Below are 70338 nucleotides of genomic sequence, written 5' to 3'. Positions count from 1 at the left end.
ACTGGAGAATACACTGCATTTAGGCACCCAATGCCCCATAAACTTTAGCTGAGACAACTCTACTGGACCTGACAACCAGCCCATCACCAGAATCCTTGGCCATTCAGGCCAAAAGACAATAAAGGAAACAGACAATAAAGGAACAAAAGACCCATCTAACAAAGACATCACAAGAATCAACATCTGTCCCTATAATTATCCCAAACCCAGATGGGTAAACGGCAGTATAAGAACACATTCAACAACATAAAGAGCAACACAGCACCACCAGAACCTAGTGGTTCTACGAGAGCAAGACCTGAACATCCAAACTCAGATGAAGCAGAAGAAAACAACCTTAAAAATAACTTTATGAAGATGATACAGGCCCTAAAAGAGGAAATGGAAAATACACTTAAAGAAATTAAGGAAAAGACAAAAAATTAGAAGAAATCAATAAATCGCTTAAAGAAAGCCAGGAAAAAAAAAAAAACAATCAAACAGCTGAAAGAAACAGTTCAAGACTTGAAAATTGAAATAAAGGCAATAAAGAAAACACAAACCAAGGGAATTCTGGAAATGGAAACTTTGGGTAAACAGGAACTACAGATACAAGAGATAGAAGGGAGAATCTTAGACGTTGAAGATACAATAGAGGAAATAGATTCATTGGTAAAGAAAATGTTAAGTCCAACAAATTCTTAACATAAAACATCCAGGAAATCTGGGACACCATGAAAAGACAAAACCTAATAATAATAGGTTTAGAAAAAGGAAAAGAATTCCAACTCAAAGGCACAGAAAATATATTCAACAAAATCATAGAAGAAAACTTTTCCAACCCAAAGAAGGAAATGCCTATAAAGGCACAAGAAGCTTACAGAACACCAAATAGACTGAACCAAAAAAAAGTCCCCATATAACATAATAATCAAAACACTAAACATACAGAATAAAGAAAGAATATTAAGAGCGGCAAAGGAAAAAGGCCAAGTAACATATAAAGGCAGACCTATCAAAATTACATCTGACTTCTCAATGGAGACTCTGAAAGCAAGAAGGTCCTGGACAGAACTTTGGCAGACACTAAGAGACCATGGATGCCAGCACAGACTACAGCCCAGCAAAACATTCAATCACCATAGACAGAGAAAACAAGACACTCCATGACAAAACCAGATTTAAACACTATATAGCCACAAACCCAGCCCTACAGAAAGCCCTAGAAGGAAAATTCCACCCTAACAAAGTTAGATGTACCCACAAAAACACAGGCAATAGATAATCTCATACCAACAAGTTCCAAAGAAGGGAAATATACACACACTACCATGACCATCACCAAAACCCAAAAATAACAGGAATTAACAATCATTAGTCATTAATATCTCTTATTATCAATGGACTAACTTCACCTATAAAAAGACACAGGCTAACCGAATGGATATGAAAACAGAGTCCATCCTTCTGCTTCATACAAGAAACACACCTCAACTTCAAAGACAGATACTACCTTAGAGTAAAGGGTTGGGAAAAGATTTTTCAATCAAATGTCCTTAAGAAGTAAACTAGTGTTGCTATCCTAATATCTAACAAAATAGACTTCAAACTAAAATTACTCAAAAGAGATAGAGAAGGACATTTCATATTCATTGCAGGAAAAACCCATCAACATGAAATCTCAATTCTGAACATCTGTGCCCCAAATACAAGGGCACCCACATTTGTAAAAAAAAATTACTAAAGTTTAAATCACACAGCAAACCCCACACACTAATAATGGGAGACTTCAACACCTCACTCACACCAATGGACAGGTCTGCCAGACAGAAATGTAACAGAGAAATAAGGGAACTAACAAATGTTATGACTCAAATGGACTTAACAGACATCTATAGAACATTCCACCCAAACACTTCATGGAACCTTCTCTAAAATCAACCACATACTCGGTCACAAAACACATCTCAAAAGATAAAAAAAAAAAAAAAAAGGAATAACCTCCTGTATTTTATGGGACCACCATGGCTTAGAGTTAGATTTCAACAACACAAACTGCAGAAAGCTACAAACTCATGGAAACTGAACAACTCTCAACTGAATCACCACTGGGTCAAGGAAGAAATAAAGAAATTAAAGACTTTCCAGAATTCAATGAAAATGAATCCACAATACACCCAAACTTGTGGACCACTATGAACGCATTGCTAAGAGAAAAGTTAATAGCACTAAATGCCCACATAAAGAAGTTGGAGAAATTTTACACTAGCTACTTAACAGCATACCTGCAAGCTCTAGAACAAAAAGAAACAAACTCACCCAGGAAATAATCAAATTGAGGGCTGAAATCAATAAAATAGAGAACAATACAAAGAATCAATGAAACAAAGAGTTGGTTCTTTGAGAAAATCAGCAAGACAGACAAACTCTTATCCAAACTAACCAAAAGCAGAGAGAGAGCATCCAAATTAACAAAATCAGAAATGAAACATAACATCAGACAATGAGGAAATCCAGAGAATAATCAGGTCATACTTCAAAAATCTGTACTCCACAAAATTGGAAAATCTAAAAGAAATGGACAATTTCCTTGATAGGTACCACACACCAAAATTAATTTAAGACCAGATAAACAAATTTTAATAGATCTATAACCCCTAAGGAAATAGAAGCAGTCATCAAAAGTCTCCCAATAAAAAAAAAGCTCAGGGTTAGATGATTTCAGTGCAGAATTCTACCAGAATTTCCAAGGAGAGCTAATACCAATATTCCTCAAGTTGTTCCACACAATAGAAACAGAAGGAACACTGCCAAATTCTTTTTTTTTTAAAATGAGGCTTCAGTTACTCTGATATGAAACAAAGAAAATATGAAACAAAGAAAAAAGAATTATAGACCAATCTCCCTTATGAACATTGATGCAAAAATACTCAATAAAATACTGGCAAACTGAGTCCAAGAATACATTAAAAAAAAAAAAAAACCAACAACAACCATCCACCGTGACCAAGCAGGCTTCATCCCAGATGCAGGGATGGTTCAACATATAAAAATCTGTCAATGTAATCCACCATATAAACAAACTGAAAGAAAAAAAAACCCACATGATCATCTCATTAGATGCTGAAAAAGGCTTTGACAAAATCCAACACCCCTTCATGATAAAGGTCCTGGAGATATTAGGAATACAAGGAACACACCTAAACACAGTAAAGGCAATTTTCAGCTAGCCAACAGCCAGCATAAAATTACATGGAGAGAAACTCAAAGTGATTCTATTAAAATCAGGAAAAAGACAAGGCTGTCTACTCTTTCCATATCTATTCAATATAGTACTTGGAGTTCTAGCTAGAGCAATAAGACAATAAAGGGAGATCAAGGGGATACAAATTGGAAAGGAAGAAGTCAAACTTTCGATATTTGCAGATTATATGCTAGTGTACATAAGTGATCCCAAAAATTCTACCAGAGAACTTCAGTAATGTGGCTGGATACAAGATTAACTAAAAAAAGTCAGTAGCCTTCCTATATACTAATGATAAATGTGCTGAGAAAGAAATCAGAGAAACAATTCCCTTTACAATAGCCATAAATAATATAAAATATCTTCAGGTAACTCTAATCAAACAAATGAAAGAACTGTCTGACAAGAACTTTAAGTCTCTGAAGAAAGCTGTCAGAAAATGGAAAGAGCTCCAGTGCTCTTGGATAGGCAGGATTAATATAGTAAAAATGGCAATCTTACCAAAATCAAACTACAGATTCAATGCAATCCCCATCAGAATCCCAACACAATTCTTCCCAGATCTCAAGAGAACAATACTCAACTTCATATTGAAAAACAAAAAACTCAGGATAGCTAAAACAATCCTGTATAATAAAGCAACTTCTGGAGGTATCACCATCCCTGACTTCAAGCTCTACTATAGAGCTATAGTAATAAAAACAGCTTGGTATTGGCATAAAAACAGATAGGTGGATCAATGGAATCGAATCAAAGACCGTGACCTAAATCTACACACCTATGAACACCTGCTTTTTGACAAAGAAGCCAAATATATACAATGGAAACAAGAAAGCATCTTCAACAAATGGTGCTGGCATAACTGGATATTGGCATGTAGAAGATACAAATAGATCCACATCTATCACCCTGCACAAAACTCAAGTCCAAGTAGATCAAACACCTTAACATAAATCCAGATACACTGAACCTGATACAAGAGAAAATAGGAAGTAGCCTTGAATGCACTGGCACAGGAGATACTTCATGAATATAACACCAGTAGCACAGAAACTGAGATAGACAATTATTAAATGGGACCTCCAGAATCTGAAAAGCTTCTATAAGGCAAAGGACACTGTCAATAAGACAAAATGGCAGCCTACAGAATGGGAAAAGATCTTCAACAATCCCATATATGACAGAGGGCTGATCTCCAAAATAAATGAACTCAAGAAGCTAGACATCAAAACACCAAATGATCCAATTTAAAAAATGGGTACAGGTTTAAACAGAGAATTCTCAACGAAAGAATCTCAAATGACCAAGATACACTTAAAGAATAGTTCAACGGGATGGAGAGATGTCTCAGAGGTTAAGAGGCTGTTCTTCCAGAGGTCCTGAGTTCAATTCCCAGCAACCACATGGTGGCTCACAACCATCTACAATTAGAGATCTGGTGCCCTCTTCTGGCCTGCAGGCTGAACACTCACTGTATACATAATAAATAAATACAGCTTAAAAAAAAAAAAAAAGAATAGTTCAACATTCTTAGCTATCAGGGAAATGCAAATCAAATCGACTCTGAAATACCATCTTGCATCTGTCAGAATGGCTAAGATCAAAGAACGCTAATTATAGTCAATGTTGGAGAGTATGTGGAGTTAAGGGGAACACTCCTCCACTGCTGGTGGGAATGCAAAAAATGTATAGACACTTGGAAAATCAGTATGAGGTTTTCCAGAAAATTGGAAATCAATCTTCCTCAAGACCCAAAGTTACCACCCTTGGGCATATACCCAAAGAATGCTCAACCATACCACAGAGACATTTGCTCAACTATGGTAATTGCAGCATGATTTGTAACAGCCAGAACCTGGAAACAACCTAGATGCTCCTCAAGTGAAGAATGAATGAAGAAAATGTGGTACATTTACACAACAGAGTATTACTCAGCAGTAAAAAACAATGACATCAGGACATTTGCAGGCAAATGGATGGAACTAGAAAATATCCTGAGTGAGGTAACACCAACACAGAAAGACAAAAACAGTATGGGCTTACTAACAAGTGGATATTAGATGTAAAGAAAAGAATAGCCAAGCTACAATCCATAGCCCCACAGAAGCAAGGTAACAAGGAGGATGGTAAGAGGGAGACATGGTTGAGATGGGAGAGGAATGGAGAGGGAGAGTAATGAAAGAGATACTTTGATAGAGGGGGCCATTTTGGGGTTAGGAAGAAACCTGATGCTAGGAATCCACAAGGATGATCCCCTTCTAAGGCTCCTAGAGATAGTGGAGAGGGTGCCTGAACTGGCTTTCTCCTATAATCAGATTGATAAATACCCTAATTGTTATCAGAGACCCATCCTCCAGTAACTAATGGATGAAGAGATCCACAGCCAACCACTGGGCAGAGCTCCTGCAGAAGAGTTGAAGAGAGGGGGGAAGGATTATATGAGCAATTGGGGGTCAAGAACACGACGGGGAAACCCACAGAGATCGATGACCTGAGCAAATGGGAGCTCTCTGACTAGACCAACAGCTAGGGAGCCTGCATGGGACCGACCTAGGCCCTCTGCATGAGGGTGACAGTTGTATAGCTTGGTCTGTGTGTGGGGACCCTAGCAGTGGGATCCAGACCTGTCTCTGGTACATTAGGTGACTTTTTCAACCTATTCCCTATGGTGGGATGCCTTGCTCAGCCTTGATGCAGGGGGAGGAGCTTGTTCCTGCCTCAATGGGATATGCTATGTTTTGTTGACTCCTGTGGGAGGCCTGACTCTTTCTGAGGAGTGGATGGGGGGTAGACAGGAGGTGGAGGAAGGGGATGGGAGGAGAGAAGGGAGGGGAAACTGTGGTTGGTATATAAAACATAATAATAATAAAAATACATTAGTTAGTAAATGCTCTTCAATGGTGGGCAGATCTCCAGACCCAAACTTCTAATTTCAAAACCTGCTCCAATATTTCAGTTCATAGCTTTGTATGCACACTGTAAAACAAGTTTATTAAAGAAGAGTCATTACAAATTCTCCCTGAGTCCCAGCTGGCTCAGCAAATGAAAAGTTCCAATATTTGATGGGGAGTAACGTACAGGGTCAGTGAAGTGGGCCAGGGACACTGGACTTAGCTCCTGGGCTCACTCAGGGAGTGTGGCATAGTCTCAAGTAAGACAGGGTGACTGACTCAAAGGCCCCCATGAAAATTGGGAATGAATCCAGTACAGATCTCAACATCAACCAATGTTGGCCCAAGTGACAGTGAGAGCTGGCCACCAGCACCTCAGGAGAGGTGTCCTAGAGGCCACATGAAGAGAGGTAAACATGGTACCAAGCCTTGCTTACAGGTTACAGACTTATAAGGAGTATACCTCCTGTGACATCCAGTGGGTGAGGAGGTCTACACCAGTGTTCACAGGAAGACCAATTGTCACAGCAGGAGAAATAATCAGGATTTTTAGAGATCTGAGTCTGGCTGTGTGGACCCAAGCTGTCCCCAAACGCAGGACAGGCTCAGCAGCCTGGGGGTGTTCTAGTGCTGCTGGTTCAGTGTGAAAACATGGAGGCACACTTCCCACTCCCTGCCTGGGAAGCTAAAGGCTTCCCTTCCCCTGCGGCATGAAGCTTGTTCTGGTCATAGAAACTGACCTAATAAACACCCTTACATCTCGACACCCAGTTTCATGTTCTGGGACTCTAGAGAGCCTTCCTGATGGCTGATTTCCCTTTTTCGTTCTGACAGTCTCAGGTAGCCCAAGCTGGCCTCAAATTTGCTACATGAGCCAAAGCCTTAACCTTGAACTCCAGCTTCTACGCCCACCCCGGGCTTAGATGGCAGGCAGGCAGCACCACACCGAATTTACACAGTTCTAGGGTCCAAGGCCAAGCACTGTGCCAACTGACAGGCATCCACAAACCATGCTGCAGGTTATTTCACATCAGTGTTTGCAAAAATCTTAATCTCCCTTCCATGCTAGTCTATCCAGCTTCCACTCAAACCTGCTTATCTTTTTATTCAGCTCAACAGGATCCTCTTCTTCTTTCTGTCTTTTTTTTCTTTTTTGTTTTTTCAAGACAGGGTTTCTTTGTGTACCTTTGTGCCTCTCCTGGAACTTGCTTTGTAGACCAGGCTGGCCTCGATCTCAAAAGATCAGACTGCTACAGCCTCCTGAGTGCTAGGATTAAAGGCATGCGCCACCAATGTCCAGCCTGTCTTTTCTTTTACCTTAAACTATTTTACACTTTCTGCTGAGTTCAGGATATCTGGATTCAGTAAAATAATTTCCAATATTACACTTACTGTTCTCTTGTTTCTGATTGTTTCAAAACAAGATGGATAATCGTGGGTTTTTAGTCGTAATAGGATATCCACCTTAATACAATGTCATTTCATAGCCATACAACATTCTGAAACTTTTATGAGTATTGAATTAATAACCTTTTAAATGTCATAGAATTTGGTATTGAGCACATTTGTGGCCTCGATGAAACAAATGAGCTATAACATTAAGATCGACAGAGCCAGCAAAGTTTGGTGGCACACATCTTTAATCCCAACACTTGGAAGGCAGAGCCTGAGGCAGGAGGATCTCTGTGAGTTCGAGGCCAACCTGATTTAAAAGTGAGTTCCAGGACAGCCAGGGCAGGTGTTTACACAGAAACACCCCGTCTCAAAAAAAAAAAAAAAAAAAAACACAAAAACCTACCAACCAACCAACCAAACGAAGAAGCAAACAAAAACAAAACAAAAAAGACCAAGTAATTCATATGAGTAGACCACTACAGATGCCAAAATGCAAGGTTAGTGTATTTAGAGACTGTCCCAGAACTAGGGATTGCGGTGGGTTAGGTCTTTGTCTTCATTTGGATAGGTGGTGCTGACTACACCCTGACTGGTACTTCCATCACAGAGTCGGTTGTGCTAAGGTCTGGGGGCCTGTCATACTCCCCACTGGATTTAGTGACCGAGTCAATTCATGGCCTCAGTGTGCTCCGAAGAGGTGTAAGTTAGTTGGTCCTAAGCACCATTAATTGTGCTGAACTAACATATAATTCTCAATACAGTTTAGGATGCAGGGTCGTGCCATTAACCCACTCAAAATGAGAATTAGAGGCCCAGTTGGTGCCAATAGCTGAGTAGTTAGCCAGGAACAAGAGAACAGAGACTGCCCTCCACGATCTGATTTAACTCTTTGTCTCCTTTCCTTTCTGAGGTTTTTATTTCCCCGACAATTTTCAGGTGTTTTCTGATTATTCCCGATCAGTTAGCAGAGAAACAGTAAGTTTCTCCCACAACCACACATAGTCCCCTTGCCTCAGGAGCAGTGAGTCTAAGCTTCTCCAACTGTGGAGGAGCAGTTCGGCAAGGGAATCTAACTGTTGATTTAATACAGACGCAGAAACTTCTAATACCTCTAGGTCCTGATCAACCTGTCTCCTCAGGTTGGAAAGCATCAGAAGAAGGCACACTGCGTCAGACCTTGTATCTGCCAACCAAGTGGTCTCAGAGGCCGGGTAATATTGCTATTGTCCAGATGAGTGAATGTACCAAGCAGGTAGATCAGCAGACACCTGCTAATAAGGGGAAATGCCGAGATTAAAGGTGTTGGCTATTAGACAAGTTTCGGCCCCTTGAAGTTCTCCAACATTAATTTGGGCTGTCCCCAGGCACAGTGAGATTTGTCAGTCAAAGGGGTGACAGTCGGCTTAGTTCTCATCCCTATGTAGTGCGGGAGCCTGGGAGTCTGAGCACACCCAGCCATCCTGGCCAGTGGTTTCTAGAGAACCCAAGATCTTGCTGCAATGCTACACTATCTGCAGGAAGGTTTATGCTCAAAGCCTGAAGAAAATATAGAAAAATGTAGTCATTTTTGAATGATTCAACCCAATGGGAATACTGAGATGCAATTAAGCCAAACAAATTTGGGCTGGCAAAGTTAATATCAGAATTCAAAGCCAAATCAAAGTACACGTCAATAGAAACAGACATTTGAACCCCAGGTGTGAACAGCATACTTTAGAATAATCCAAACTTCGCTGGGCGTGGTGGCACACACCTTTAATCCCAGCACTCCACAGGCGGAGTCAGGCTGATCTCTGTGAGGTAGGCCAAACTGATCTACACAGGGATTGCCGGCACAGAGAAACCCTGTCTTGATCAGGAGTTTAAGGTCTTTCTTGCTTCCGTGTTGAGTTCACCGTCAGCATTGGTACATGAGAAATGTTTAGTCATTCCACTTGGAGAACCAGGTGAATGATTATCAAGGTAAAACTAAAAAACCAACCATAACGGAGTAAAATGAAACAGTCACAACAAAACCCTCAAAACCCTACAAGAAATAGGGACAAGCAAGGAGAGGAAAAGCCTTGCTTAGGTCAGATCTTAGAAGTGAGAGTCATAGTTAGGGCCAGAACAGGAATATACATCAAAGTCCAGACAGCGACAATGTATAAACCTCTCTAGAGCCAGGCTGTGGTGGCGCACGCCTGTAATGCCAGCACTCGGGAGGCAGAGGCAGGTGGATCCCTGTGAGTTCCAGGCCAGCCTGGTCTAGAGACTGAGTTCCAGGACAGCTCCCAAAGCTACAGAGAAACCCGGTCTGGAAGAAAAAGAAAACAAAACAAACAAACAAACAAACAAAACCTCTCTATAGCTTGAGGCCAGACTTACAAATCACTAGTAATTCTCCAGAACAAATATGCAAATTATGGGGGAAAAAGAGGCAACTTTTTTCAACTCATTACAACTTTCATAGTAATGTTAAATAATTTGATTGACAGTAGGCAAATTGACCTTGCTAGAAACTTAAAGGTATAGTGGGTATAGTGTTAGATTCAAGGGCTTAGCATAAGTGTTGATTTTTTAAGTAAAATCAATATTTTAGTCTTTAAAAGTTTTTTTTTGTTTGTTTTGTTTGGTTTGGTTTGGTTTGGTTTTGGTTTTTCGAGACAGGGTTTCTCTGTGTAGCTTTGGAGCCTGTCCTGGAACTCTCTTTGGAGACCAGGCTGGCCTGGAACTCACAGAGATCCACCTGCCTCTGCCTCGGGAGTGCTGGGATTAAAGGCTTGTGCCTCGCGGGGCTCTAAAAGTTTCACTCACTTACACAATATATATTGAACATATCCATCCACCACTGCTTCCCTCCAACTCTTATCCTCTCCCAAGTTCCCATCCCCTTTTAAAGCTATTAACAACCTCCCCAGTTAGTAATCCTGACCTACTAGAGAAACCAAGTGGTCTACTCATAAGAATTACTTTGTCTGTCTTTTTTGTTTGTTTGTTTGTTTGTTTGTTTGGTTGGATGGTTTTTGGTTTTTTTGAGACAGGGTGTTTCTGTGCAAATACCTGCCCTGTCTGTCCTGGAACTCAGTTTATCTATCTATCTATCTATCTATCTATCTATCTATCTATCTATTTTTTGTTTGTTTGTTTGTTTTTTGTTTTTTGTTTTTTTTTTTCCCAGACATGGTTTCTCTGTGTAGCTTTGCTCCTGTCCTGGATCTTGCTCTGTAGACCAGGCTGGCCTCGAACTCACAGAGATCCGCCTGGCTCTGCCTCCCGACTGCTGGGATTAAAGGCGGGAGCCACCACTTCCCGGCCCTAAAACGTTCTTAGTGGTTCTATGCACAGTTCCTGGCTGTCCTGGATCTCACTTTGTAGACCAGGCTGGCCTAGTACTCACTAGACTAAAGGTGTGAGCCACTACCACCTGGCACAAAGACATATTCATATTTGTTTTGTGTTGGATTTGGGTTAAATAATTGTCATTGTATAGTTAGCCAAGATTTGAGGACCCTGCTTATTTTCTTGTCTGTATCCTGATCTGAGGTGGTAGTTAGCCACCAAACAAAGCATTGTTGAGCAAGACCACAGACCTGTATGTCTCTCTGTGTCTCTTTTGTTGTGAGGCTGTTATGTGTTCTCAGTTAGCTTTGAGGGGCCGTAGGTGTGGTGAGGGCACAGGGAAGAAGTGTCTATGGCATCCTGTCGAAGGCCGAATTCCTGTCCTGGGGAGACATCAACCTCCACCCTCCCTTACGGCACCCCAGACACAAACCAAAGTATGCTACCACACTTCAGTTAGGAGAACTAATAATCTCTTTATTGGGCCTGCTTACAGAGGACGGGGGAGGGGTGACAGACAGGAAAAAGCCATTTCACCCCAGCCTGGACAACAGACAACTCATAGCCAGTGTGTGGAGTCCCCACCCCTCCTGTCACCCTGCCACAATGTAGTCTCTGTAGCACCACCTGAGACCATGAGACAATCGGGGCACAAGTACAAGCAATGCTGAGGAAATACAGGAGGGAGCGGCCTGCACCTGTCTCTCCCGCCTCCCTGCTTCTGGACCAGAAAGTCACAGAGTCGGGCCACTCATCTGGGGGTCGTGGGCAGGTCCTTCCAGATGTGCTGATGCAGATGATGGCCACGGTGCTCTGAAGACAGCACCGTGTGAGTTGGTCATAGGTGCAAGCATGTTCGGAACCGTGCTGAGTGGCCCAGGACCTGCTTCCTCTCCCTGTGGCGTCCTACTAGTGGGAGGTTCAAGTCGATGGTCTCGATGGTCGTGTGAAGGCTCAGTTGTCAGAGCAGGAGGAAGGATGGGGCATCCTCAGAACCGCTCCATTTCCTTTGATTGGTGTGGCAGGATATCCTAAGGTGTCCCATGGACTTGTGGTTTTCCAGCCTGGAAGCTCTGAGGATGCCTGCCGGCGGCCTCCCATCACAGCAGGCAGGCGTGTGGCCCACCTCTACCACCCTCCATCTGAGAGTCCCACTGTCCAAGACCCATCTCAACTACGAAAGCCTCATCATTGACCCCACAGCCAAATGGATCATCCATTCTCTTCATGCAACTGCACAATGCACTGTAGATCCAGCCCTTGCATCGATTCTGCGGGAGAGACCACGTGCGAATCAAAAGGTGACTCGAATCCAGGACCCAAAGTACGGTTTCAGTTGTCCACATATCAGCCATTGGTTCAGACGACTAGGAATGTCCACTGGTGGCCAAGAGGTCTAAGGGGCGGGAGGTGAACCTGTGTCTGTTGAGTTCGAGTCCATCTTCTTGAGCGGCAGGGGGGTTTGGGGACTCCTATCCAAGATTCTATAGGCCTGTGAATGTTGTGAAAAGTCCAGGGCTCTGGCATCCGCAGTATCCCTGAAGATCAGGGAGGCCCCCGAAGCTGTCTTGGAGAATCTTCTCACCGGCCCAGTGGATCGAGGAGCCAAAGGCTTGGCTGTTGAAAGGCGCTGGGACTCGGAGCCCACCTTAGCGTAAGGGCAGCTGTTGAGGGCTCTGCTTACCAGACCCCTGAGGGGTCCCGGACAGGGATGCCTCTGAGTCAAAGAAAATGTCCCCTGACTGGGGTGCGAGGTGACCTCTGGGTAGACTAAACCTCTCTATTTCCAAATCAAGAATGCCTATTTAGGGGCTGGAGAGATGGCTCAACAGTTAATAGCACTTGCTGCTTTTGCAGAGGACCTGAGCTGGTTCACAGCACGCACATCAGACTGCTTACAACTGCCTTTATCTCTAGGAGATTCAACATCTTCTTGTGGTCCTTATGGGTACCCCACATACTTATGCATACATGAAGACACATACACAAACGTATAATTTTTTTTTAAAAGAATGCCTACTTAATTTCTCTACTACTACTTTAATATATTCTCATAAATTTGTGTTTTCCTGTTGATCTAATAGCTTTCTTCATTAATTTTCAATTTATATATCCATACTAATGTGTGTGTGTGTATGTGTACACAGAAAAGTATGTGTAGTTATTAAAAAAAAAAAAAAAAACCTTGTAACCCCTGTCTTGGTCCAGAAAAGAAAATCTTGGGGTTACCAGGTGTTGTGGCACATGCCTATAAAGAACTTGGGAGGCAGAGACAAGAGGAACTTAAGATCAGCCTTGACTCTGTAGAAATTCCAGGCCAGGGTCGACGGTGAGACCCTGTCTCCAGAAAGGAAGGAGAGAGTGAACTGCTGGGGTGTCCACCTGAGCCAACTGAGCCGGTGCTGACCACTAAATCCAAGGTCACCAGACTGGCCCAGACACCTGGTGCTTGACCCAGTGGCCTCCTCTGGAGGACAGTGGGTGACGGCATGGGGCCAGCATTGGCTTCCCGGAGCTGCTGAGGGCACCACGGCAAACATAGCCCTCTCCTTCTGTTTTCGTCCCGTGACCTGGAAGCCGTGACTGTCAGTCTGTGCTGCTGCTCCTCTTGGCCTCAGCCTCTGCAGTTTGTGCTCCTGGGCCCACTCAGCCAAGTGCAAAGCAGGCCCTACCTTTTGTGGATTAGGGGATAGTTATTCAAAATGTGTTGATTTCTGATGGAAAAGGGTGTGGCCATGAGTTTGGACAGTTGAGGTGGAGAGAACAACACCAGGTTCTCTTTGGGGCCTCCTTGGGGTCAACATCAGGGGCTTTCAAGGTATGGTTTCCTCGCCACTGGAATCTGTATTGTCAGAGCATTTGCTCAAAAAGCTACTCAAGAAACTTTTCATGTCATAGACCTATTGAATTAAAAACTCTAGAGTAGGCCTTAGAAGTCTGTTTTTCTTATTTTCATTTATTACTATTACTACTACTGTGTGCACATGCTGTATGTGTGAGTGTTTGTGCCACAGCACAGGTATGGAGGTCAGAGGATAACTCTGAAGTGTGTTCGATCCTATCACCTTCAAGTGGGATTCAGGGAATGAACTTGGGTTGAAGGCTCTGGCTGTACCTCCACCACTGAGCCATCTTACTGGTCCCAGAAATCTAGTTTAACAAGTCCTCCAGGTGACACTAATGGACACTTAACTTGGGCAATGGCTGGTCTCCAGAGGGTGATTGTTCTCAGCCAGTGAACACAGCCTCTGGAAGTGGAGCCTCGGCACCAGCATTGCATTGTAAAGGTCCCAGATATAATGGCCTTAGATGTGCCATCATGATTGAGAGTCCTTGCCACAGGGCACTTAACCTGTCACATAGACTTTGACACAATCGGATCGCCTGGTGTTTAAAGAACATGGGTCAAACTGGTTTTTGCTACACCTTTGTCCTGGTGGAGGGTTTTTCTTGCCCTTTGATTCACATGGTAAATGTTATGTGTTATCTCCAAATTCTAAAGAGGCCCATGAAGCTCTGTATCTCTTTCCTAACATTTAAAGCCCCAGGATTCACCACTTTATCCATAACTTTGAAGCATCTACTCTGGAGATCTACCCACTGGAGGTCAGACCATTGCACTAAAAGATCTTTTTGTTTGTTTGTTTGTTATTTATTGTATTTGTGTTTTAATTTTACACATCAGCCATGGGTTCCCCTGTCCTCCCCCCTCCCGTCCCTGCCCCCACCTTCCCCCCAGCCCCTCCCCTCCATTCCCATCTCCTCCAGGGCCAAGACTCCCCTGGGGATTCATTTAAACCTGGTAGATTCAGTACAGACAGGTCCAGTCCCCTCCTTCCAGGCTGAGCAAAGTGTCCCTGTGTAAAGTCCAAGGTTCCAAACAGCCAGCTCATGCACTAAGGACAGGTCCTGGTCCCACAGCCTGGATGCCTCCCAAACAGTTCAAGCTATTCAATTGTCTCACTTATCCAGAGGGCCTGATCCAGTTGGGGCCTCCACAGCCTTTGGTTCATAATTCATGTGCTCCCATTCGTTTGGCTATTTGTCCCTGTGCTTTTCCAATCTTGGTCTCAACAATTCACGCTCTTACAGTCCCTCCTCTTTCTCGACAGTTGGACACCTGGAGCTCCACCTGGGGCCTGGCCGAAGATCTCTGCATCCACTTCCATCAGGTATTGGATGAGAGTTCCAGCACGACAGTTAGGGTATTTGGCCATCTGATCAACAGACTAGGTCAGATCAGGCTTTCTCTCGACCATTGCCAGCAGTCTACAGAGGATGTATCATTGTGGATTTCTGGGGACCTCTCCAGCACTCTGCCTATTCTTGGTCATCATTTATCATGTTCTGTTATTCCTTGTTCTCCCTTTCTGTTCTTGATCCAGCTGGGATCTCCTGCTCCCCTAAGCTTTCTTTCCCTCAAACCTTGCCCTTCATTTGGGAGGGCTGATATCCAGAATATATAAAGAATTCAAGAAATTAGACATCAAAATGTCCAACAGTCCAATTAAGAAATGGGCTATAGAACTAAACAGAGAATTTTCAACAAAGGAAGTTCAAATGGCTGAAAGACATTTAAGGAATTACTCAACATCCCTAATTATCTAGGAAATGCAAATCAAAATGACTCTGAGATACCACCTTACACCTGTCAGAGTGGCTAAGATCAAAAACAGAAGACAGCTTATGCTGGAGAGGCTGTGGAGCAAGGGGAACTCTCCTCCACTGCTGGTGGGAATGCAAGCTTGTACAGCCACTTTGGAAATCAATATGGTGCTTCCTTAGAAAATTGGGAATCCATCTCCCCCAAGACCCAGCTATAGCACTCTTGGGCATATACCCAAGGAATGCTCAATCATACCACAAGGACATTTGCTCAGCTATGTTCATATCAGCATTGTTTGTAATAGCCAGAACCTAGATGCCCTTCAACTGAAGAATGGATAAAGAAAATATGGTACATATACACAATGGAGTACTACTCAGCAGAGAAAAACAATGACATCATGAGGTTTGCAGGCAAATGGATGGATCTAGAAAAAATCATCCTGAGTGAGGTAACCCAGACTCAGAAGGACAAACACGATATGTACTCACTCATAGGAGGATACTAGATGTAAAACAAAGATGACTAGACTGCTACACAACTCCAGGGAGGCTACCTAGAAAATGGGACCCTAGGAAAGACCTAGGGATCACCCCATGTCAGAGAAATGGATGAGAGCTACATGAACAACCTGGACGACAGTGGGAGTAATGAAGGACTAAAAGATCTTTGTGGAGTTAGGGAGAGCCTGTCTTCAGTCCTCTTTCATTTTTTGCTTACACACATGTACTATCAAGTTCCTGAGAAAGTTTGCTGCTTTCTCTCCTCCTACTCTTATTAGAATGAGATTATCCACAGGACAAACTGGTGTCCTGTGTGGTAGAAAAACTGTTAAAAACCCAGATTCACAAAGAGTGACCCATGAGGAGTGACATGCTTGTCATCTTGTGAGGTTGTTGTAGGTGTGAGAGACACCAGAACGGGGTGTACCATATATTTATTCAGAGGTTCACTGTCTAGGGGTCCTGAAGAAGTCTTGAAGCATCCAGCTGTCTATGCCGAGCTTTGCTTCGTCCTCTGCCTCCTGCATTTTCTCACTGCCTCTGCCTCCCATGAATAAACAGAGGTGGTGGCTGCAGTGAGCTCTTGGCCAGTCTTGGGAGTGTCTGCCGCACCCTGCATTGTTACCAGTTGTGAGGCGACCTTCCCTGGCATGGCTTTAGAGCTACAGGGTTTTCTGCCTCTTCATCAAAGAGAGGGTGACTCCCAGCAAAGTCTACCTCTGCTCCTGCATCGCAAATGGCCTGACAGCCTGGGATGAGAAATTCCAGAAGACACTCTGCAGCAATACTATAGTCCTCTGGTCCTTTACAGCCCATTGTTTTCTTGTAATAGTGAAGGAGGGAAATGCTGATGTGGCTAATGTGGTCTGTGCTTTCCCTATGCCCACTGTAGCCCACTGCCTGCTGGGAACCCTGTGCCATACATGCCTGGAATGTGGTATGTTCTGGAAGGGAACCTTTCCTTTAGTTGGCATCTCCACCTCTTCAGCAGTCAGAGAGGACACCTGGAAAGAGTCAGCACAAAGACACTCATCCTGGGCTTTGTCACTTTCTAGACATGTCTTTCAGTAAAGAAAAATCTACCCATTTTCCCTGAGCCAAGTACAAGATTTTTGTGGGAAGGGCTGGAGAGATGACTCAGTGGTTAAGAGCAGAGGACTTGGGTTTGGTTCCAAGCACCCACATGGTGCTCCACAACCATCCATAACTCTAGATCTAAATGATCTGATATTTTAAAAAATTTAATGACTTTTTTTTTTTTATTTCATGTGCATTAGTGTTTTCCCTGCATGTATACCTATATGAGGGTGTCATATCCCCTGGAGTTACAGACACTTGTGAAGCACTGGGTGTGAGGAATTGAACCCAGGTCCTCTGAAAGAGCAGCCAGTATGCTCAACCTCTGAGTCATTTATCTTTACAATCCTGATCTGATATTTTTATATGACTGTTGAGGCATACACAAGGTGCATGTCATACATGGAGACAAAACACTCACAGTCATAAAAAAAGATTCTGTATGGTGTGAATGGGTCAGGCAATGACGAAAGTCAGTAGAAGAAAAAGAACTACTTCTGTGCATCTGTATACTCTAGGTCAAGCTGAAGGCCAAGGACACACTGATGTGCCTTTTTCCTATGGATTCAGGGCTACCATTGCCTTATCACCATCCCACATGCTTATCTGATTCTTTCTTTTAGTTTTTTTAAAACTAATAAACTTTTTTTTTTGAGCTGAGGATCAAACTCAAGGCCTTGTGCTTGCTAGGCAAGCGCTCTACCACTGAGCTAAATCCCCAACCCAAAACTAATAAACTTTATTTTTTGAGTTCATAATAGTTTAGCAGAAAGTAAGGTCTAGATATTAAAATCCACCCCTGACAGATGCCCGGATTATCAGCATCCCCTCCCAGGGTGGTACCTTTGTTATACCTACTTTGACACTGCCCTCCACTGTTGCCCAAGGCTGGAGTTCATACTCGGGTTCACTCTAGGTACTGCATAGTCTAGGGTTCAGACACTTCATCAGGCACGGCAGTTTAACTGCCTACAACTTCCTGGATTCCACTTATCCATCTCTTCCTAATCATAGACTTTGATCTTTTTGCTTCACAGTTTTGCTTTTTCTAGGATACCCTGTAGCTGGAGCCCCACAGTATGCAGAGTCCCTAGGCTGGCTTCTTTCATATGGTAATATCCAATTGAGTGTCCTGTGCTCCGTGTCCTGTGGTTTGGCAGTTCACTGCTTTGTATTATTAAATACTACTCCACTGTATGGATGTACCATTGTTTGTTTGTTCACATTACTGAAGCATATCCTGGTTGCTTCTGAGTTTGAGTAATTATGAATATAAATGCTACAAACATCCATATGTAGCATTTTGTGTAGAAGAAAGCTTACAGCTTATTTGTCTAAACATCGAAGAATTGAGTTAGTGGGGTATCTTGAAAAAACTGCCCAACAATCTTCCCTCCATTACTTTTACTGTTCTTTTTCCAAGTGGTCTAACCACATATTTATTTATACAAAGGGTCATACGAGCTTATTGGCAAATTCCATTCCTTGTCATACTTGGCCCGGTTGTGATGTTACCAGAGCAAGGTCAGGATTGCATAAGCATGCAGGAGCCAAAAGACCTAACCTTTCTTCAGAGCATATCACACGGATTTATTGAGTAATCTTTCAATGAGCTGACTCTGTCCTCTGGTTCTCTGCTTCCTTTTTTGGGCACTGTGAGATGTTGGTCATAGTGCACCTGAGCCGGAGTTGGCATACAGGTTTAAGCAGGGCATACAATTTGATTTAACAAATGTTGGTCGCTATTATTATTACTCACAAGCAAACTTGTAACATTAAAAATCGTGGCTGGATGTGTGCCTGTAGAGGTTGGTGTTCACGTCTTAAGACTTCCTTAAGATTTATCAAAAAATTTTCAGCTATGAATTTGGTCACTTAGTACACTGAATTATTTATTGTGATCAACCATGATGCTAGCTAACTTTTTCTGGGTATATTTAAGGAGCTTTCCCCAGATATTTTGAGATAATTGTACTACAATATTGATTTCATTGAAATGCAACCATACATGGATACAAAAGTTTTTCCTCCCAGTGTTTCTATTACCTATCTCTGCTTTAAACGGAAACCCACAGTTGCCAGGAACTTGCTTCAGAGATAGTGGTAAGGAAACCATATGAGTTGGTGGCATATGGTGTGGTGGAATGGTGCGGAGGTGAGGAATGGTGCCTGCCATAGTGGTCTTGGGTCTATCACTCTGCTTACCAGCCTCATGCTGAAACATCTGACTCTCTTGCTATTCTTCATTGCTACAGAGACTCCAGGGTGATGCCATGTAGTAACCCTCACTAACCCTCAGTCTCTGCTGCAGAGAGAAGTGATTGGTGTGGCTGAGTTTCTGTATTTTAAAAAATCTTCTTTCTAGTATCTTAGCAACCAGTGTCTGTATAAATTAATGACAAGACTGCTCCATGGCATGGTTAAGGGGAAGGTTCTTATTGTAGATGTGTGTGTGAGTGTGTGTGTGTGTGTGTGTGTGTGTGTGTGTGAGAGTGAGAGAGAGAGAGAGAGAGAGAGAGAGAGAGAGAGAGAGAGAGAAGGAGGGAGCCAGAGGCATCTGTTAGAGTCCAGAGCAGAGAAAGAAAGAAGTAGACTGAACATGGCCAGCAGACTGAACATGGCTGGGCTCTCTGGAGAGAGGGGAGCACAGCAGGGGATAGAGACTAGAGAAGAGTAGAGAAGCAGGAGCAGAAAGAGCACATAGCTGAAATAGCAGGGTTATAAGGAGAATGAGTAGCTGGGGGAGGGAAGCCCATTTAGGGTAGGAGTAAGTGAGAAGGCTGGGATGCTAGCATAGACTTTGAAATGCAGAACAGGTACTTGTGATACAGAAGGAGCATGGCACCACAGGAATGCTGGCTTTTATCTAACTGCCAGAAATCTTCCTGTAGTCCAGGTTGAGCTCATTCCTGAATATTTGTACTGCCTTTTTGAGTTTGGGGAATTGGAGTTTCTTTTGGACTTAACAGTGCCTTTGCATCATAATCACTCACTTAGGGGGTCTCATATTTAAATGATGAAGAACATGAAGCTAGAATGAAGGAAAATAGACACTTTGGTCCTGGGGAGCCTGGCAGGAACCACCTGGCAGAAAGTGCCTGGTGAGAGATGAATGCCATGGACAGACCATGGATCTGGAGTGTGTGGCTGTGCACAGGAAAGCCTGGCTCCAGATAAGGATGCTCAGGAAAATTCTAGAGTGAAAACTTTGCAAAGATCTCAGTGTCCATTTTTGTGGATGTCCAGGGTGTACTGCATTTGTTTCTCCCACCTGAGAAACCTCTTAAATGCAAGTATCTCATCTGGCTCTTGGGGTGACATCATCTTGACTAATCTTACAAATGACTAATGACCCTATTGCAGTGGTTCTCAACCTTTGGGTCATGACCCCTTTGGGGGTCACCTGACCCTTTCACAGGGATTGCCTAAGACCACCAGCAATTTCGCTACTGTTATGATTCATAAGAGTAGCACAATTAAAGTTATGAAGTAGCAATGAAAATAATTTTATGGTTGGGGTCAGCACAGCATGAGGAACTGTATTAAAGGGTTGCAGCTTCAGGATGGTTGAGAACTACTGCCCTATTATAGTCCTATTGTAGTCAAAGTTTACCTTATTTTTTAGATGTGATGAAAAGCAGGTTGTTAGCTTTCTCATTTCTCCTGTACGGTGAAGATCCAGTGAATATAGCTAATGGAAGAAGCAGCTGGAAACTAACAACACAAATGAAAACATGGCCAGCACCTAAGGAACAGCTGCATTAAATGTCACATGAACTGTCTTTTAAAATAAGACACCTGGGGCGCTTACTCCTCCTCCAGAGGCCTCAGCACCCACCTCTGGTGGTTCATAAACCCCTGTAAATCCAGTTCCAGGGCATCTGCCACCCCTTTCTTGCCTCTGTGGGAAGCAGACATGCACAGAACACACAGACATGCAAATGCCCATACACACTTAAAAAAAAAAAAGACACCATGGTCTTAATCAGGAGAGGTAAATAGCTTAAGTTATAATAAACTGTTTCTCACATTCCAATACCAAATTCCCCACGTCATTAACCATGTCTCATATGCTGAGCACTGTGCCTGGGGCTAAGGTGGGACACTAGAGTCCCTCGATAGAGACACAGACATGCAGCTCCATATGCTACAGCAACTCCTAAGAAGCCACTACAATGTCTGGGGTCTCCCCAAGCTGCTGGTTTTAAGCACCTAAACAATGTGTCTTCAGGCCAGGCATGGTGGTGTACAACTTTAATCCCAACACTCTAGATGGATCTCTATGAGTTCAAGGCCAGTATGGTCTACACAATGGGTTCCAGGCCATCTAAGACTACACAGTGAAAAGCTGTCTCAAAAAACAAACAAACCTTGATAAATAGTGCACAGGAATTATTTGTATTGCTATTGCAATTATTTTTTAATTTAAATATTTCAGGATAAAAAAGCAAGAAAAATATTTGGAAGAGAGGAAGGAAGGGAGGGAGAGAGAGGGAGAGAGGAAGGAAGGAAGGAAGGAAGGAAGGAAGGAAGGAAGGAAGGAAGGAAGGTAAAAAGGAAGGAGGAAATCATCTATTAATTACTCTCACCAAGACCTGGACCATGCTGGCACCCTGGTGGAGGACTTCCCAGCCTCCAGAAACAAAAAGTCAGTATTTATGGTTTGCCCTATTAAGACAATACTTTGTTATTGAGGTTTCAGTTGATACATCCAGCAAAGTGCTTATCTAAAGCTCGTACTAAATGCTCATGGCGAAGGTAAGGCTGACGAAAGAAGAGGGCACAATGAGTGTCTGCAATGTGCCAAGAACCTTGGCTGTGACTTTGTGTCCATCACTCATTTCCTCTCCCACAAGCTAAGTCTGTACAGCAAGGCCAATAGAGACTTCAGCTCCAGAGAGACAGGAGCACCGTGCTCCCCAGCATGCATGCGGCATTTAAACAGCTTTTCTACATTGACGGACTGGATTGTGCAGCCTTGGCATCTTTCTCTTCCCTAAACTGAAAATGAACTGCATCATTCATGGCAAGGAGGGGCCCTGTGGAGGTTAAGGAAGTTAATACAAGCACCATGTAGCGGCTCAGAGCAGAAATGCTCTGCACAGTGTTCAGAGGTGTTGGGGGGCGTGTTTGGATTGCAAAGTCTCTAGGGCCACAGGTGACCTAATCTACAGTCAAAGAGTAGTGGGCTATTCAGAGGTGAGGCCTATGTGGCTTTGAAGGGTGGATCTTGGCTCCAGCTCCATCCTGACCCTCCATGTTCAGACTTCCACAAGGTGAACTTTGTTTCCATATGCCCTCACCCATGATGGTCAACCTTGCAGCAGGCCTCCTGCTATGACAACTGTTCTTGAGGAGGTGTCAACAACTGTCTGTTCACCCCATTTAGGCCACCGACACCAGAAGGGTTCTTCTACCCAGGCCTGGTACAAACCAATGAGTGTATTGAGCTTACTCACAGGAGTGTGGGTGACTCTCAAAGAGTTTTGTTGCCTGAGAGTTTCACCTCATGATAGAGAATGAACATATGGAAGCTCTATCATGGAGTTATTATTATTGTTATTATTATTATTGTTATTATTGAGACATAGTCTCACTGTATAGCTCTGGTAGACCTGTAACTCTCAGAGATCCACTTGCCTCTGCCTCAAAGTGGTAGGATTAAAGGCATGCTCCAGCATCCTCTATCCCTCTGTCATCTGTGGTTTATTTTGATTGATAATTCTCGCTCCACTATGTGTGTGTGTGTGTGTGTGTGTGTGTATGTGTGTGTGTGCGTGTGTGTGTGTGTGTGTATGCATGTGTGCGTGTGTGTGTGTGTGTGTGTGTGTGTGTGTGTGTGTGTGATGTGGAGATCGGACAGCAGCCATGGAAAGTCCACTCTCGTCTTCCACTATGTGTTCCAGCAATTGAACTCAGATGGCTTTGATGGCCAGTGCTTTTACCCTCTGGCATCTTGCCATCCCTGTTTGTACTATTTGAAGACATAGAGGTTGCAGGCAGACTTGACACATCACTCCCTACTGACAGACTTGGCAAGAGAATGGCAAGATGGTGGCCGAAGCTTTGTCATTTTGAGTGTGGGCAGAATCCTGATGGCTCCCCTGATTTCAACGGGCTGATTTCTTGCTATGCTAGGGACCAAGCCCGATGCCTTGAGCATGCATGCCCTGGGACTGCACTCTCCCCAGTCTCCATCTAAGCTTCGTGGCAATGCAGCCTTTCATGAGCTTGTATGTCTAGATTCCCAGCTGAGTCAGGGGCAAGGTCAAGTTTGAGAGGTCCTTCCCTAGTGAGTGCTAGGCCTTCCACTAGGGTGGAGACTCAGCCTTGGTTCCACTGGGATTGCATGTCTCTGGTTTGTTGCTCCAACTCCAGATATTTTAATTGGCTGGAGTAAAAAACTTTAACACCTCCAAGTGACACTACCTTGTAAATTCCTGGTCAAGGCTAAGATCCCCCATCTGGCTTGGGGTCCATGAGGAGTTTGGCCACAAGGGTACATGGGAGTTTTGTTTCTTTGACTGCCTTTGAGATTCTAGTTTGGTTGGCTGGTTGTGAAGCTCCCAAAACGAAGAAGAGACTGGAGGGGTGTTCTTTTCTCCCCAGCAACAAAACATATGACAAGGCTTCGGCGTCTCTGTCCCTGTTGTTGCTGTTCACAGCATTACCCAAGCTGTGGCGCCTCTCTCTCTCTCTCTCTCTCTCTCTCTCTCTCTCTCTCTCTCTCTCTCTCTCCCTCCCTCCCTCCCTCAGAATTTCCTCAACTTAGGGTCTTTTCTTGCTTCTTCTGTGCCTGCCCACTTGTCAGAGGGCCCAGAGAGGGGCATCTGACAGGTGTTGTGAGGGAATGATGGTTGTCATTTTCTGAATTTTAGGAGAACCTAGAAACTTGGAAGTTTATGAAAAATATTTGGGGTTTTCAATGTCGGTGGCTAATTAAAAACATCTTAAAAGCCTCACATATTTTCAGAGGCCAGAGTTCCGAGACAGGCTGGGTGTTCTATACACAGCCCATTCTGGTTGGAAAACCTCCAAGAGCCCCTGCAACTAACCTAAGCGATTTTGCTCTGCTTGCGCTGGTGGAAGACATGATTCCTGGAGTGTTCGGAGCTGTGCAGCCGAAAACTTTATAGTCACTTAACTTGGTCTGTGATTGCTGGCTGGGTAGATCCTTGACCAAAGCCAAGCCCCAAGCATGTGTGTCTGACTCTGTACCCCATCCATGTCCCCCTGAATGTCTTTCTAGAATCACTTTGGCTACATGTAGACCCTTTGACTTTTTATCAGCAGTGGAAGAGGCTAACGTTTTTCTTGACTTGAGGCTTATCAGCATTTATAACAAACTTTCTGCCAAGTAAATAAATAGAAAAGAGATTTTAATGGGTCTTATATGAAAAAACAAACAGGTTAAATTCCAACAAGAAGACCTCAATTTGCCTTCTGAAAGTTGCTGTCACTTGTTTCTCTATAAGGAATTCTCGGGACCGCACCATGAGGAAGGAGAATTCAGACTCTGGACTCTAAACGTGGTAGACCCCAGAGTCACTTTTTGCCCGCATTATTCGTCTACATCTGGATCACAGTGTCTGGGTCCAAGAATGACTCTCATTTTACATGGCTATGAGACCATGCTCAGAAGTCATGTTCCTCTCAAGTAGTAACTGCTAACCCCTCCATAATACTGGAGTTAGTTCTATGCCAGAGCAAAGTCATCCACCACACTTGTAATTCCAAGGTGGGGCCATGCAGGAGGCTTACTCTTTGAGGGGAGATTTTGACAGAAACAAGATGTTCAGTGAATAAAATGACCACTTGGAAACTGACATGTAGCCAGACTTTGTAGATGAACAAAATGTATCCGTTTCCCTGGAGTAACAAAGCAGTAGAGGGAAGTAAAACTGTTCTCTCTGCCCTTCCTTCTCCGTCCACAGATGCTCCCACCCCTGTGTCACCTAGGGTCTGAGCACTGGACAAAGCTCCTTGTTTTAGGCTGCCATGTATCTGCAAGTGACCAAATGTTTCTCTCTCAATACTCCCTTTGTGCATGATGATGTGGCTGGCATTTGTTGCTAAAAATAGATTGGTAACAGATGCCCTCATTGTTGGGCGCTGGGTACACACAGCACAAATTAAAAACCCAAGACAGAGGGTTCAAATGCCTGGCAACTTTAACAACAGCTCTTACTGCTAGGAACAGGCCTTATGCTGTACCGGGCAAGGTGAGGGGCAGACTCCTGTGAGACTGGGGAATTGAGTTCACAGTGTGGCTATCACTGGAAATGTAGGTGGGACTCCTGGGAGAAGGGGCCAGGAATAATATAAAGAACCAACAGTCCAGAAGCTCTTGTGAGCATCAGCAATAGGTCTGTGGTAGAAATGGTGATATCTAGCCATCATTGGACCCAGAGAATCAGGGAGCAAGGCTAGATACTTCACTGGGCTCGCCTCATGTCCTGACTCTGTCATCTTCTTCATCTTCCTCAACAAGGCCTTCTTTAATATGTCAGAGGAGGTTGAAGGCTATGAACCTTTTGGGTCTAAGCATGAACCCCTAGGACTTTCTTTTCTCCTGCCTTATCCTCACAATGCTTTTATTTCCCGATTTGAGCAATTTTAAGTGTTTTTTTTTTTTTTTAATGTCCATCAATGTATCTTTTCTCCCTTGAAATTGTACTTGCCTGGGGAGTGTGGGAGTTAACACTCTCACTGAGGAGGAGAATGTCTGCCTGTATCTGTGACTTCCTACGCAGAGCCACTTGCTGATGGTGTTATTGTGAACATTTCCTGCTCACGTGACCCAGCTACTAGCAGAGGGCTGTCAAAAAATGTCAAACAAGTGGATCTCAGCTCTTGGCTCTGGGGGATTGTGTTGGAAGGGGTCTTTACTTTGATTCTCCTGAGGCAGGGTCTTGCTTCCTAGCTGAAGGTGGCCTCCAGCCCCTAGTCCTCTGGGCTGACTTTCCTGAATGCTAGAATCATCAGTACATCCCCCACACCCAGCTTAGTGATTCCATCTTTAAAAAAATATTTGTTTATTTTTATATGTATGAATGTTTAGATTGCATATCTGTCTGTACATCATGAGCTTGTAGTGTGGTATCCTTGGAGACCAGAAGAAGGCATCAGAATCCCCAGTACTGGAGTGACAGATGGTTGTGATTGGCCATGTGGGTCCTGGGACTTGAACCCAGGTCCTCTGAAAGAATAGCCAGTGCCCTTAACTGTGGAGTCATTTCTCCAGCCCCATCAATGGTCTTGATTTGGAATTTTTAAAAAATCAGCCGAAATCCTCCAGTTAGACACCTGAGTTTAGTCTTTCTAAAATTAAATAAAAGCCCAGACAACTGCCTTCTAAGTTCTACATTTTATTCACTGTCCACAGTGGCTAGTTGCATCGAGCCTGGCCTTGAATGAATGAATTGTTCCCATGTTCCCACCAGTATTCAGAGGAAAGCCTCTACTTCATCTGACGGGGCTGAGTGGGAGGATGCTCAGGTAGGACACCAGCCTCTTTCTCTGAGCAGTGACTTCCAGTGATGGAATAATATCAACAGCCTTCAGATAAAAGAATGAAACCAAGGTGTTTATCCCACTCTGGAGACATGGCTTGGGTCTTACTGCTGCATTATTTTGCAAGCTTCTGTCATGTGCTGGACTAGGAGAAACAAGCAAGTGCATTGGAGCCACATGTGGCAGTGGGAAGAAAGTCCTTGCAAGGGTTTTCCTACAGTATTTACTTGCTGAATTTACTGCATGTTCCAAACTTCAGGGGCATTGCATAGTGTTTGATCTTTATGCATGTGAGTGCATGTGCATATATGTGGGTGCATGTGGAGGCTGGAAGACAACCTGAAGAGCACTTCAGGAACAGTATCTCCTTGGAGATCTGATCGCTCCTTGGCCGGTGTTCCCTAATTAGGCTAGAATGGCTGACCAGCAAGCCCAGAAGCCTCTTGTCTCATCCATGGCCCTGGTATTATAAGTATGCCACCACTCAGATCATTTTTGTATGGATTCTAGGGTTTGAATTTAGGTCTCCCTGCTTGTGAGGCAAGCAATTTTCCATCTCCCCAGAGCTAAGACTATTTACATTTAAAAGATGAAATGCTCAGCCATTTTCTGATGGTTTCTTCTACTGTGAGTTCGTGGGAGAGAGTGATCAGCAGAGAGGGGGCTGTGTGCACATACATGCATCCCTCCTATGGGATCTGAAGTTGTCCAATACTATTATAGTTAAACTCTTTTTAGTGTGGTAAAAATATAGAATGTACCATCTTAGCTATTTTCAAGCGTGAAGTATACATTTTTGTGAAACAGATATCAATAACTTTTTCATCCTGCAAGCCTGAGTCTCTGTACTCATCAAATACTATCCAGTCCTGCTTTAGAACACTACTCAAAGTTCAACTTTACAGAAAAAATATCAGCTCTGCCACAGGTGAGCAGTGTTCTGGTCTAGGTGCTGTTGTCTAAACATTGTCTACAGTCTAGTTCAGCTAGCTGTCTCCCACCCATGGGGTGATCCTACCAAGCTTCTAGGTTTGTTGTTATCTGGAAGAGAAAGAATGAATTCTAACCCAAAATTCTTAGCTCCCTAGCATCTCCCAACCCAAATTAGGTTAACTTCCTCACTCTGTGTTGATTCTCTTTAATGCTAGAGCCTCTACAGAGAGGCGAGCCAAAGACACATCCTCAGGGGCCTAGAAAAGACTGACTATTGTTACAGCCATGTTCTAACATGTCTCCATTACACTGATTTCTACCGTTGCTGCTGACTGCCTAAACAATCCTCAGCATCACCGTGTATAATAGTTTCTCAACCAAATACTTTGTGCCTAGTCTCGCTTGTCTGTGTTTCTTGTCACAGTTCAACTCCTGTGACATGGAGGTCACCTGACCTTGCATGCATTTGATGGTACAGAACTTGCTGGCTTTGTAAAGCCCTTACCTTCCTTGTCTCAGGCAGAAGCTTCTGGGGGTATCCCTGACTTCTGCTTTCTGTTCTGGGTGCCCACCTGGCCCCAGAAGGTGCTGGGGTGAGTTTAGGAGGGAGCATGGGAACCAAATGAAGTTCTACTTTCTCTGAATACCCAGCAGTCAGTGCAGCCACTGGCTCACGGTAGGCAGTTTAGAAACTTTCTGGCTTCTTCTTCTTAAACAAACAACCAAATAGCAGGTGACGCTGTTCAGCAGGAGGACCAAGAGGAGAAGGCCAGCAGTGTAGCATGAATCTTAAAGAGTCTTATTAATAAACTCAAACCTGAGGCCAGTTATTGGGATGAATACTGGAAGATCAGAGAAGCAGAATGAGCCACAGCTTCCTCACCTTGCCAATTCCTCAGCTGATCCTGTTTCCTCAGGCTGGAAACCTCTGAGTCCTCATCTAGAATGAATCTCAGCTGAACCACTGCTCAAAAGCCTAAAAGCTTAATCAAGCCAAAAGCTTCTAGTTCCTGGTTTTCAAGCCTTATATACCTTTCTGCTTTCTGATATCACTTCCTGGGACATTTCCTGGGATTAAAGGCATGAATCACTATGCCTGGCTGTTTCCAGTGTGGCTTTAAACTCACATAGATCCTAATGGATGTCTGTCTCCCAAGTGATAGGATTAAAGGTGTGTGTGCCACCATTTTCTGGCCTCTATGTCTATCTAGTGCCTGTTCTGCCCTCTGACCCCAGATAAGTTTATTCAGCAGCGTCTTAGGGGCCATAGTCCTGGTCATGGCCACAGATCTCCTGGAGGTAAAGCCGAAGACAAGGAGTGAATCCCTGTCACCAAGCTGGGCTGCCTGGTCAAGGACATGAAGATCAAGTCCCTAGAAATCTGCTTGTTCTCCCTGCCCACTACGAAATCTGAGATTATGGACTTTTCCCTGGGCTCATCCCTAAAGGATGAGGTTCTAAAGATCATGCCAAGGCAGAAGCAGACTTGGGCTGGCCAGTGGACCAGGTTCAAGGCTTTTGTCACTATAGGGAATGATAATGGTCATGTTGATCTTGGTGTTAAGTGCTCCACTGAGGTAGGCACTGCTATCCAATGGACCATCATCTCAGTCAAGCTTTCCATTGTGCCTTCCAGAGAGGCTCGTGCAGCGTTGGTGGTATAATGGTGAGCATAGCTGCCTTCCAGAGAGGCTACTGGGGGAGCAAGTGAAAGGGAAAAATTAGTAGCCATCTTGAGAGACGTTCTTTCCCCTTCCTCTAAAGGTGTTTGCTGACCAGCAGTTTTAGAACTGACCAGAAGTTTAACTCATGGGAAGATAGGGCTGGAACAATAAATCTATGTATTCCGGACTTGACAAAACAAGATATGGGAAGTAATGGGCTCAATTGACCAGAAGTTGAACTCAGGGGAGATTAGGACTAGAACAATAAATCTGAATGTATCTATCCTGGGTTCAGCAAAAGCAGGACAGAGGTAGTAAAAAAAATTTGTCTCTATAGATACCCTGAATCCTGTTAGCCATTAGTAACCTTATACGTATAGTTCAGCCATTAACTTCAAAGAACTACCTCACCCCTAGCCTCCTTGTCTGATCCCGAGATATGTGACCCTCTGCATGTAAACCTTTCCTATATAAACCCCTTAAAGTGAGTGCTGGGGACCTTCCCTCTTTTCACCTGCTGTAACATAGTGTCAGGGAGGTCCCTGCCTAGTCCAGAATAAACAAAACCTATTGGTCTTGCATCAGAAGTTGGCTCCTTGGTGGTCTTGTTAGGGGGCTCATGTGTGGGCATTACACAAGATTGGTAAGTCCCACACTGTTCCATGCAAGGTGACAGGCTGCTGTGGCTCTCTGTTGGTACATCTCATCCCTGCCCCCAGAGGCATTGGCATCGTCTCTGCTCCTGTGCTCAAGAAGCTACTGATAATGGCCAGTACTGATGACTGCTACACATCAGCCAAGGCTGAGCTGCCACCCTGGGCAACTTTGCCAAGACCACCTTCGTTTGATGCCATCTCTCAAAGATCTACAGCTACCTGACCCCCAACCTCTGGAAAGAGACTGTGTTCACCAGGCCTCCTTATCAGGAATTCATTGACCATCTTGTGAAACCTTCGTTAGAGTCTCTGTTCAGAGGACCCAGGCTTTAGCTGTGGCTACCACATAGGGGTTTTTAATTCAAGAAAAATAGAGTGAATTAAGTTTGTTGAGAGACAGAGAGAGAGAGAGAGAGAGAGAGAGAGAGAGAGGGAGGGAGGGAGGGAGGGAGGGAGGGAGGAAGGAAGGAAGGAAGGAAGGAAGGAAGGAAGGAAGGGGAATTTTCTGAGACTGAGGCCCCAGGTGCAGTTCCCAGCATTCCCACTGTGGCTCACAGTTGTCTATAACTCCAGTTCTAGGGGATCCAACAGCCTCTGATGGCCTCCACTGGCACCAGGCACACAAGTGGTTCACAGACCACATGCAGGCAAACACTCACACACACAAAATAAATAGAAAAAAAAAAGGTCTTCTGGGAGCAAATGGACTGGAGCGCTAAAGCCGCAATGAAAGGGCTTAGAGAAAAGTCTTTCATCTCTCCCTCCTTCCTTCTTCCTCCCTACATTGGAATTTACTTTACAACTGTCACATAGTTGACATCTAAAGGTGACAGGAGGAGGAGATCAGAAGGGGCTTTTAACCTCAAGCTGGGTGTGGGTGTGGGGAAAGAATGAGATTGTCGGGAGGATGCATGGCTTGAGGCTGTGAGGTAGGTAGGGCAGACTGTAGGGAAAAGCAGGCCAGGGGAGAGAGAAATACTTCCTGCTACGGAGGCCCAAGGTCGAGTGGGATGTGGCGTGTTTGTCTAAGGGCATGTGCAAGGTGGGAGTGGTAAGAGGAGCCCTGAGAAAGGGGCAGTGGTCATGTGCAGCAGCAGGGCTGGTTTTATGGGAAGGCATAGGAAGGGTGATTGGAGAGTGTGAGAGTTGACAGTCACATTTCTGGTAGGAAGTTACCTCACCTGCAAATTTCAGTAGAAGGAATTGGAGCAATAAGAGTCTTGCTCATTCAGTGTGGTGGTAGGGTGCATTGGCACAGTGTGGAGGACAAGACAGGCACATGTTTTCAAACAACGTGGGCTAGAAACTCAAACCACGCAAGTGTACATTGATGGCCTTGTATTTCACCTCAGCCACTGTCTCTCCCTCAGGCCTCAGCTGGAAGCTTTGCACAGGTGTTGGGGCTGTCTAGCTGAGTAGAGGGACCTAAAGGAACTCACGCCAAAGCTGCCTCCTCTGTGAACAAAGTCAGTGGAGAAAGAAAGGACTCAGGGTGACCAGCAAGGACAAACTGGTGAGCATTCCTGAATGCTGCTAAGACAATCTTCCCCTGGAATGAGCATGCAGCAAATATTTGAATCAGCTCTAGGCCTTCCCACCCTGTAATTTTTTCCAGAATCTTAGATTAAAGAAATTTGTTATTTTCAAAAGCAAATTCAAAATTATAATTTTTATCATTGTAAGATGAACATGTGGAAAACAAAACAAAACAAATACAACATAAAATAAAAAACCAAAATAGTATCTCATACTACCAGCAAAAGGAAGTCAAGTAGATACAATTATCTGTGAGGTATTGCACAAATTCTAATTGGTCTTTATAAAAACCCAGAGTCAGATATCAGGGTGAAAGCTGGAAGACCAGAGAAGCAGAACAGCCAGCCACTAGTTCTTACCTCTACGTAATCCTTAGCTAAGAAGGGTTCAGATTTCCGGTCTCCTGCTGCCTTACATTTCTCTCTCTACCCAGTCACATCACATCCTGTCTCCACCTCCCTAGTGCAGAGATTAAAGGCATGAGATCCCAAGTGCTGGCATCAAAAGCATGTGCCACCACTGCCTGGCCTCTATGACGAGTAGCTTAACTCTGAATCTGATCTTCAAGCATGCTTTATTTGTTAGATCACAAACAAAATGTCACCACAGTAGGGTGTGCAAATGTTGTTTATATCTGGCAGTCACAGGAGGCTGAGACGAAACTCTAACATACCATGAGAGTAAGGTAGTGGGGCATGCTCTGTGAGTGGGTGTGCGTGTGCATGCGCTTGAGGGTGCACGTGTTAGGTACTGTCCACTTCTCTCACTGGCCTGAAACTCACCAAGTAGGTGACACTGACCTTTGAGCCCCAAGGACCCACCTTTCTCTGCCTCCCCAGCATGAGATTACAAGTCTGTGCCACCATGCCCTGCCTCTTTACTTGGCTTTGTGCATCAAACTCAAGTAGACTCTTGAGCTTGTACCTGACCCTCACCCCCAAGTTCGCAGGGCAGTCGCTGTGACCACTAAGCCATCTCCTCAGCCTGCTTTTGTTTTTAACGCTTTCCAGATCACTCCAGAAATATGGTCGAAAGACTCAAGTTTTCAGTAATATTTTTTATTTGGCTGATTTTTTTGAGATAGGTCTTGCCATGTAGCCCAGGCTGGTCTTAAATTCTCAGTTCTCCTGCCCTTTCTCTCTAGTCCTGGGGTTATAAGCCTGCATCACCCTGCTTGGCTCATTAACCTAATGTATAATATTCTTTCTAAACCGCAGTTTATAATCCATTAGTGGCTCAGAGAAAAACATTTAATTAATTAATTGATTAATTAATTAATTAATTAATTAGGAGACAGGGTCTCAAGCCTGCCCTGCCTTTGAACTCCTGGTCCTCTGTTCCTACTCCCCTAGGTGCACACCACCATAGCTTGTTTATATAGTACTGGGAATGGGACCCAGGGCTTCTTACATACTCAGGCAAGCACTCCACCCATTAAGTGACACCCCATCCGGTTTCCTCTGCTCTGTATGCCACCAGCCTTCCTCAAGTTCTTCCCACATGCTTTTCCCTTCTGGAGAAAGTCGTCCTGGCGTGAGCTGCTTTCCTCCGGCTGTCAGTTCAGATACTGTCTTCTCAGGCCATCTCCTTGGACTACCCCCTTTAGGACTTTAGTCCTGTAGAGGTCTTACGGTGGATTCATGGCGAGTTTTCAGCAATTCCTTTAACAGCACGCTCTTTGAATTAATAACAAGCTTTCCCTTTGGGCTGTACTCACCACACAGAGACCCTGCTCTTGTTACCACTATACTAATTCGAGGTGGGGGTGTGCAGGCGGGGGAGACACATAAGCAGTGGGAGGAATAAAGGGTGTTGGCGGTCTCTTTCCCTTCTGAGTTTCAGTTTGATGTCTAACTCTGGCACCAAGTAAACCACAGCAGGGCTGTGCTGTCAGCTTAGGAACTTCCCTTAACAGGGATTTATTTGTCTAGCAGAGCCCTGTTTAACTTTGAATTACGGATCTCCTTGACCCTACCAACCACGACTGGCTTTAACCTGGAACTAGCTCTGTAGATAAAGCTAGCCTTGAACTCACAGAGATTAAACGCATTTCCACCACTGCCTAGAGACTGATGCGGAAGGGCAGGTTTAGGCTCCAGGGAGCATTGCTCTGCCGGCATCTCCCGCCCCCGTGCATCCCGTGGGGGAATGTGTGGGCCTGGTGCGAGCAAGCCACGGCTTCTCAGCCCCAGCTCCAGGGACCATCCCTCGGACTAGGCCAGATCAGCGTGGAGGGGTAGGTCTGGCACCCAGCAGCAGGGCGGCAGGTGACCAGTGTCCACGAGCGGGTGCAGCCGCAGAGAGGCCGGCCGAGCGCTGCAGCCATCTTCGGGGTGGAGGCGGAGAAGGGGCGCGGCCTTGGCCGGGAGCCGCCCCGCCGGAGCGGCGCACCGCGGACTTCCCTGCTCCTGCGGCGCCCAGGCGCGCAGAGGCCGCCATGGGCTGTGCGCGCTGGCTCGCCCTGGGCGGCCTCCTGGCCCTGGCCGGGCTGCTGCAGGCCCGGCTGCTGCTCCCGAACCAAGCGGGCTTCGGCGAGTGCGACCGCTTCTTCTACGCGGGGACCCCGCCTGTTGGGCTGGAGACTGAGGCGCACGTGAGGATCTGTCAGCGCTTCGCGGGCGCCGAGCGCTTTGCCACCCTGTACAGCCCGGGCCACCGCATCCCTGTGTTCTCCGCGTTCCGCGCTGTGCGCCCCGAGCCGCTCAGCACCGAGCAGCGCGGGCTGCTAGAGCCGCAGGTAAGCAGGGTTCGGCCGGGGGTGGTGGTGGGGGCGGACGGGACGGGACGGACTGACCCGAGGTTCAGATCCACTCCACCCCCCAACTGCAGCCTGCCTTGCCCCGGTGGGAGTCGCCACTTAAGCCGCAGGGGCGGGAGGTCCCCTGGGGAGATGGCCCTCCCTTGTTGTGGGCGCGGATGTCTGCAGTGTCTGCTTGGTTTCCTGGGTAGTAGAGGACATGGACTGGGAGACGGCATTCGGTGACTAGGGGAGATCCGCTGGAAGCACAAGCTTCCCAGGCCCGCGCTCGCCCCCTCAGCAGCATTCACCAGGGTGATGGGCAAGTTCACCCCATTTTACAGGCTCAGGAGCTTGCGGAAGATCACCCAGGTGGTAAGGTGAGCTGGTCTCCAGGCTAGGAAGTCACTGCCCTTTCTGCTGGGGGAAAGCTTCTGAGAGCGCATAGACTTTGAGAAACTCCGTGAGGCAGTACCCACCGAGGAAGGGCAAACTAGTTTTTCCTGACTCTTCGTATCGATAGATTATCAGACCTTTGGCAATCATGTCACCTTTCACAGTGTTGAGTCTGTCTGGTGGCAGGGATCAAACACTCAGAAAGGCCTCTGTGGGCCCTGCAGAACCTGCTGACTGGCTCTTCTCTGCCAGGTCCCGGCTTACACACCCTGTCTGCCTCTCTCTGACCTCTCCCAGCCTTGCAACCCTGCTTGTCCACAGCCTTTGGTTTCTGAGGGCCACCATTACAAAGCTTCAGGCTTTCAGGTGGCTCCACCTGAATGTGGGGGTTGTTTCTCTATCATATTTCCAGCTACCAGATCTTGGCCGGGCAGGTTTCAGGCAGGCTGCACCAATATTACCTTCTTACATCCTTCCAGCAGCTTGTTGATCTCGGGACCTGTGAGGCCAGGCCAGTGAAAAGAGTTACTAATGTGTAAATATAGGGAAGACACATTCGGATCTAAAATTACCTTCTCCCAGTGTACCCCTAGAACCCAAAGTTCTTTATGTTTCCCAGGTCTGGGAAGAGAGCAGTAACCTAGTCCATTCTCACCAAGGAGCTCAGTAGCATCTGGAGGGGACAAACATACACAGGGTAAAGTCATGAGAATTCTGGATATACCTGGTGACCACCTGCTGCCTGCCTGTGTGCATTCAGACCCTGCTTCCTCTAGACTAGCTATTGACCCGTGATGACTGCAGGATGATAATGACATAGAATGGTTGTGGGGGGCGTTAAGTGAGCTACTATATGTTCTGTTCTCCAGAGGGGCAGGACACCTAAGTACTAGCTACTCTGTGCTGTCCACAAAACACATAATTTAACCAAGGCAAAACAGAGTCCTGCTAGATTTAATCCATTGGTAAGGTGATAGGGGAAAGCTTCAGGGTCTGGTTGGCATTTGTGCTGAGCCTGGAAAGATTAGGTAGGGTTCAGGAAGGAGATGAAGAGGAAGAAGATATTTCAGCCTGGCATCGTATGCGATGGGTGTGGCAGATTTGTGGATCATTGCTTGGGAATGATTGGGGCAGGTTAGCTAATACTGTATCATAAGCTGTGGAGCCCAAGGACTCATAATAAAGGGGAGTCATGGGAGGGAGGAGCAGAGGAAGAAGTCATCAGGGAGACTTAAGTGGAGCCACGTAACTGTTATTAAGGGAGTCAGAAGGGAATAGGGTTTGACAGTAAGCCTGTGGAGACCCGGAGTGGGGCAATGGGGGTGAGATCAAGGTGGAGAGCTGAGGGCATAGTTCCAAACAGCAGCTGGAGCTGTGAGATGTCCTGACTTCTGCAAATACTGGAGGTTTGGACTGTGGCTCAGTGTTTGCCTGGCATGCACTTATCCCCAATACTGCATAAAATGGGGCTCATGCACACAGTTCCAGCATTCAGATCAGGAGTTCAAGGTCATGCTCAGTGAGTGCTAGGCCAGCCTAGGCTACATGAGACTGTCTTAGAACAAACAAGTTCAGCCTCCATGCTGTTGGGGAGTGACCAAGGCTGAGAACTGAGGCCACTTTTCCCTGCAGATTTTCTCCACAGTATCCTACCTTGAAGTCAGCAAGGGGGCCAAAGAAGACTGAAGGGAAGGGGTGGGGAGGGAAGAGACAGAAGCACAGGTACCTCTGGAACCACTGCAGCAGGCTGCCCCTGCTTCTGTTCCAAGACCTGCCTCTACGCCAATGCCCTGCTGCAAGTCCTGCTCAGGGCTTGGTGTGCTTCCAGCTACTTCCAAGACATTTCTGTTACCAAGTTCTTTTGTGCCCATATCACCTTATGAGGTCAGTATGACCAAGAGGTCCAGGAGGCAGAAGGCAGGCAATTCAGCACTGGCCTATGACAATGAATCAGGCAGGGTGGCACCAGCCCAGCCGGGCAGCTCTGGGGCAGCCTGAAGTTGCCCCTGAAGAAGGTCTCTGAATGGAAGATGCAGGAATGTAGTCACTGGTGCTAACAACCTTAGAGAGGTGTTGCTGCTCAACACCTTGGGGACAAAGTTCAAGCCACAGGCTGAGCCCTTCCTTTCACAAGACCCTTGTGCTGGATCCTGGTTCCTGGCCAAGTCCTGTCCCTCTTGTCGCCACACCCGCAGAAATGTAGCCAGGCCTGCATTACCTGTGGTCCCCTGGACCGCTGATGTTCTCACATAGCTCCCGCCAACCCTGACCTTTCAGCTTCTCGTACTCTACCCTTCTACCTTTGCTGGACTATCTTCTCCCAAAGTCCTCCCCATCTGAATAGACCCTCCTCCTAAGTTAGGACCATACTCCTGTGCTCTCCTGTACTAGTCTCTGTCTCCTTATTCTCCACAGGGTCTTGCTGTGTAGCCCAGGCTGTCCTCAAGTTCTCCATCCCCCTGCCTCCACCTCTCTAGGATGGGGATTACAGGCTTTGACCACCATGGCTGATTTCGTCTCCTCCTCCCCCTTCTTCTGAGACAGGATTTCTTTGTGTAGCAGGCTGTCCTGGAACTCACTTTGTGTAAACCAGGCTGGCCTTGAACTCAGGGATCCTCCTGTCTCTGCCTCCTGAATGCTGGGAATAAAGGTGTGCACCATCATGCCCAGTTTTGATTTCTTCATTTTTGTACTTACTGCAGTGTTTTGTAATTGTCTGTCCTATTGTCTGTCTGTCTCCCCTGCTTGAGCCCTAGAATTCTGGCTGAGGATGTAGGACGTAGGTTATTCATTCTTGCAAATACAGAGCTTAGCACACAGAAAGCATTGAATCGGTGATGGATTAAATAGCTGTGAGCTGGAGGATCACTCAGGTGCAGCGGTAAGTGGCTCTGCGTGGGTGTTTGTAGTGTTTCCCTGGGTCAGAAACTCGTCCTTATTGCTGGCCAGCAGCCTCTGCTGTCGAACATGTTTATAGGTAGAGCTCAGAGCCTTTCTCTGTGGCCTCCCATGCAGCACCAGCTCAGGGCCTTGAGACACTGCAGTGATTTGGTCTCCATCTGTGCTCACAGGCCCCAGGGTCCCCAGCCCTGCAGCCTGGTGATAGCGTTGAGGGACAGGAAGAGCAGTGAAGAGGAAAGCGGAGAAAGCCCTGTGGCCTGCTGGAGAAAGGCTCATCTTTAAACCTAACGGCGGACGCTGAGAGGAGAGGGAACACCCTCCCCCACCCCCACCCCCGGGACCATCCTGTCTGGGGACATTTTCTCTAAGACTCCAGAGCAGTGTTGAATTTAAGGAACAGGGTCTGCCAGTGCCTCAATGCAAATGGAATATTTTTGTATATGATACCAGTGATCTCCAAAATATATTCCTGTCCAAATCCAGCAAGACCTTGTTTTATAAACATGAACGTTAAGGAGGAATGGCCTTAGAACCAGTGATGGCAGTGTACATTCATTGATTTTAAAAAGATACATTGAGATATATTCATCACTGTCTCTTCATTGTTGACACAAGGAAATTGGCTCAGAGAGGTTAACTGGTGTCCAAGGTCACACAGCTTGGATCTGAAAACAGGACCCATTGCTTTTAGTCTAGTGTTCTTTTAATATACACGGCCATTCTCGTGTCTCTTTCATAAGAGAATCTTAATTTCTCCTCTTTCTCTTTCCCACTGCCACAGACAAGTGAGAACATGCATGCAGATGCAGAAATCCTGTTTGAGCTCCAGTGGTTCTGCAGAGACGGCGATGTTTCTAGAGGACCTTAGAAGGTTGTGTTTCATATTTCAGTAAATACACATGAAGTGGTCTCAGGCAGAACCTGGAGTTCTCAGTCTTTAGTTTCTGACAGTTGCTTCCTGCCTACACAGCCAGAAACAGTTGGCCACGCTGTTTAGTGTATTGTAATCTCAGCCCCTCTTTATTGCATCAGAGAACAGATATGTAGAAGGCACCACACACTGAAGACTCTGTGTACAGGGTGCAGCAGACAGGACAGTTTTGGGTTTTACTTCTTTTTTTTTTTTTTTTTTTTTTTTGCCGGAGCTGAGGACTGAACCCAGGGCCTTGTACTTGCTAGGCAAGCGCTCTACCACTGAGCTAAATCCCCAACCGGGTTTTACTTCTTGATAAGAGGCTTGGTTCAGATTCCTGGCCTGCCGTGTACAAGCTGTGTGACCTTGTGTCTGGCACCCTGCTTTTCCTGTTTGTTTATTAGAGGCAATAGTGACATCCATCGTAGAGTGGGATTGTGACACTATAGTAAGCATGTAGCACTGGGACTATAGAAACACATCGTTAGTACTAATGTGTATACTAAAGGGGTGCTGGGTAATCACAAATGCACACACACTGGACTAGGTGTGCCTTTTGCACTACCACATAGACCCTTCAACTGTGAATATTCTCAAATACTCTACATCCCACACTCATGTCAGTGCTCAGCACATAGGAAAAACCTGAAGGAGTGAAAAACTGGGTGGATGGATGGGTGCATGATGTATGGATGAGTGCATGTGTGGATGGAATAAATTGATAGAAAACCAGCAATAACAGATGGGCATCAGAGATACCTCCACCCTTTCTGGTGCTGAGCAACCAAGAAGTGTTGTACCACAAACAGTGAGTAAGGACATTTGAGGCCTGGGTGAAGCTGGAAGTGCAGGACTTGGGGAGATTCCTGTGTCAATCACCCGCAGCTTCCTCAGAGTGCAGGGGCCCCTTTCCTTCCCTAGCCCTTTCTTCGTCTTCGGATCAAGCATTCCCATAATCTTCAGGCCGTTCTTGGGATCATGCTAAGGGCTTGCTCTCCATCAGGAACACATCTACCCAGTGGTAACTCTCCATACTAGATCTCTTACTTCTGCCAAAGGTCTTCACCATTGAACTTTAAAAAAAAAAAAAAAAATCATGTAATAACTCTAGGCCCAGTAACCCATGCTTTATAGTGTAAGAAACTCACATTCAAAGTGGCTAATGAACTTATCCAACATCACTCAACTGTTAGATAGTAGATCCCAGGCTGCCTGCACCCTCTTCAGTGCTGAGCAGCCAAACCCCTTGCTCCATTTCTTCTCTCTCATGCCACTTTATAGATAGTTTCCAGTTGGACTGACAAGATCACTTAGTGGGGAAGGGCACTTGCTGCCAAGCCTGAGGACTTGAGCTTGATCCTTAGAACCTACATGGTAGAAGGAGAAAACTCCACAGACTTGGCTTCTGACCTCCACACATGCCCCATGGCACACGCCCCCTCCACCCATAAATATTTGTTTTTGTTTTTTTTTAAAGCAAGAGAAAGAAAATGTGGCGTTGAGTAGGTGGGAAGGTGAGAAAGATCTAGAAGGAGTTTGGGAAGGGGAAAAGTGTGATCAGAATATATTGTATGAAAAAAATTTTTCAATTAAAACTATTAAAAGTTTTTCCGGAGTTCAAGCTGTCTGACTAGCTCTGCTGTTTTATTAATTGAATCAGTTCTTTGGTTGGCTTATGGCTGTGTCACAAACACATGGCTCTCAAAATCACAGCTTCATGTTGCTGGTGGCTTAGCTCTTTGCTCCTGGTGATTGGATAGAGCTTTCCTTGAGACATAAACATTTTAATCTCTGGGCTTCTAACTGCCAACACTAAAGGTGAAACTGAGGCAGTACAGTCTTCTGGGAGCTCTCTCTCTGTAAGAAGTACCACAGTCAAGGGAAGCTGGAATTCCCCACATTCGAAATACAATTCCTTTCTTCTGTGCTGTTCCTTTTCATTCCAGGAAACTTGGCATGGGTCAGAGCAGTCATCCTCCTGATTCTGTATCTGTTTGTTCAAAGAAAGGAAAGAAAGAGCCTGGCAGGTGGTACTTGCTGTAGGGGGTGGAGGCAAGAGCATCAGCCTTGTATGAGGTTATCCTGAGCTACATAGTGAGCTTGTGAACAGCCTGGGCTACATGAGACCCTGTTTGAAGAACTAAACAAAAAGTGATGGAGGAATGGGAAGAAGAAACTGATTTTTGCACTGAACCATGTGTGGAAGTCCACTCAGCATTCCTGTTGTGTTTTTATTGACTCTGTACCGGACAGAAGTGTAGCTAAACCCAAAGGGGTCATTCTGAAGGCATTATTTAAAAATATAAATCAAATATCATGTTTAGTTAACTTACTTTAATTTCAGATTTCCCTGAGCTGTGATTGCTCTTCTGTTGGAGACACACAGCACTTTCACCAACCCTAGGACTCTTTACTCCAGAATTCATTGAGTCAATAGGTATTCCTTGAGCATCTGCTATTTTTCATTGCTGAGATTAAATCAATGAACCAGATAGACATTACCTGCTGTCTTAGGGCCTGATATCTGACAGAGGATACAAATGACAAATAAAATGAATAAATGAAAGAAACATTGCATGCCAATAATTTTAAGTTCCAAGGAGAAAAAGAAATTATTGTAAGATATCAAGAAAGGGTGTGTTTTGGAAGTGTTTTCTTGCAACAATGTTTTTGAGCATGGGTACAAACCTGAAGGCAGGGAGGGAGCCATTTGAGAAGATATCTAGGGCAAGAACATTCCAGGCAAAAGGAGTTGTAAGTGCAAAGGCCTCTGGTCTGTGTGGCCTTTGTGTGAGGAAGAAGCAAGAGCCAGCATGGCATAGCCAGAAATGAGCCTTAGAGCTGGGGAGGGAGCCTGGGTCACTCGGGTTCTGGTGGGATTTGGAGAAGAATGGATTTTTCCTTAGTGTGAAATGCAAAATCTTCATACAGGGCTCAGAGCAGAGACTGACACTGTGATCCAGTTCACATTTAATAGAACGGTTTTGGTTCTGTCTTGAGAACAGACTTGTGGGGTCAACAGCAGAAATGGAGACTAGTTAGGAGTGGCACCCAGCAAGAGACAGTGTCGGTTTGGTCAGTGTTTGGAGGACTTGTGACATGGCTGTGTGGTTCTCAATGTGTTTTGAAGAAAGGACTAGGGATCTATGGGTTAAGAAGATGGGTGGAGGTGTGGATGAGGCAGTCGAATTCCTGTGAATGAGAGGACAGTCCTGGAAGAGCCACTTTGGGAGCATATCAAAAGCTGGTGTTGGCTGAAAGGACTAGAACACTATGGTGGCTACTAGAGGTGGGGGCCATGGAGCTGCCCTTTCACGAGAACTGTTTAGTGACTGGGTGGATATCTCCTAGAAGTTTGTACAGTGTGTGTGCACTTACATTTGGTGATGATGTTCATCACGCCGAAAGAGTTGTTACAGTCTTTCATGTCTGCTGCTGTAGTAAAACACTTTGCCAAAAGCCATAAGTGACAAAGAGCTTATTTTGGTTTATAATTCCGGGTCACAACCTGTCATTACAGGGAAGTAGAGGTGTCAAGAGCTTGAAGCAGCTGATCACATCACACATAGTAAAGAACAGAGAGCAGTGAATGAAGGCATGTGTGCCAGTGTCCCGCTTGCCTTCTCCACTCTTTTTTTTTTTTTTTTGGTTTTTCGAGACAGGGTTTCTCTGTAGCTTTGGAGCCTGTCCTGGACTAGCTCTGTAGACCAGGCTGGCCTCGAACTCACAGAGATCCACCTGCCTCTGCCTTCCAAGTGCTGGGATTACAGGCATGTGCCACCACCACCCGGCACCTTCTCCACTCTTACACAGACTGAGACTCCCTGCCTAGGGAATGGTGCCACCCATAGTGGGCGTGTCTTCCTACCTTAACATAGTCAAGATAATCTTCCACAGTCAATTTCAGAGGCACATCTCCCAAGAAACTCAATATATTGTTAGGTTTATAATTAACATTAGCCATCAAAAGAGGGTAGATCTCATGTCAGGCTCTCCTACTCCACACACATGCATGCACATGCATGCACTCCAGCAAAAAGACACTGACACAGAGAAACCTTGGAAGGTGTTAGATGCATCTGCCATCTTTCATGTTATCACCAGGATGTTCACATGCACCAAAACTTCTCAAGATTATACACATTACATATGTTTGCTTCTTGATATGTTTGTTGTATCTCTCTCTCTCCCTCTCCCCACCCCCTCATGTGTATGTGTGTGTATGTGTGTGTGTGTGTGTGTGTGTGTGTGTGTGTGTGTGTGTGTGTGTTGTGTGTTTGAGATTTAGTTCTGAACATTCCAAATGTGAGACACCTCCATCCATGCAGGAAGCCTTGCTTTTCAGGGAAGTAAAACCACAGGTGCCTAGCACATCCTGAAACTTATGAAGTCAGTGATGGAGTGAGCCCACCTCAGGGACCAGAAGAGGCAATGCAGAACTATCTCACATTATGGAAGGAACAGAAAGGAGATCGAGCCACAGATACATGTAAGACAGGTGAAGCTCTAATGGGCAGTTCAGCTTGAGAGATGAAGGGAGCTGGTTGTGGCCAAAGGCACCACCTGGCTGCTCTACTTAACAGAGGGGGTGGCTGTTTTTTATGTGATGAGGTGGGGAAGACTGAAGCTTGGTGACTGTTCCTCAGTGATGTTTCCTTCTGCCACATAAACATTCTGGCCTTGTGCTTGGTGGGCTCATGGCTGATGACTTCATTTAGGAACTGAGCATTGCTCTTACTGTTGACGTCATCCTTTTCAGTAAGGCCTTGGTCCTGAGGTTTGGTCTGGGATTTATGATAAGGCTGAGTGCTTAAGCAGGCTATAAACTACAAGGAAGAGGAGAGGAGGTACTCACTTGCCAAGGGGCAATGGGCCAAATTAACCATGCCTATAGTCTCAGACAAAACAGTTTCAAGTTGTCAGCATGTCTCCATGACTCAGAGGCTAAGACAGCAAAGGGGGCAGACACAATATGAAGGCAGGTGACAACCTTTAGTCCATTTCCAATCATCTGTCAGATGCTTTTAGGTGCTGAGTCAGCTTCTTTAGCAAAGCAGGCTTCCAGTTCCTATTGAGTAGCCTAGGCAACCACCATAAACACATACCTGGCAAACAACTTCAGACAGGGGAAGTTTGTTTGATTCATGGTTTTGGGAGATTTCAGCTGACATTTGTGGGAAAGGCACTGTGGTTGGAGCATCGGGCTAAGGACGTGTATTCACATAGTCAGGGACCAGAGTGGCTAGGCTACCTTAGTGAGCTGCTTCTACCAGGAAGGCTCACCTCCTAAATGTCCAGAGCCTTCAAAAATACAGTTATTCATTGGGGGGAAAGGTTTAGAATATGAGCCTGTGGGGATATTTCCAGTGCAAACCAAAGTTAGTGATTAGTCCTTTTGCTATCAATTATCAACTAAGATCAAACAAGGAACCAGGAGTCCTGGGCTTTTGGTAACCATTTCTCTTGTCTCTGTTATTGGGTGGGGGTGAGTTTTAACTTAGTTTAGTCAGAAAGGGCTTCTGGTCAGTTGTTGTGGGATGTCTTTTTGTATGTTGTGAATATGTGTTGCTCCCATTTGCTAATAAATAAGGCTGTTTTGGCCTATGGCAAGGCTGCTTAGAGGCAGGGAGGAAGTCCAAACAGAGATATGGAGAGAAGAAAGGAGAGCAGGAGAGCTGCCTAGTTGCTGCCAGCAAGATGCCAGCAGACCGGTAATGCCACGGTCACATGGCAAAACATAGATTAATAGAAATGGGTTAATTTAAGATGAAAGAGCTAGCTAGTAAGAAGACTGCCATAGGCCATACAGTTTGTAAATAATATTAAGCCTCTGAATGATTATTTTATAAGCGGCTGTGGGACTGTGGGGCTGTGGGCAGACCAGAGAAAAGTACCACTGCAGTCAGTAAATAATCTGGCTTTGTGACCTAATCTGGGGTTTTACGATGAAGATGTCAAATGCATGCTTTTAACATGTGGCATGCAAAGGGTTGGATTTTTGAGAAGGCAATGGGGACTCCAGGGTCCCTGTGTGACAGTATCTTAACATTCATAATAAAGGAAAGAAATAGATCCAACTGTAATTGCTGACTGAATGGACCAGTATGCATGACTGAACAGGACCCTCTAAGGAAACAGCCTCTGTCTGTTTCATTTCTGTTGCTCTGATAAAAAGCAATTTAGGGGAGAAAGAGGTTAATTTCAGCTTACAATTCCAGGTCACAGTACATCATTGTGTAGAAATCAAGGCAGACATTTCAGCTAGCTAGTCATAGCACATCCATGGCCAAGAGCAGGGAGAAATGAATACATTTATGCTTGCTTGGTTACATGTGCTCAGCTTTATGTCTCCACTTTTATACAGTGCAGAACCCCCTGCCTGGGGAATGATGCCACCCACAATGGCCTGGGTCTTCCCACATTAATTAACTGAATTAAGACAATGTACCACAGACATCCACAGTTCAACCCAATGTAGACATTCCCCCATTGATGCTCTACCCAGGTGATTCTAGGTTGTCAGTTAAAGCTAACTATTGCATCCACCGTGTGTGTTCTGGAATGAGCATCCGCCATTGTGTCAGGCAAGTGGAAGCACAGGAAAAGGAAGCTCAGTTTATGAGCCAATGACCAGTCTTGTCCCCATCCTTGGGTATCTCTGTTGTATCTGCTGTCACAGAAACCTCCTAGCGTCAGACATACAGTTTGAGATGGCCAGTGACTTTCCTTTCTGTCCCTGAGCTGCACCAACTTTACTCTGTGACCTTTGCCATCTCAGTTCCAAGGTTCATGCTCCTAGCCTTTGAAAGTTGCAGCTGAGCTTCCTGATGGTTATGGTCAGCCCACCCTTCCTGGCCCCACTGTGGCCCTTCTGCAATACCCTGAAGCTAGAGAAATCATCAGAACATTCACCTTCTTTCTTCAGGACACCCCATTTTCTTTGATAAACACATAGCTCCTTATCACAGCCAGCAGTTTTTCCCTGTCCCTGCTCTCCTCCCAGCTCATCTGGGCTCACATGCCTTGCTATGCCTTCATTTTGGAGGCTGGGGCTTCATTCTGATTATTGTTTCAGTGTCCATCATCTGTTCTAGCAAAGGCTTTGGTACACACTACAATCTTTGTGTATTCTTCTTGGTTTCCTGAAATATTCCCAACTAGACCAATTGCCCATATGTCTTAATTAGGGTTTCTATTGCTGTGATAAAAACATGACCAGGGCAGCTTGTAAAAGAAAGAGTTTAATTTAGCTTATGGTTCTAGAGGGCTAGAGTCTATGATAGTGGATTAAAGGCGTGATGAAAGGGGGCTGGAGCAGCAGCTGAGAGCTTACATCTTGATCCACATTCGGGAGACAGAAAGAGAGAGAGCACACTGGGAATGGCATGAGTATTTTGAAACTTCAAAGCCCCAAGTGACCCACTTCCTCCAACAAGACCACAACTTCTAATCCTTCCCAAACAGTTCCACCAACTAGGGTACAAACATTCAAATGTATGTGCCTGTGGGGACCATTCCATTCAAACTACTACATGAAAAATAAAGTCACCCCCATACCCTTCTTTGCCAGCATGTCACAAGCACACAGCTATTTCCGTGACTAAGTACCAAATGATTCAACTTCAAGTCCCATTGGGGCAGCCAGGGCTGTGGTTTTGCTCCTTATTGGATCTTGCCTAACACTGGGGGTAGCAGCCTTTTTCTGTGACAGGCCAATGAGAAATAGCTTAGGAGGTGTGGGTCAGATGTCTCTACTGCAGTTACTCAACTATTTTTATTTTAACAAAATAAAAAGTTTTATTTTAATAGATGATATAGAAAACTCTTTTTATGAAAACGTGTAGGCTAGGATTGGCTCATGGGATGTACGTTTCCAGGCCCTGGTCTAGCACAAAGCCAGTACTCTGTATATTTGTGAATAACAAATGTCAGCAGGAGCTGAGCGCTTCACACATGTGGATTGAGTAGTTGTAGTGGTGTTTGAAAGCTGTGCCTTTCTCATTCCTGTATGGCTCAGAAGCCGTAGGTGGATACGAGAGTGAGTTCAGCAAAGCCTTTAGCTATGGTGGCTACTGTAGTTGTTATTTATACTGTTTAGATTTTTCCAATATATGCAAATGTCACATATGCTCATGATCAAATTTTATTTTGAGATTTTCAAAGTATATAAAAAGTGGATCGCATTTCTCAAAGATAAACAATCTTCATAGATTGTGGCATGTGTAGATATGTGTATGTAACAGTCCAGAATTTTCCATCACACCTACAGATGAATGCACCACTTCATACTCTTCATTTTATAACCAAGGTCCTATGATGCCTCAGCAAACATGTCTGTCAGACAGTCTCACACCCAAGGAAGAGGGTGTCGGGACCCTTTCAGTGGGCGGGTTTGTAGATAAGCAGAAACAAATACTAAGTGTCCTAACTTAGAAATAGAGGAGCTGAGGGTTTCAAATGCAGTCTGCTCTAGCCTGTCTTTTGGGACCCATGATATATAACTCACAGATGAGATAGCCCTGCCCTCTGTCCCTTCCCCGTGCTTCTGCAAAGAGAATCATTGTCCTTTCCTCTTACAGAAGAGGAGAGAGATTCTCAGAGTCACCAGTGCTCAAAGGTAGACGTCCATATTTCTTCCTCATGTCCATTTCCATCCCGTGTCTTTCCCAATGCTAGGGAGGAAGCCAGGGCTTCATATGTGTTAGGCAAGATCTTGTTGGCTTTGGTTGTGTGTTCTATAGTAATCTTATATGGAGATGCCTTCCATGTAAACTTTCCCAGTTTTCAGATGGGACTCATGACAGAGTTGACAGCAGCCTCCTTCACGTTCAGTTCCATGCCCACTCAGCTTAGTGACCAGGCTTCTTGCTGCTGTCCCCTGAGATGCCTCCCCTCCCCTATCTCCCAGCTTCAAGGACTAAAACAGCTTGTCTCTGCACTTTTCCCAGTTTCGATCCTGGTATCTGGAAATTTACATTGTCTACAAGGCCCCTGTCCTTTACATACTGGGCTACACAGGGTTCTCACAATAACAGGTATTTAGCCTCACTGATGGCAAGAGTTGTAGATTTATCTGCTTTTAACCAGGTGTGTGTGTGTGTGTGTGTGTGTGTGTGTGTGTGTGTGTGTGTGACATGAGAACACACTAGAAGATTCACAGACACAGGGAAGGAGACAAGCTATTCAAGTCTCAAAGGAACCAGGGCTGGAAAACTGGAAACACGACGATTGCAATCCTTAAAGTCTTGTTTGCATACTCCCCCACCCCAATTAAAAATATTTACGTATGTTTGTGTGTATATTTGGTGGGCGTGGGTGTGTACCTGTCATGGTGTGCATGTCACAACATGCATGTGGTAGTCAGAGGAACTTTGGGGCCTCAGTTCTCTTCCTCCACAGTAGGTTCCATGGTTTGAACACAGGAATCTGCATTTTAACAAGGACTGATGTGTTTGGAATATAAACTGAATTTTGGGAACTAACGACTTAAGGAGACATCACTGGTTTCCTGTGGTAGCTGTTGATTCCACCAGAGACAATACATGTACATTTGATGAAGACTTGCCTTAGAGCTTCCCAGTATGGAATTATTCTAGCATCACCTAGACAGCTTTAAAGGCATCCAATGAGGGCTCCGCTCATCATCCATCATCATCCTATTTAGCAGGCTTGAGGATTGTTTTTTTAGCCTCTGGTGTTTTGATGTGCAGTCAGCACTAAGAGTTCAGTATCTGAAATCAGAAGGTGGAAAGGTTAGAAATGGGGCCTGCTCACTGTCGCTGGCACTCTGAATTCGCTACCACATGTGAATGTCACAGTCACTCTGGAAAAGAGACTTTCCTGCGGAGGGAAACTCAAGACAGCTGGGTTTGTAACCTGACAGGGTTCTGCAGGCTGGAAAGGCCTGAGAAGAATCAGGTCTCTAAGGTTCCCAGGAGATTGAATGGGGACCTCAGTGAGAGCAGGGGCAGCCAGAGCAGTCCCCAGAGAAATGGCTGCCCCAGTGCCAGCCTCCCCTTGGGCCTTCCTTTTCAACACTTATTGCCAGCTTGGAGTTGGTATGTTCTATTTATTTTCTCCTTTTACTTTGATTTCTTTTTCAAGAACAAGTCTGAAGTGGAAGGGGCTACTTGCCCTCACCCAGTTCTGAGTCAGTTGATGAGAAGATGGTCTATGTACCCCTGTGGGTCATGCAGCCCTTACTCATGGGTGTGCCCAGCCTGCCTAGATGTTGGAAGCCAGAGCAGGAAGGTATGTGTGTGGCCTGGGAGCCCAGAGGAAGGTGATTCACCAGGAAGAAGGCCAGCGGGCCCTCCTTGATGCCAGACAGCCTCCACTCAGCAGGAAATGGAGACCTCTCCATTTCTGGGTCTAAAAAAAGCAGAAGAAAGAACATTAGCATCCTTCTAATTCCTCTGCAGCTGCTTCTGTACTCAAGGGGATAAGCACTTGCCGATGCCTGGTAAGGCTTATTTATGGGTGGGTCAGTATTTTCTTTTTTCCGAGAACTGGAAGGCTTCCTGTGTCCCTCCTCCAGTGTCCTAAAGCTGCTATCGTGACTCCCTGGATCTCCTTTGTTGTTTTTGTTCTAAGGCAGCTCCACATTGTCCATGGTGAGAGGTTTTGAAGGACACAATTCCAGTGTGTGATCATGGGGCCTTTCTGCTCTGAACAGCTCCGATAAGATCATCTGATTGAAAGTCTAGCTCAAGGTTCTTACGCTTCTTGGTAAGAGGGACTTCTCTCACCCCAATGGTGATGGGCAGTGTGTGTGTGTGTGTGTGTGTGTGTGTGTATGTGTGTGTGTGTGTGTGTCATCCTCACTCTGCAGAAGCAAGTTCAAAACACACACCATTCAGCATCTTCTATTATTTATGTCTTGTTAAAAAAAATAAACAAATCCATAGGAAGGCTCTGTCTGCAGTTAAACTGACGCTCACTCACTGGGTCATCTCCCAACTGACTGACTCATCCCTGTGAGTGCTTATCTAGTTGTGGCTTAAAATTCTCCGGGGAAAGGAAACTCCACCCTGGCCAAGGCAACCGTTGCCAAGAGTAATAACCCCTTTGATGACTCTTCATCATCACTACTTTTTCCTTGTGGAAGTTTGTGAGGCAGCAGTAAAGAAAGTCAGTCTGTCCTCTCTCCAGCATCCTTTGCAAATTGTGATTAGTCCTGGATGTATCCTATGGACAGGCTGTGGTGCCAAGTGTGGAGCAGTCAGGTAGGCACAAGCCTTGACTTCAGTTCAGCAGGACAGACAGATGGGTAAACACACTTTCAGTACAGGGACAAGTGTCAATGTAAAAACCACAGCTCTCTCTCCACTCTCTACATTTTTTTTTAAATTTATGTTTTTTTGAGACAGGGTTACTCTGTGTAGCTCTTGCTGTCCTGGAACTTTCTCTGTAGACCTGGCGGGCTTTGAACTCAGAGGTCTGCCCACCTCTGCTGGGACTAAAGGTGTATGCTACCATGTCCGGCTTACAGCTCTCATCTTAAAGGGAACAAGAGATAGTTTATTCTAGAGCCATTTTGAGTGACCATGGCCTGAGAACACAGATTTAAGTTACTCAAAATTCCATGTTCTAATGCGGAAGGAGTCTCACAGGGTTTTCATAGTTCCACAGAATAAAAAAAGTCATAAACCTAGGCAAGTTTACAATAATTGCTGGGTCCACCAGCAGGTACCTAGAGACGCAGGAAGCTTTTCTACGGATCCGAGATGCTATCTGGCGGCATTTTAGCTCTTTGATTGGTGGATCCTCGTGTTCTGCTACTATAAAAGAGCTTCTAAGAGGTTTTTTGTATTTTGCTTTTTGTTTTTCATGAGATGGTAGTTCTGAGACAGAGTGGGACAAGGAATGGCTGTCCCGGAAGGCTAACACTAGCCCAAGATAAAGTAATTGGCTTCTGAACCTAAAACGAATCCCAGTCATTCCACAGAACAGAAATTCCGATTTGTCCACCAGTCTCTGAAGACACAGAAACTCTTTCCAGGAGGTTGTTTTTTTGTTTGTTTTGTTTTTGTTTTGTTTTTTGTTCATAGCCAGACACAGCTTCTTTTCATCTACAGAGAATGAATGTTAACACTGCCCAACCTCGTATTGCCTGCACCTGGTCTCTGCCTTCACGTGTGCCAGCTGCCCATCACCAGTGGGCCACACTCACCTCTTCCACCTGAGACTGGTGCGGCCTTTCTTCCCTGGGCAGTGACCTACCGGCGGAAGACCTGAGTTCTCCCTGTGCTCTGTCCTGGGTGCTGTGGTGGCAATGCTGACACCACACCCCCTAAGAACCAGCCACGTCATCCCCTGTGCTCCCTCCTCTCAGGAGTACTTTCCCTGGGCTGGCATCTCCCTGTGATACCTCCCTCTTGGTTCTTTGTGCCTTGTGTTCCCTCAGTACCATGCGATCTTCTGCCACTCTGAACTTGCTGTACAGACAAACTCTTCATTATAATGTAGACAGACAAAAGTTAGAGGGTAGACCAAACCACCAGTCTATAAAAATGCCAGGCCCAATGCCCAGGAGCCAACTCTCAGCTCCCCTGACTGTCTTCTTGGCTTTCAAACACCTTGGTGTACATGTATGTGCATGTACCTGTGTGTATGGGGCATAGGAGTGTGCACATATTTATGTGTCTGTGAGTGTGCAGGGTGAATGTGTATATACTGCCCATGCTCTTTGAAGCTGATCCTAGTAACACACTCAGTGTTCCAGCAGTCCTAGCCCTCTGCACAGCCTCCGTTCATCTGGGGATAGCCTGTCACTCTTTCTTTCTTTAAGGATGGCTATCAGTTCTGTCTCTTGGGACAGTTCCTTGACTGGTTTGGGAAGGCCTAGCTGGGATACCTGGCTCCTGCTGCTTCTCCCAGTGATGCAAAGGCAGCCTGGGCCTATCAATAGGATGAGCAGGAGAAGAAAACAGGAAAGGAGCTGGCTGGAGAGCTCTATTGGTTCAAGCCCCATAGCTCTGCCTTGTGCTCCTAAGGCTCACCCTATCAACGGCAGCTCCTCCTTCCCTTACCTGCTCAGGGACCAACTCCTTGTGCTAACTCTGAGTAACTCTGACCCTAGAGGTTTGCATGGATTTTGCAGCCTACTGATCTTTAGCTTCTAGGTTATATATACTCTTCCTTGCTCATTGCTTTCTGACTGTTCTGGACCAGCCCTAAGATGAGACTCAAGGGCTCTATCCCCCTTGTCCTGGGGCAGAAGTCCACCTTTGCCTGCCCCTTCAGGAAATCCTGGTCCTACAATTTGTTGACATCCTTGCTACCTTTACTTACCCAGTCTGAAGCCAGGGCCCGTAGCCCCTCCCACCAGTATTCCATATTTTTCACCCACTGTCCTCATTCCTGAGCCCTTATGACTGATCTCAAGTCATCCTCTCGCATCCCACTCAGGCCGAAGCTCCCCATCCTTTGCTTTGGACAGGACACTAGATGACTGATTCTCTCCTTACAGCGCTGTCTCTGCCCCCTCCTGTCTTCATAGAGATTGCACTGTGGCTCTCAGAATTCCCTTCCTTGCCTGAGAGGTTTGGAGCCCCTCCTGGCACTCTGTTGGGAGCATTGGAACTGGGTAAGCTGGACTTGGTCCTTGGCATGTCCACATTCTGGTTGAATGACTTTGTACTTGCCACTTTCGGGGTTTCAGTTTTCCCAGCAATCACTGTGCCTGCCTCAGGGTGCTGAGGAGGGAATGACAACATTCATGTTCCTCAGGTCCTTTTGATTCCCATCTCCTCCTTCTAATTTTCCTCCTCAGAATTCAGTTCCCAGGCTGCTGTTTCTGCCCGAAGTCTCTGTAAGGAAATAGCACTAAGCCTTTGTTGACCTTTGGTCTCGAGTCTCATGTTATATTTTGTTTCTGCTAAAGAAAAGAATTTCCTGCATCCATGCCTTTCCTTCTCGATTGCTCTTTTCCTATCTCCCTCATATCTAGCATCTGTTGCAGACTGCGCTGTTCTGTTTTCTCTGGACTCTCTTAACGTTGCAAGCATCTGAGTCTCCTCTCCTTAAATAGATCTGACCTCCCTGCTGGGATGGCTATTTGGAGGCTTAGAAAGTAGAGAGGGAACTTTGGCTCTGGGGCAGGACTTCCTGAGGTCCCACCCTGATCCAGCACATACCAACTGTGTGACCTAGGACTGTCCCCTCTCTCGCCAACACCTCAGATTGTTCAATCAAAAGATGATAAAAGTAACACATCGCTGTGAGTCTAGTCGAGGGACTCATTGATTTGCTACATGTAAAGCTCTTAGAATAGCCTAGAACACTCTTCCAGCTCAGTAAGTCATTGACTATCATTATCCCCAGTCTCAAGATCCCTTCCACAGTGGCTCACACACAATGTAGCCCTAATAAGTATTGTTTAACAGACAGATGTCGCCCTTCTCATAGTTCTTTTCAATTTTCTACCCTTTGTTTTTCTAAAATGGATATCATCAAAAATCAGCATAATACTTTATTCTGAAACAAAAAAGATATGCCATGGGTTTAAATTGCTCTTACTATCTGTTAAGGAAATACATAAGCTTGTTGAGAGAAACATTCTTTTCTCTTGGTACTAAATTTGAAAAGGAATTTATTGTAAGGTTATGAGACAGGAGACGAGTAAGCTGGAGACAACTTCTTCTTCCAAAACCTACTTAACATGTTGATCGTAGGTAAAAACATTCCATTAAATACAGGCACCACATCAAATGACATCATCAGTCCAGAGGGATAAGGCCAGTTGGGAGGCAGAGTGGCCTGAGGTTCTGTATGTTCTCTCCCTACAGAGATGCCCCTGGGGAGCCAGAGTAAACCTGGGGCATGTCGGGGTGGGTGTAACCTGGAGTCTAGACCAAATATGAAACTGCTTCTTATGTCATTGGTATAGCTTTGTCTCTAGGGATCTGTGTTGTCATTAATTTACTGTGGTTACAATAAGCAGATCATTAAACTGTAGTGTGTGGAAAGTACTCCTGACCTTTAGGTGGCAGCAGGTCAGAGAATGTATTAAAAATGTTTGAATCAGTCTTCACTGATTTTAATTTTGAGTAATAAGTAATGCAGAAGAATTAGTATAAAAACAGAATCAATTGTTTCAAAAACTGTCCAGTGTGACTTGGGAAAGATCGGGGGTTCCCACCCTGCTCCGTTCTCCTTGGCCTCCATCGTGAGGAACTGCCTAGATAGACTGGCCTAGGAAGGTGTGTGTGTGTGTGGGGGGTGTCTTTGTTATCAGTTGGTCCAGGAGGGCCCAGCCCACAGGGTGGCACCATCCCTGAGCAATCTAGAGCTGAAACTAGCAAGCAACTTCCTCCCTAGTTTCTGCCTCAGGCTCCTGCCTTACATTCCTGCCCTGACTTCCCTCAGCGACAGGCTGAGACTTGGGGTGTTCGATGAAATAAGCCTTTTCTTCCCGAGTTGCTTTAGGCCACAGTGTTTGTACAGCAACAGAAAGCAAATTTGAAGTGGAGGGTTTCAGACTGCAGCTGCTTCAGTGAAGGTGCTAAAACATACGCATTCCAGACTCCAGGAGCTAGTCTGAGTAGAGAGATTCAAGGGAAGAAGATATCTCACACTCCTTTGTAAGACAGGGTCCCTCTTTGTAGCTCTGGCTGTCCTGGAACTCATTTTGTAGACTAGACTGGCTTTGAACTCACAGAGATCTGTCTGCCTCTGCCTCTGAGTGCTGGGATCAAAGGTGTGCGCCGCCACCCGGCTCAGATACATTTGGGGATGCTGAAAGTCCTGCAAAATAGGGAGAGACAAAGGCCTTCGTCAGAGGAGCCGTTCAGACCTGCAAAATAGGGAGAGACAAAGGCCTTCGTCAGAGGAGCCGTTCAGACCTGAGCTCATGAGGAATTCTCCCAGTGCGATCACATATAAACATTGGGAAAAATGTGTCATTTTTAAAAGTTTACATTCATATTTGAGCAAAAAATAAAAAATAAATGAAGTTCTTAGGTGTCAAAAATATGTAAAAAGTGGTGAAAGGGATGCATAGGAAGCCAAGGGTACCATTGGGACCCGGCTTTCACATGCCTGGGGAGAGAAAGGCCACCTACATGTCTGTGACTTGGAGGGAGCACAGGGCTCTCTGGGAATAGCTGAGGAAGGGCTGCAGTCCTGGTAAACCGGCAAGACTGTGTGAAGTCCAGGCTGCGGGAGGAGTCACCCAGGAGGGCAGAGCAGGCCCCTGCGGGAGAGGAGACCTAGAGAGGAGCAGGCCCCTGAGGGAGAGGAGACCTAGAGAGGAGCAGGCCCCTGCGGGAGAGGAGACCTAGAGAGGAGCAGGCCCCTGCGGGAGAGGAGACCTAGAGAGGAGCAGGCCCCTGAGGGAGAGGAGACCTAGAGAGGAGCAGGCCCCTGAGGGAGAGGAGACCTAGAGAGGAGCAGGCCCCTGAGGGAGAGGAGACCTAGAGAGGAGCAGGCCCCTGCGGGAGAAGCCTCGAGCTAGCCCCCTTCCTTCTCAGCAGCATCTTTGTTCTTCCTTCTCCATGAGAAACCCTGAATTGAAGAAATCATCCCAAAGCTAGTCCAGAGTCACTGAAGTCTGTAGGGTTCAGGCAAAGACAACAAGTGTTGATTCCACTGCTCAGCACCAAACCCACTGGGCCCTTAGACCTACTCATCCGCAAATGCTACAAAGCATTTAGGTATACCCATCGCCTGAAAGCCAGTTAGCAGAAACAGACAATGGCCTGCGGGAATGGCCCAGTGTCAGCTGCTTTGCCTGTAGGCTGGAGGACCTAAATTCTACCCTCAGCACACACATCAAAATAAATAATAAACAAACCAAAACACCCAAAGGAAGCAGAACGTCTTGAGGGGACTTTAAAGCAAGTGTGTCAAAGAGAGATAAAGAGGCATTGTGTATGGGAGGGGCAGGCTTGAGATAAATTCTAGGAAAAAAGTGAAATGAAATGAAAACTCTAAGCTAGGTATTACTGAAAGAGAGCCACTGGATTGGAAGTTAGCTCTGCACCAGATGGAGAGGGGCAGATGTAAAATGTGGAAAAGAGGCTGATAGGAAGGAAGGATGGGCTCCAGGCAGGTGTCTAGCTGCAGTCTTCATAAAGATCTCCACATGTTGGAAAAAGATCTTTGCCATTTTTTTCCCAGTAGTTTAATACTGGATTAGATAAACCTTGTGAGATTTCTCTAGTTTTTCCTTTTCTGTTTTAATTTTGGCCAGTAGCATCCACACTAATTTGAATATAGTAGTGTATTGTTCTGAGGCGGTGGTTAGCTGAACCAAGCCTACAGTGGTGAGCACTTGGGCCTGCGCAGGAAGAAGAACAATGTTGGGCTCTCTTCATCTAGCCTGCCACTGACAGGACAGTTGGGGCAGCTCTTCTCCAGCCTTGTCTTCATGGGGCTGGTATGAGAAGCGAGACCTGTCTCTTCAGTGTTTAAGTAGGAAATTAAAGGTCTTAGTCTCTTTCCTCATCACCGTATGAGAACAGCTGGACAAGAGGCAGCTGAAGGTAAGGAAGATTTACTTTAGTTTTAGTTTAAGGTGCAGTTTGTGATGTTGGGGAAAGTGAGGCACAGGAGTATCTCACCTGTGGTGTGAGAATTTGCTCATAGTATCTGGGCCAGTCAGGATGCAGAGATAGGACAGGAAAGAGGTTGACTGTAAAATCTCATGGCACACCCATCACCCACTTCCTCCATTGAGTCCCTACATCCTAAGGTTCCATACCTTCCCAAATGGCAGCACCAGCTAGGAGTTAAGTGTTCAAACACATGAGCTGGTGGGGAACATTTCACATTCAAACCACATTAGATAACCGGTGGACCTGCAGTTAGAGGTTAATGATAAGGCAGGTGGCTGGGGAGGCCATGAGTGGTCCCTGTGCAAGCTGTCATGAAGGGCAGGCACCAGGAATCCGAAGAAGCCACGACATGAAGTATGTGCCATACCTTGGTGGGACAGGTCAAGTGTGGCCCACAGGGTCCCATGCACTTCGGATGTAATGAGTCACAAACTCACAGAGTACAAAGTGATTCTAGGTCTCTGTAACTGTCTCTCGCCCCAGCAGCTCCAGGGTGTACCACAATTCCTAGATCTTTGAGGAGTCTGTCATTTCAACTTTTCTTGAGTTTTCTATATTTCCACTGAATCCAGCGTTACTGGGGGAAATGTGAGGCTCTGTCCACTGGAAACAGGTTTCTAGGGAAGGTGAGATCCTGTGAGGTTTATCTCAGTTACCTTGGCAACTCAGGGTTCTTTACCTTTTAACATCACTGTGGTGCAGGAGTGGAGGAGGCTGTGAGCCATGATTTTGTAATCTTAGTTCAGAAAGTTTGCTTTGCGTGGACTCTTGGTGTTCAATGCCACCTCTGCTGCTGCACAGAACAGTAGGGAGCAGACAGACGGAGTGCTGACACAGCAGATACAGTGGACCAGCCCTCCGCCAGTTGTTCCCTGCCTGTGCTAACAAATGTTTGCACTTGCTTGCCTGGACAAACAAAGGAAGAGGTGTGACAACCCTCTGGTGTGAAGACCCTCAGGTGTGAAGACCCTCTGGTGTGAAGGCCCTCAGTTGTGAAGACCTTTTGGTGTGGAGACCTTCTGGTGTGAAGAATCTCAGGTGTAAAGATCCTCAGGTGTGAAGACCCTCTGGTGTGAAGACCTTCTGGTATCAAGACCCTCAGGTGTAAAGATCCTCAGGTGTGAAGACCCTCTGGTGTGAAGACCCTCTGGTGCAGGTGTCCTTTGCCTCCTCTCTTCATTCAGGCTCTGCAGCACTGCAGGCTCAGGTGTTGCCTCTCTTTGCTGTCTGAAAATGTTTCACATATTCCATGACACACAGAAAAGGGGACTACGGGTAGTGTGGCTTTTTTCCCTTCTCTCTAATGGAGAAATGGATGCAGCTGTGTCTATTAAGAATAGATTCCAGGAGATGGTGTGGCTTACCAGTTCAGAATAGGCTTTAGTGAATGAAAGGGCTGATCTTAATTCATACCCTACTCTGCCACTGATGTGTCTTAGTTTTTCCATCTGCAAACTATATTCACAGTCCTTACAAAGTTCTAAATTTAAAATGTTTAATTGATGGTTCAAGTCATACTTCTGTCCAGCACTATCCAGTCAGCATTTGGGCAGAGTGGTGGTGCCATCTGCATCTGCGCCAAACACTGGATCCTATCTGGCCATCAAGCCATAGGCCACAGTATGGAGTCCGTGAGAGTGCAGAAGTGATGGACAAGGGTTCTGAAGAAAGCAGAGGAGGGAGAGGTGTTCTCTGCTGTCTGAAGAGCCAGACATGTAATTGACTCTTTCCCTAGGGAAGGCCAGGGCAGAGGAGTCCTGGATCCCAGTGTGGGACTGGGTCCTGGCCTTCCCAGCCACCTCAATGTCACCATAGCATCTGTTCTCCACGTCCCTGGGAAGTGTGGGCAGAAAAGGCAGACAAACACAGCAAACCTTCCGACCCAAATCACAAAGTCAGTCTGTCCCCTGAAGTCCTGAACCACAGTGGAGTGAAATAGGAAAGGGACCCCAAATAACCAGGGTACCCTAGAAAAGCTGTACAGCTTTATGGGATCTTGACCCCTTTCTGAAGATCTTGTATCCTTTGTAGATAAAGCCTTGTGTTTCCTCCTGAAATGATGGGCTCATTGGAAGGATAAAGCACATGGAAATCCAAGAAGAGTTAAAATAACAGGCTCTGCAAAGATCCTGGAGTTGTGGGGAGCAGTGAGCCCTGTGGTCAGGGCAGAAGCAGAGGCACCCCACTCGGTGTCCTCTGTGGAGCCCCTGTGACTGCGGCAGCTGGGAGGCCAGCTTGCAGTTCGCGAGTGAGTCGGTCCAGTCCTGGTTTCTCCCCAATGCCAGGATGTTTATGTCCTTTGCCTCTCTTGGTTCTTCCCCCTCCTCTTCTCTCTTTAGCCTCTTCCCCTTCATCATCTAAGAACCTCGCTTCTCTGGCCATGTCCTAGGCCTGCAGTCTTTCCCTGTGTGGCCCTTGCATTGAAGACACTTCAGCATGCTGTCTGTGCTCTGCCAACAGGGCAACCAGAAGCCTTAAAGCTAAAGATACTGTACCAGCAGATAAGATACCCTAGTGACTGAGTACAAGAAGGCATCTTAAAGCACGTGGCCTTACACTGGCCCCAGAGATCCTGCCTCTGCTGTGTCTTGATCTCCTGATTCAGCATCAAGGCTACTGTTTCCTGGGGTGTATCTTTCAGCTGTAAGAAAGTGGAGACAAAAGCCTTGCAAAATGAATGAGCTCCTTATCTTCTTCCTCCCAGGGGTGGGATGGGTAGGGGAACATCCAGATGCATTGCTTCTTAGGCTAGGAGAGGATGGAGTGACATGGTAGGGTCACAAGGAACTGTGCGAGGCTCCAGCAGACATGCCTGCTTCATGCCAGCCTGCTCCATCCTCGTCATCACTTGTCCTGTATGTACACGTCTGAAGGCCCACACTGTGGAAGGCCACAGCAGGGCCAGGCAAACACACAGTCAGCTTGACCTAGATGGGAAGACAATTAAACCCCACAACCGTGGCTGTACTAGACATTTGAGGGTGGTGTAGGGAGTTAGCTCCAATATTAGGGTGTCAGCATGGAGAGATTTGTTTTGATTTGTGGGTAGGGGTGGTACAGGGACTGAAAAATAGAAGGAACTTTTAGTTCTTCAGGAATCAAGCAACCAGTGATGATTACACATGCTTAGCTCTAAAATGTTTTGAATGTGTTTTAGAGTGGGTAGTTTGGGGCTTTTATGCAAAATTATGATTTTTTTTAGATCCATTTATTTTTATTTTGTGTGTATGAGTGTTTGTCTGCATGCATGCCTGGTACACTCAGAGACCAGAAGAAGGCATCAGATCCCCTGGAACTGGAGTTACAGATGGATGTGAGCCTACATGTGGGTGCTGGGAACTAAAAGTCTTTGCAACAGCAGCCAGTGCTAACCACTAAGCCATCTCTCTAGCCCTGACCATTTAATACTATATCTTGCCTTTTGCTTCCAATCTCACAGCAAATGCTTCCACATCACAAACTCCTCAGAACTGCAAGTGCTTTTTAAAGGCTTTGAGTTGTTTGAGGAATATATTATCATTTACTTTACATTTTAAACTTTTGTTCAAGCCCTGTTGTTATAAACACTATCACTATGATCTTCACTGGGCCTAAAGGTGAGCAGAAAGTCATCAAGGCCTTGGGCTGGGTCCTCCATCAAAACCACAGTAATTCCTTAAGGAATTTACAGTCTACTTTGGGAAAGAAAAACATAGTCCTTAACTCAGTGTTCTTTTGAACTTTGGATTAGTGACTATCATCTATCTGTCTATCTATCTGTCTCTCTGTCTGTCTGCCTGCCTGCCTGTCTGTCCATCTATCATCTATCTATTACTTATCTATCATTTATCTATTTATCTATCACCTGTCTATCTAGCTATCATCTATGTATTACTTATCTATCTATCTATCTATCTATCTATCTATCTATCTATCTACCTATCATCTATCTATATGTGTATGTATACATCTATGTGTGTATAGATTACACTGTTGAACTACAAAAGCATCTTGTATAAGCAGAAAAGATACAGCTATATATTATAATTGATATATAGCACATATATTGATTGTTAATCATAGCAATCATAGTTAATCATAGTAAGAATAATGGAGAGATTAATTCAAAGATCAGTTAATCTAAAAGTGGAAGAAATTAAAAAAAGAATACCACGGCATAAGAGCTGGAAGGACCATGCTTGGTCATTTGGGTTTAATCTCAGCCACTGAAGAAAGAAAAGGAAAGTCAGGCCTGGGAAGATGGCTGAGCCAGTACAGTGAGTTCTGAATGAGCATGAGGACCTGAATTTGACGCTGAAACCCACATTAAAGAGGCCGGGTGTGGCGGCGTAGGCTTGTAGTCCCGGAGCAAGCAAGGCGGAGAGAGACAAGTTCCTGAGGCTCGATGGCCAGGCAGCCTAGCTTGATCAGTGAACTCCAGGTTCATGAGAAGTGCTGTCTCAAAACACAAGATTAGCTGGAGGGTTGCCCAGGGTTAGAGCACTGGCTGCTTTTCCAGAGAACCCAGCCTCTCCTCCTAGCACCAATAATGGGCAGCTTATAGCTCCCTGTAAATTCAGCTCTAGGAGCTCTGACAGGAGAGCTGATGCTCTTTTTTGGCCTTTGTGTACATCTGCACATACCTGCACATACCCCTCACAAAACACAAATAATCAATTTTTTTTTTTGAGACAGGGTTTCTCTCTGTAGCTTTGTGCCTTTCCTGGATCTCACTCTGTAGACCAGGCTGGCCTCAAACTCACAGAGATCCACCTGCCTCTGCCTCCCGAGTGCTGGGATTAAAGGTGTGAGCCACCACCGCCCGGCCAATAATCAATTTTTTGTTTAAGTTTTTAAAAACCAAACCAACCAACAAACAAAACCAAGGCATGGAAGAGGAACAACAAAACCAACTTTTGTTTAAAAAAGTGCCGTAATGAAACCTAATTCTTTGTAAGCTACTAGTTTGTTTTTAAAGGTGGTGACTTCTGAGGGATGACACTCAAGATTGTCCTCTGACATCATATGCATGTGAATGTATGTGCATACCTTCCCACATGTACCTGCATGCATAGACATACATACATTGAGAAGAATCATCCTGACTGTGAGGTGGAGCAAGAATAGAGCATAAGCAGGACATATTCTATTTGAGGATCCCTTCAAGGGATACTAGAATGAAGCGTGCGCGTGCGCGTGCGGTGTGTGTGTGTGTGTGTGTGTGTGTGTGTGTTTGTGTGCGTGCGCATATGCACACATGCGTGAGAGAGCCATGTCATGAAAACTCAAGGGTTAGGCATGGCAGAGGGGGAGGAGTTCCCTGGAGCTTGGTAAGTGATTCAGGTACAGAGGGGGAGGAGTTCCCTGGAGCTTGGTAAGTGATTCAGGTACTGTTAGCAGGGATTCATCTCAGCACTGCCTTCTTCTTTCAGGTTGATGACCCCGACAGCAATCTTGAGGAGGTAATTGAAGAGGCTGAGGCTGTCACTTCCGTGAATAATCTGGGAAGCAAGCAAGCCTTGAATGCAGACTACCTGGACTCTAACTATGAAATCGGACAGCTGTACCCAATCCTCCTTAGGGGTGACCTCCAGGCACCCACATTCCCACTCACAAATTCAGTTCCAATGACCCAGTCTTTCCGGGAACGATGGCATATGAATATCAACAGCCTCATGGGCCGAGCCTTGATTCCACACTGTGGCGATGGCAAAGACCTGTATATCCTCACAGGTGCTGTCCCCTCAGACCACAGAGTTAAGGGCAAAGTGACTATCCCAGAATTTGTCTGGCTGGCAGCCTGCTGTGACGTTCCTGGAGGAGGCTGGGCCATGGGCTTCACCAAGCACACACAGGCTGGTGACATCCTAGAAGATGTGCTGGTGAGAGACCTTGAGAAGCTGCTTCCTCATAAGCCTCAGCTCTTCCGGGACAACTGTGGAGAGACAGAGCAAGACACAGAGAAGATGAAGAAGATTCTGGAAGTGGTCAACCAAGTCCAAGATGAGGAGCGGTCTCTACAGTCTCAAGAGAGCACGAGCCCATTTGCCAGCACCCAAAGCCAGCAGTCTGCCCCACTGCCCCCAGAAGCACCAGAAGGAAGAGGCAGCTTTCTGGGAAAAGTCCTTGGTTTCCTTTTTACCCCATTCATCAAACTTTTCCAGTTAATTTATTACGTCATGATAGCAGTCTTAAGGAATACAGTCCATCTTCTTTGGTTTGTTGCCAAGCAGGTGATAAATGGCATCGAGAGTTGTCTATACCGTCTGGGTGCAGCCACTGTCTCATACCTTGTAACCATTGGACAAGAGTTGGTGGGCATTCCCTGGAAAGTGCTCAAGGTCGTGGGCAAAGTCATCAGGGCCTTTCTCCGGATCCTCTGCTGTCTGGTGAAAGCTATCTGCCGAGCTCTGAGCATCCCTCTCCGAGTCCTTGTGGATGTAGCCACTTTCCCGGTGTACACCGTTGGGGCCATTCCCATAGTGTGCAAGGACATTGCTGTGGGCCTGGGTGGCACTCTCTCCCTGCTCTTTGACACTGCTTTTGGCACCATGGGTGGCCTGTTGCAGGTTGTTTTCAGTGTCTTCAAGCGGATTGGCTACAAGGTTCCTTTTGACAATTCTGGGGAGTTATAGAACTCAGAAACCTAGTAGTGTCCATTGGTGAATTTCATTATTCTCAGCAGAGAGCTAGACTATTCTGTTTTCACAGAGGGTTCTGTTCTCTGTCAGTTATTGTGTTATGTTTGCCTGGGGGTGGGTTGTCTTTTTCTGCAAAGGAGTTTGGCACAATTTAGACCTGATCTAAGTCACATGTTCAGGGTAGGTTCGGAGTCAGGGTCCACTGTGCACCTACAGTTATATATCCAAGCTTCCATGGGTGTGTTGACTTCAGCACTGTGCTCTGACTCCTAGTGAAACACCTGGACCGACCCTGGCTTGTTATGAAAGGTAAAAATAGGGAAGGAGAGGTTAAAGGTCATGAGAAATGGAGAAAGAATCTTGTGCCTCCCATTTCTCTGAGAGATTTAAGGCAAAAATATCTGAATATTGTTGTCCAGTCTCAGCATTTCTTTCTCTTCCTCTCTGACCAACCAACCCTGGGGATGTGCTGGTGACTGCTCTATTGAAATCCCTCCCTATGGGATTTCATCTGCCACAACATCTGCCCTGGTCTCAAGAGCTTGTTTGAGTTTCCTTTTCTCCCAAAGCTGAGTTCTGATTAGGGTAGTCAGGTCCCTCCAGGTGTAAAGGGAATGGGAGGGAGACAACATTAAGTAGGGGCTGTGTGTCCAAGGGCATTCCTAGGGAGGCTTTGATCAACTTATATTAAATCTCTGGTTGACAACGTTAAATACAAAAGATTTGCATGTTAATCTAATATGAAGCTTCATATTTTGCGACATCTAATGCATCAAGTGAGTACTTGATACCATAAAGCACTCTGTCTTCCCTCCTGAAATGATTGTTATAACTATATAGGTAATAGACAAAATGAAAAATATTCTAGCCATCTCAGGCAGAAATAGATGTATGTACATATTTAAGAATCACTATCTCTTGGAACATTATTTTTTATAGTATATTTGAGGCTAAAAATATGTCTTTCATTAATGCAAGTTGAATTTGAGAGCTTATTCCTGATTTTGATCAATCACTTGTAATTTTAAATCTTGCACTAAATATGATAACAAAGGGAACCCAAACTTGCTTTGTGGGAAGCAAACATGGGAATGGATTGTCTAGTATTTTTTTCTGAGTGTTCCAAAGAGTTTCTGTGAAGGAGAAAAGGGCCAACTGTGGACTTAACTTGGGAACATCCCGGGTGGCAGGAAGTTAGTTGTAAAGACTAGGAGTCTAGAAAGAAAACAAAGAGGGAACAGTACATCAGCTGTTCCCAGAGCTGGCATATGAGAACCCAAATTTAGCAAGAATTAAGTTTTTCAGAAGATGATTTGAACTGTACCCGAGAAGAGTAGCAGCCTGCAGCCTTCCATGTGGCATGATCTGAGTCTGGACTGCAGACCTCACTTGGCTAGATGCCCACCTTTTATCAAGACTCATAGCAGTATTTGTCAGGGTTTCTCTGTGTAAATGGGAGTTTGAGAGCTTGTGTTGGCACTGATGGGTCAAAAGAGGGACTCTCAGAAGTTGCCAGAGAAGCAGTCTGGCTAAACTCCCATTTGTTTAGCTGCCAGAGGCTTAAGGAGGCTGTAGACTTGATTTTGTTTGTGGGGCTGGCTGGAAGCAGGTTGCTATGAGCTAAGACACCCCATCACACCGGGTGTGCCTCCCTGAGTGTAAATAGGATTTTATCACCTATCAAATACTCCAGACTCTGTATCATCAACTGGATTTGACACGGTTAATGACAGGTATCCACGTGAGACTGCATCTCATGTGGCTCTCTTTCCCTCTCAGTGAATATTTGCATTCTTAGAGGCCTTAGTAGGGCACCCATGGCACCTGAACCCCTTTTAGGGGACCACTTGGAAATGCCCCCTTCCTGTGTTCAGATGTCTGATTATTTATTTTTGTGTGGCTTTTTTTTTTTTTTTTAAAGGGAAAGGATAATAAGACAAAAATATATCCTTCAGGTTAGAGTACTGAGACCCTTCACTCTGGAGTTTCTTGTTGGCAGGGTCTCTGAGTCACTGGAACCAGCTGCATGTGGCTTTGAAGTCCTACCAGGTCTCAGGGCTGCTGCTTGTCCATTGCCAGCAGGCTACTTGGGGCTCTGAAGTGGGAGTTTAGGAAATTGAGCCCTGTCATCAGCTTGGAGATTTTGCTGTGGCTTCCTTCCATTCTCAGGTTCTTGGAGATGCTGGCCAATTCTGTCATTCCTGGAGCTGTTTTTCTAGTCTGTGTCAGCCATGTTCTTGGATATACCCTCTGCCTTTTTGTGCCTTTTCTGCCTAAGGCAAACTAGGGAATGGAAGGAACCAAATGAAGCATCCTTGGTCTTCATTCATCCATCTGTCTAGCAAACATGTATTCAGTCATCAAGGTTGCAGAGATGGAAAAAGCTCCATCCCTAAGAGTTTCCAGTATGGTGGGAAGAACAGGTGTTACAGTCTGGGCTGTGATGTGTCATACCAAGCACCGTACTGAGAGTATCTGCCCTGCCCTCTCTAGCACAGGAGGAAAACCTGTACGGAACGAAGGACGATGTTACAGGAGCTTTGGCCGTATAATGCTATGTACCTTCTAGATGCTCAATAAAGTCATTGTTGACAACTCGGTGGTTCTGTAAGGTTTATGGAGGGGCATCTGAGTGCTTGGAATGAGGTTTGGGCCTCTCTGGGATTACTTCCCCTTCCCCTTCTTCCTTTTCCTCTGTGAGGCTGGAGAGTAAACCAAGCCAATGCTAGGAAAGTGCCCTACTACTGAGTTACACACCATGCTTGTTTTCTTCTCTTTCTCTGCATCTGTGTGTGCACACATGAGTGCTTGTGTGGAGGCCAGAGGTTGAGGCCGGTGACTTCCTCTCACTCTTCCATCTTGTTTTATCGAGTCAGGATCTCTCCCTGAACTTGGAGCTCGCCAACCGGCTCAGTGAGCTCTGGGGCCCTGCTTGTCTCCGCCTCCCTAGCTCTGACATTACAGATGTGTGGAGTGCGGGGGATCTGAGCTTAAGTCCTCAAGCTTATACAGCAAGTGCTATGCCATCTTCCCAGGCCCTTTATTTTCTTCTTGATTCATATCAACTCAAGCAGTTTTCAGTTTGCTTTTGTTCATTAAATTTTTTTGAGTTGTATGTGAGAAATTAGAAGCTCAGATGAGTGAAACAGGGCTTAGAACTTCTATTTATATCCTTCATTAGTGTGCATCAGAGGCCTATTTGCTTCATAGACTCTGGATCACATAGAATATTATAGAAATGCTCTTATTTGTTTATGCATCAGGAAACTCACAGAGTTAAGAAAAGGCAGCCAGTGGAGAGAGTAGTGGTCCTCTGTAGCCTGTGGTGAGGCATCCCTTAGAGTGAAAGAGAGGGTAGAACTTCATGTGTGTCATGTGTTGAGTGCCTTGTCTATTTAACACATTATGAATGTTTTACACAGTGCTGCACTCTAAGCATGTAGTGGGGCTGTTTGCCTCTTGTGTGAGTTCTCAGAGTTCTCATTGGCTGTCTGTGTTGGTATTTCCCCAGGGTCATGATTTGATGTCAAAAGGACATAATGCAAACCAGCTAAGCATTCATGACCACCTGTGTCAGTGTAGGGTTGCAATTTGAGATGCTCCCTGGAGGTGAGGCGGTCACTTCTGGAGGCCAATATTGCTCTGTAGTTCAGATGACAAAGTCTGAATCCGGTTTACTAGCTTACGTGCATAAGTTACCTGCTTCTACTTCTCATCTGAAAGACAGGGCTAACTGAGTATTCACCTGGCCAGGTTACCACAAACACTTTAGATAAACTAGATAATGAACACAGAGTGTCTAGCACTGTGCACACTGTTCAGCAAGTGGTAGCTGGGCTGCTGCTGTTGGCACTGTGCCCACACATTCTGGGTGAACTTGACTAGGAGTTTCCATAAAGGTCATGATGTTTCTAGATCAAAGCTGAAAGAGTCAAAGTACAGGACAGGAGTCAATGTCATGAATGAAGGTAGAAAGTCAAAGTACAGGACAGGAGTCAATGTCATGAATGAAGGTAGAAAGTCAAAATACAGGACAGGGGTCAATGTCATGAATGAAGGTAGAAAGTCAAAATACAGGACAGGGGTCAATGTCATGAATGAAGGTAGAAAGTCAAAATACAGGACAGGGGTCAATGTCATGAATGAAGGTAGAAAGTCAAAATACAGGACAGGGGTCAATGTCATGAATGAAAGTGAAGGAAACCAGGGTGCCTCATTGGTGTCCATGAATCTGAAATACTGGGTGGATGTCTGTAAACAGGATTATAAGGAAACAGAAACCCATGTTTGCAGTGCTTTTTAGGAAGGGAGACACGAGGCTTTCTAGTCTCTGGCTCCAACAGACGTTTTCATTCAGGTCTCTATCTCATGGGGCCCAGTATTTCCAGACTTTTACTTTAGTGAGAGGGAACCATGCAGATGGCAACATCTTAGCTGCCAGAAAGTGGTGGGTCCTCACTGTAAATAGCCATTCTGTATTTGTCAGCCTCTTAGATAAGGCATTATGAATTCATTGACAGAAGGCTACTTGGCCTGGGGAAATGGAACAGCAGACTTTCTGGACCTCCACAGCTGAGCTCAGATTGTCAGACTTGGTGGCAAGTGACCTTATCCCTCTCAGCCATCTCTCTGGCCCCAAGGCTTTATTCATAAAACCCAATGCATTTTGCCTCTGCTATAGAATATTTCACATACCTAAGACCAATGCTTTTGTAGGTAAGTCAGCTGACTCCCTGGGATAGTAGACATTGACATACATGTGAGTCACTTAACAGTAAGAGCTGAGTGGAAACAAGTGAGATGCTATAGAAGAGCCACAGGTAAGACTCTAGACTGCAGAAGGTGCCTCGTGCCTGGCAGCTGGAAAAGCCTGGGCCAGCCCAGGCTGTTCTCAGCACCAGACAGTACTCCTAATGGCATTTCTGCAGGTCGAAAGCAAGAGCATGGTCTCCTGAACACATTTGCAGATTGTGGTCCCCAGGTGTCTACTGTTCACTGCATCCAGAAGTGAAGTGGGGTGGGAGCATGCTACCCAGTCCCCAGAGACTGAGTTCCCCAGTGAGCACTGCCTTTTGCAGGGTTTGCTGCTGCTGTGTTTGTAAACAAGAAGAGAATGGTAAGCAGCAGGATTCTGCAGCCACACTATAACCATTTTCCTTCTTGGATTTGTGAGTTACTGGAGCAGTTAACCTGAAGGCATTTAAGAAGCTGCTCATGCTTCTTGTCTCCAGCTAACACCCTAGCAGCCAGCAGCACTTTGGGAAACCTCACCACTTCCCTCTTCCTGTATGTTACAAAAGCAAACAGTCTGAGGAGAGCTAAAACAGTGTGTCCAGATTATCAGTGACTTTATGAAATCTTTCCCCAAGCTGGAAACAGTTTCCCCACACAAGGAAATATCTGTTCAGTAGGTAAGAGATGTTCTGGGATACTTTCCTGAGAGTTGGAGGCACCTACCTTAGGCCACCCTCCCATGAACCCAGAGCCTTTCTGACTGAAGGAAAGCCCTTGATTATGAGTGCTGAGAACAAAGTGAGAGGCCTTCTAAGACCAGGACATTTGTCTCTAAATGTGAGTGTAAGAACATTCCAGGCTGGGTACACCGAGAGAAACAAGGTTGGAGATATATTGTACTCACACCCAATGGGGTTAGTACCTGCTGCACAGCTGGCCTTCTGAGGTGCGGGAGGGGCTCCTTGACTTGTGATGTTTGCTGATTTCTATGGGTTTTCACTCCTGGTATGATCCTCTGAAAGCAGCCTTGGGCAGAGGTGGTCACACCCCTGCTCCCACCTCCACCCCACCCTGCCCTGTGCTTCCAAGTTGATGTGCAGCTGGGCACTGACTCCCCACACCACTATGCTATATTCCAGTTGTGAGCACAAGATACACAGATCAAGATCTACAGATAAGGCCCATCAGAAAAGGAGCTGAAAAGCCACAGTGAGGCCAAGACATGCTGTGCAGGACAGAGGAAGTCTAGGGGATTTGCTTTGAATATTTACAGATTTTCATCCAGTTATCTTAGCCCGATGCCACTAAATCACGGTTTAGCCCACACCTCTTTCCAGTCTGCTTCAGTCACTCCCCATCTGGCTCCTCTGCTGCTCTGCCTCTGTGGATTGAGTACACTAAGCAGATCCCAAACCTCCTTGAGGGTGCTTTACTGTGACAAAAGGGAAGGGAGTGATTCCAATGGCGTTTGAGGTTTCTGTGTGACGAGGGGATGGATGTACTAGGTGCTAATGCTGTATTGGTCTGGGGTCAATTCTGCTGCTCAGTTGAAAAGAAGGAAATGCCATCAGGCTAACCTCTTCTGTGTTCCGTGTGAGTCTTCAAGCTCTGATCAGCCCCATTTCCTCCAGGACCTTGTTAGAGCCCACATCTGGTTCCTCAGATCTGGAGAAAACTGTCACAATCAACACAGAACACTCCACAGTCACACTCACTCTGGCTGAGACACCCTCCTCTGAGTTAGGGCTCAGTTTCCAGTAATGTCCTCTAGGACCCAGAAGCCATATTAGGTGAGAATTATGTTATGATCTCTGAAGATAACAAAACACAGTTTCTAGAGAACAGCTCATTGTTTCCACACTTAGACAATTCTATAAGGTTCCTGGTAAGATGACTAGCAGCCAGAGGTCACTGAGCACTGGTGAGTAAAGCATGTGCCTGTTGGACATTGGGTTTGCATGCCCCTTAGTGAGGTCATTGGGCTTTGCCTAAGGCCTCACAGGAAGTTAATGAACTTGTCTTGATGCACCAGCCCCACTCCAGTACACACACTTAAAGCCCCCCAGCTTTCTCTCATATATTTCACCCCCAGATAAGGAAGCCACGATGGGCCAAAGTTCACCTTGGTGAACCGATGGGCTCATTGGAGTTACTTGCAGGGATGTGGGTGGGGGCTACTCACAGGAGCAGGACTGATTCAAAAGCAATCTACTGAATAGATGCCACACTTGATAAACAATGGCGTGGGTTCATAGCAAATGCAAGATCATAAAAAGGAAGGGAAAGACCCCGGACAATATTGTTCCCAAGATAAGCTATTGGATCCTGAACCAAGTCAAGATGGAGACAAAGGGATAAATGCAAACTCTGGTTCTTGGGTTATAGGACAGTGATGTAGAGAAATCTGGGGATGCACACAGAGCCTCCTATCTTCTAAGGGGTCCATTAGAAACAGACTAGGTCACCATGTATGCTATTGTTGTGTTTATACTGAGGATGAGAGGGTCGAACCCCTAGCCAGGCTGTGAAAGTGAGATTGATGGCCAAGGAGTCCCACAAACCACCATCACCTTTAACGGGCTGAGCAGAGGCTGAGGTGAGCTTTAATCACTCTATAAGGGTTCCTCCACTTCTGCTTTAAGAAGGAAAAGCCACTTGCAGACACGAGGGTTCTGCTCTCATCAGGGCATGGCTCTCCCCTTTGGCTAGTGCCTTCGTGAACTACCCACCACCCCTGCAGCCTCCTGGTCAACTCTGTTGCTCCAGCAACGCCTTGATGCCAGTCCTGGCAATCTGGAATCCTCCTCTAACTGGGATCTACTCCACCCCCTGAGGAATGTCCTGTATGCTCCCATTCATACTCTGCTCAGCTCCCCATTCACCCACCACTGCCCCAGACTACAGAAGCCCTACCTATCTTCTGGGGTCTGTCCTACAGCTTCTGAAATTGTCTGCACTCTATCCTTCCTGCCACAAAGCACACACTGACTGACGTCTCCCCAAGAATTCCAGGCATTTCTAAGGCATCCATTCCCTCTAAATCCTTAGCCCCTCCCTACATTCCAAAGGAAATACTCTACACTTTTCCTACAAAACTTTCTTTTCTCTTCTTTCTTTCTTTCTTTCTTTCTTTCTTTCTTTCTTTCTTTCTTTCTTCCTTC

General features: G+C 45.7%; 1 protein-coding gene and 1 pseudogene across 1 annotated transcript; both read left to right on the top strand.

Annotated features, from left to right (window-relative positions):
- The first annotated feature begins 28757 nt into the window (after nt 1-28757).
- LOC118587744 lies at nt 28758-30132 on the top strand (annotated as a pseudogene).
- A 3256-nt stretch (nt 30133-33388) lies between these two features.
- Nucleotides 33389-65042, top strand: Endod1 (endonuclease domain containing 1). The gene is made up of 2 exons (XM_036193420.1): nt 33389-34055; nt 61235-65042. Exons 1-2 carry the CDS (start codon nt 33756-33758, stop codon nt 62435-62437), a joined length of 1503 nt encoding a protein of 500 aa, XP_036049313.1. The 5' UTR covers nt 33389-33755; the 3' UTR covers nt 62438-65042.
- The last annotated feature ends 5296 nt before the right edge of the window (nt 65043-70338 follow it).

The sequence above is a fragment of the Onychomys torridus genome, chromosome 7 (assembly GCF_903995425.1).
Source record: "Onychomys torridus chromosome 7, mOncTor1.1, whole genome shotgun sequence".
NCBI lineage: Eukaryota > Metazoa > Chordata > Mammalia > Rodentia > Cricetidae > Onychomys > Onychomys torridus.
The sequence above is the reverse complement of the archived record's forward strand: the minus strand, read 5'-3'. Positions and strand labels throughout refer to the sequence as shown.

Bases quoted from the DNA above. Each gene is read 5' to 3' on its own strand.
- Endod1 (XM_036193420.1), top strand. From the start codon at position 33,756: ATGGGCTGTGCGCGCTGGCTCGCCCTGGGCGGCCTCCTGGCCCTGGCC. The intron at 34,056-61,234 runs GTAAGCAGGGTT...TTCTTCTTTCAG, and splicing joins GCGGGCTGCTAGAGCCGCAG to GTTGATGACCCCGACAGCAA.